Below are 62,214 nucleotides of genomic sequence, written 5' to 3' on the forward strand. Positions count from 1 at the left end.
TTATAGTATAGACGCACATACCTTTTTAACGATTTCTCCTGAGATCGGACAGCTTTTCTGACAGGTACCGCCGTATCTTCTGGTGCCGGGCTGCCCTTTCAGCCCGGCGGTACCTCTTCTCCCTCAGGTGTAGCCAAAAGCAGCCTGGAATATTGAAAATCCAGGGTAATAATTTTTTGCAGTGCTCAGACTTCAAACAATATAGAACATCATACATACAGGCTGGAGGGTCATAGTTTAAGAAGACCAATTGTAAATTAGTCTCAATGGAAGTAGTTAAATGGCAGTTGGCACCTAACAAACCTTCAAAGTTTCTTAGTATTTACAATGTTCAGAGATTACCATAAAAAGAAAAGTACTGCAGTATCCTGATTCATGTTCCACTCCCAATAGACAGCCCACCCTGGCTTTTGTTAGATTCTTTTAAGCACAAAACAGGTAGCCCGTGTCTATAAATCTCACTGCTAGGCCAGTGACTTTGTAAGAAATAGGAGCTCCAGCTGTAGATAAGTAGACAATTAACATTGGAAACCGCCTACATTTGGTTGTCATCCCTCACTGTGGTAACAGCTTAGACAGGCCACAGAATTTAAAAATAGCATCATGAACAGCACAACGAACAATGCAGTTCTATATAAAAACAATCTCACATTCCTTGAAAGGTCTTCCATTCATGGCCTGGCTACAATATTTATAACCCTTTTTGGTAGCACTCTACGAGGTAGACTACCTTACATTTTCACCAAATTTCTCAATTTTAGGTGAGGCTACCCTCGGGATATTAGAGCAATGCTCGTTTTTAGTGAACCTTCTAAAAGTCTCCAAGCCATTATTTCTTTACTTATTGCATAAAGCGATGTTTGCTTCTAGAACACTCACGACAGTAGTCATAAGTATGCCCATATCTGATATAACAATCTGAGATCTCCATAACAAAGTAATCCTTAGGTTGGGAGTCACCTGAAGAAAGAAGAGAAATTGGTGGTTAAAATGAATTCAGAACATTTACCTCCCTACAGTAGGCATACATCGTGAAAGGTGCATTTCAAACCTGCAATATACATGTCAGCAAGCAGATTATGACCATAAGAAAATTAAATGCAAATGCTAAGAGGAGCAGTTTACATTGCCTTTCTTCCCTGAAACTAAAAGCCAATAGAATTGAATGCCTTTCACAGCGTGGGCTGTTAAAAACAATGAGGTGTTTGTTCCTGCATTGTTGCACATTTCTCTTTTACTTCAATGTGTTGCTTTGATGTTTAATCCGATGCATTTTTCTCCCCACTAAGAAAAAATAAGTAGATAAACAAAGCAAAACAAAAAAGTTTTCCTAATGCCGAAATTAATTTCCTCCAGGCATTAATTGGTGCTTTTCGAAGAAGTGTGCTTCCACAAGAAGTTACACAAATGCCAGAAAGTAGCTTACAGCAGATCTTAAAGGGGCACGAAAACGGAATTCCTGTGCTCATTTGCTAGCTTGGATGTGGGCTATGTTGCAGCATCACCTCAAAAACAACAAACTTTCGTTGAAAGGCACAAGAAAACTAAATTTAAAGCTAATTATACAGTCTTTCAATGTGCACCTGGTGGATGCCTCCGAAGCTTCGTTGGGGATCTTGAAACGTAGTCGTGACATAGAAAAAACCGCTATGTAGCTGCACTAAAACATCGGAGCAGCGCCGCTTCCTAGAGGTATACTCAACTGTTGGAGTAATCTTGCCCTGAACGCGATGACCGTGACATGACTTATCTCACACATGGACGCTTAGTCTGCTTAGTCCGCGCTGGTCCACGTAAAGCCCACAGGTGTTTCAAATGGCTAGGCGGTAACACGTCTACGCCACCACTATGCACCTGAACGGCACAGCTCGTAGCCACGCCAGCTTTGCCAGATACCCCACAACGCATCGAGCTCTCCGTTGACTTCGCTTCGAGCACTTGCTCGAGTTCGCTGCTTAGAACGAAAAATAAGATCATCTGTTCAAAATACAAATGTGCGATTATTATTTACGGTTATTATTTGTTATGCTTGACTTTCATTCTTGGCAGGGTACCCTTGTCACACGTCCAGGGGTTAGCAGACAACCTACTAGAGTAAAATCTCGGTGATACTAATTGGTATGAATTTCGGAATAAAAAAATTCGCAAATTCCCCAGCCGAAGCGCATTGTATACAATGTGAAAATTTTTTAATGTTCCGAATACCTCGACGCACGGCGATGGCTGATACGAATGCGTGCTCCACAACCTACGGTGGCGAGGAGGCCATGATCTGCGACTGTAAGCTCCCAAGGCTCCAAGTGGCTGATTGCCTGCTGCTGCCAGGGATCAGCCATACTTTGTTTACCCAAAGACTTGAGCTCAAAATTACCTGTGTTAGAATCGGACCCAGAAACCGAAACGAAACAAAATGCTAAAAAAACTCTGCTAAGTGGCCAGCCCCATCACCACCAACACGTGTTTCAAGTCCAATGCAACCTGAATCCAAACTCACTGTTTCGTTTTTGCGATTTTGTGGAATGGTGTTTGAACCTTGGAAAAGCAAAACCGATTTTACTATAAGGTTACCTCTGAAAAAAAGGGATTGCGTAGGCAAAAACAGAAAACAAAGTGATGCTGGTGGTGTGGTCGGTGTGGTCCTCAGTGACATGCGAGCTTGGTTGGAAAGACAAAAGAACCGAATTTTCGCTCGCAAGTTTTCGATGTAGGGCTTCACCAGCACTTAGTGTGTGCACTTCCCGAGTATGTGCATTTGATAAAATGCGTTTCACGAAATGTATGTTGTTCAGCCGTCATTATTTTATCTGCGCGATAGAATCGGCATTAGTTAATTTTTTTAACATTCGTGGGTTGAATATAACTGCGTGTTACTATCGGGGACATGTTAGAATCATGCAAATTGCATACAAGATATTTCTGCCATAAATAAATGCACATTCATGCATTCCTTGGGCTTCAAAATATAAATTTTGTTTCGCTTTCATTGATGCGAATTTAACATGAAATATTTTACGCGACTACGCGAGATTCGTATCAAGCTTTTAAACAAAATGTTTGCTTAATGAGAGAGCCTGCACCTTGTGAGGAGTGAGTGAGGCAAACACCTTCTCTTGCCCCGCTGCCTTTGCCTTGTTGGAGAGGGTGCCGGTCACCGACCTCTCCAAAAGCACTTCCACTGCCCGTTCGGGAGCAGCAGCAATCTTGCAAAACATGGAGTCGCACTCTGCCTTCTGCATGTTGCCCGGATTCCTGGTTGACGTGCACACATTGTCTGACATGGATAAACAAAAGTGAGAAACAGCTTCACACATACCAATCGTTGATGCAGAGTGGTACTGTTTACTCCAAGATGCATTTAAAATGCACTAAAATAATTACATGCATGGAATTTAGGCCTTTAAATTTAAAACAGCACTACCTATGAATTCCTGTCTTCGTGGGCATCTGCAAAGCTGATGGGTCTACAAAGCTTCATGGCATTTGCATGAAACAGGTACGTAATCCCTTAGTTGCATCAGGTGAGCGTGACTATTGAATGTTTTCCAGGCCCTGGCTATAACTACAATTCAGAGCGCGGCAACAATAATGTTTTAATGACTTCTGGTTGCAATCGATTAAATTTAATGTGCTTACACTATCCCAGGAGTGGCCAAACTGAGGCTCGCGAACCGCACGTGGCTCTTTGCAAGTCCAAGTGCGGCTCCCTGGAAAACGTGTCCCTATGACGCGTGTCCCCTAGACGAAAAGAGTTCTAGAATTTAAAAAGAGCTCACAGCCTTGGCAGCCTTGCAACACACTAAATATATACAGCTTGAATGGTTTTTGCCACAGATACGTCCAGTGACCCTGTTTTCTATATTGTTCTAAAAAGACTCAACCGTATACGCATAATGGTTGTCAGGGGCAGTGACTGGCTAGTGAATCGTGTATTAATTTTTGCTTAGCGGTGGAAAAGACCTCCTGATACCTAGTGTTATTTGTTGTAGTCGCCAATTATACTTCTCCTCTTTGGAAAGAACTGTTTGCTCCATATCGTTTCTTGTTAAAAATCCCCCCCCCCCCCTTTCTTTTTTTCCTGCGGCTCTAACTCAATGTCACTCTGGCCACCCCTGCACTATCCTAAAAACTTTTAATGTATATCATACACTGCATGAAAGTGAAAAAAAATTTATTTTACTATTCCATCCTTATTCTGGAGGCCGATGGTAGGATCCACAATCTCATTCTTCGCAAGGGTGTCCTCGTCAGCAACTGAAAAACAATTTCACAATAAAGGAGTACAGAAACCAAATTTCAGCGCTCAGGTTTTAGCTTTAATGTGTTGCATGTTGCAACATAACCTCCAAAATACCAGTCTTTCGTTGAAAGGCAAAAGCAAACTAATTTTAAAGCTAATTATACAATCTTTCAATGTGCACCTGGTGGATGCATGTGGAGCCTATCTGGGAGGTCATCTAGCAACATTGGGGAACTTGCTACGTAGTCATGGCGTTGGAAGGACATTCCTCGGCCATCCTGCTCAGCAACAGAGCGCAGCCACAACAGTAGAGTAGACAGCTCTTTGCCGTTTATGCCTTCTTTCTCGGAATTATTTTTTTCCACCCTTTATGAATAAATATCCTCTATGCAAGATATAAATGATGATGTGTTGCATATTGCTGCACGCATAGCTGGCCAAGTGTGCAGCACGGCCGTGGCCTGACGGTTATCGTGCTTGCCTCACACGCGAAGAGCCAGGGTTCGATTCTTGGACGCGACACATCTTTTATATTCTTGCAATTTACTGTTCTGGTAAATTCGAGAACTCTGTTGCATGTTCGAAGTTAGAATGTTCTATGCGCGAACCTTCTACGCCGATTGTTCGAGAAGCCCACGCATGTACAAAAGGGGCTCTGCGTGGCAAGCCGCAGATAGTTTCGCCCCAACGTTCGACTCTGCTGTCACGCCGACTTCGACGCCCGCGACGCTCTGCTGTTATCTTCCGTTCCCTTTTAGTTTTGGGGACAAGTTCGCCCCATGAAACATTTCGCTTTTTCAGTTATTATCGCCTCATCACTTGTCATTCGTGACAATATGACATGTTTGGCTCTATCACCGCACAGTGAACTTCTTTCATTTATTGCGGGCACATTAAAAAAGTTCCCTTTTCAATGCTAAAGCATGGGTTTTGTTAGTATGGTAAACATACGAGTACTCAAAGGTAAGGCCATAAATGACTTACGTGTTAGGCAGTAGGGCCCTATAGTGCCTCCCGCATCAACTGGAAGCTGGGCTGCAGTATAGTCCTGCAATTGATAGAGCAGGGTGGGTCAGAGAAAGGTGTTTCTAGCAGCTATGCATGTGTGCCCCCTAGCAGCAGTACTCACGCACATTGGGGTGTAGGCAGAAAGCACAACATTCCTCATCAACAAATCATGACAACACATTGTTGCGGGTGTCAAATTGGGTCCTTGTGCTATTTCTTGTGATTCAGTTGAATCTTTGGTCTCCCTTGTAACTCCCGACTGCTTTAGTGGCCTTTAGGAAATAGAGAAGGCTTGGTAAACTTCAAAGCTTTGCGTGAGTGGTGAAACAGAGCAATCCCAAGGAAGTATAAATGTTAAGGACTCGGCATGACATTACGCTGAGTGTTGGGATTCCCAAGCTGCTTTCAACACTCACATTTTGTGCATGATCGGCTCTCGTTCTGCATCAGTTGGACCGGTCAGTTGTGTGCCCGTTTTGGTCGCTGCTAGCCCTATGTGACTGGCGCTGCTTTTGAGAGCCCCGCAATATCGTCACTTTCAGCTTCTGTCCTGACATAGACCGCAACTAAAAATTTATTTAGCGCTAAGATGTAGCTTTCGGTCACTCCCAGCAAAATAGGCTGCACCACATTTACATAGACAGGTGACATTACATATTCTGGTGACAAAATTTCCGCAAAAAAAACACTTTGCATTAGAGGGCACAAGGGCTGACCTTTTTGGGAGCTGCAGCTTTGTGTGAACTTGCAGATGCCTCAGCTGCATGTTCCCGCCTGGCCAGCTCAGTTGCCATTTCCTCTTGGGTTCCTAGTAGGTACATTTGTGATCATGAATAAATAAATTGGTTAGGAAGCAATGGCAGCTGATGCAACATCAATGCAAGCCATGTATTAAATGACTTGCATGGATTGACGTTGAATCAGCCACGATTGTGCACGTTAAGTTCGCGCTGCGGAGCGCAAGAGTTTGGCGCTCTATTCATTAAATGGAAAGAAGCGCCACCAGAGACTGACACTCGAGCGCGCTCTTCCTGGACCGAGTATCTCTCGAAATGCAAGTGACTTCTTCGCGCTGACAGAAACGTTGTCAAGACGAGGAGTGCAGTGGACCGCTGCCTCTTTTCAGTTGAAGAAAGCTTAATCCAGCAAATAATTATGATTTGATTTGAAAGCCAAGACAGCAATTGGCATTACGGAAAAGGTTTGTTCCTGAATCTCGCCTGAAAACAAATTAATCAATCGAACTGTAGCGTTATGATAGTACAGCGACAGAAAAGTTGTCGGGGTGAGAAGACCGTCGTATCGCTGCAATTTGTAGAAGGCACAGCCCTGCAAATAAGATACTTCGATTGGAAAGCGAAAACGTTGCGGAAAAGGTTTGTTCATGCATCTCGCCTGAAAACTAATAATGTGCTATTCATTAAACGGTGGTGCGCCAGTATGGGAGTAGCCCATCGACAGGTTCCATCTCGCGCTGCAAGACGGAAACCCAAGATATCTGACAAGTTTGAGAGTTTCTTGATTTGACAAGCGAGTTCAAGAACGTTGTCTTTCATTTAAATCTGAGCAACATGCATGGTCAATAAATAGATCGGTCAAAGCAACATTCAGCATAAGTGGTCGAAGCGAGTCTTCAGAGATTTCAGAAATATGGAAACATTCGTGAAAATTTCCTAACGTCGCCGCGCATTTTTTTTCTTTTACTCTGCTGTTTTACAGAGCCCTTAATCAATTTATCTTCAAAATAATTTCGGCATCCGCGAGATGCTGGATTCGTCATAAACATGCGGTCTGAAGTGGCTCATACAGCTCGTCGACAGTTTCGGCGGCGTGTTGCGACACCGTACGCTATGCTCCGTTTAGTTGCAGCGCTCATATGATATATCTGTGCAAGGCAGTTAGACTGCCTTGTCTGTGCAACGCAGTTAAGGCAGCCGTGCCCATATGATGTCACGTGCAAGGCAGTTAAGTCCACACGTTTTCAACTGAAGTTTTAGACAGCCCATGCATTCATCTGCCTAGCTTGGTGCCCCAAATGAGCACAGTCCACAATACTCCATTTTAACCACAGTCGCAATAAAAATGAAAGAAAACGGCGATTGCTTGTGGCTACGTCGCACTTTGGGATGGTAAAAATACACACTCACCCGTCAGTTTGAGGATCTCGGCGTCGTAATAGCCTCCAAAACACCGTACACCGTCCTACGCTCGAAGTCGGCCACATTCGAAGGATTGCAGTTCCTAAATAAGGCCTTATGGACGCCGCTTATTTTTCCGTTCTCGGAAAATCGAGTGAAACCTACTGTAGTGAAACCTACCTAAATATCAAAAACCTCGAAAACACTCCACGAGGATGGGCGAGGCTGCCAAGGTAACAAGACGCATGAAACACCTGGATTTGGATTTGGATTCAAAGCTTTTGAAGACGCAGTTGCTTTTTCAAAATGTAAAGTAGAGTTAAAATGAACGGATTGTCGAGTGTCAAACACTGCGTATAAACTTGATTGGGAACATTTTTGACAGAAATTAATCAAGTGTCAACACTGCATATAAAGAAGCTGGCGGTGACTAAGAGGAAATTGGAAGATTGGTAAAAAAAATCTAGGGAAGGATAAAAAAATACGTATAAAATAGGCAATAAATTTAATTTAAAAGGGAGGGGGGTCTGTTATAACTAAATGCATACAAATTAAAAAAAAAATAGAATGGATGATGAAATGTTAGGCTAGGTGGCGCAAGCTGAGCCCGTACAAAGGGTATAGACGCTTTGCAGCAGCTGTGCATGGACGCCGCCATAACTGACCTTCAGTTTTTGTTTCCTCTGATTTCGTTTATTTAACTTCATCATTACAATAGCAGGCCAGGTTATTGCCATATTGGACTCAACTGTGCCCTTTTCTAAAGCATCGGCCTTTGTAGAGGATCGTCAACTACCGTTTCAGTTGCTCGGCATCTCAGTAAGACTAGAGAAGGTCAGCAATGGCGGCTGTAATTTGGCGCGTGTGTAAAGCGTCTATACATACACAAACTCATCTCTGTTACGTCACGCCGCAGTGGTGGCGCGTCGGACGCACTTCCGGTCCGGGGCTGTGGGCGGAAGTGCTCATGTGAGACGTGTATTCCTGCGTTGTTTTGAAAGGAACCAGACAGAAACATGCCTTCTCGTCAAAATGCTGCGACTGGGGCTGTACCAAAAGTGTCGAGAAAGATTTGAAGGTCATTTTTCATGTGCTCGGTTCGTCCGAGAACGCGGATATGTGCCGTGAAAAGGGAAAACCAGACGCCGTCGGACCACGATTGCTTGGGCGGGAGGCATTTTGGGTTGAATTCACGGATACTTCTGGTCATCAAATTCATTTGTTTTGTTTCAAAATGAGCGCCGGAAAATCGTCAAGTTGTACGGACCACCTGCGGACTACGTTCAGTGCGTCTTCAAGTTCAAACGGTAGCCTAATCGTTCAAACTGTCGTCTGCTCTTTCAAACGTTTCTGCTTGTCGTCTGCTCCCTTAGACGACGCCGGCCCGTAGACGAAACGTGGGCCTGTTACTTGCGATAAGAAGTAAGTGCAGGCCCCAAAAGACTTAAGTTTGAAGGTTGGGAAGCAGGCTGGACGTAAACAGTAGATACAAGGAGATGTTGATCATTGTTACCAGTGGCCATTGTTATGCCTGATTCACTTGGTTAGATTCTGCTTGCGATTTTCAGTTTTGACGTCGACATTCCAGCTACGGTTCACGCTTTTGCAGTCCGAGCGACGTCGCTACTGAAAATTGCGAGCGAAATATCATCATGTGAATCAGGCTTTAGCGTACATTCTGCGGCGTCCACGTGGAATGAATCACCACATGTCAGATGATTCACGCGAAGTTTTGCGGTGTAACGAGCCTCGGTAATTTCGCTGACGCCGCTCCAGTAGTCAGACATCGTTAGGAGGACGTAGAATCAACAATTTCAACGTCAAAAAGAGCGTGGGGACTCACACCGACGCCGAAAACATTGCATTTCAATGGTTTGTTTATGGGCAACGGCGAGCTTCTTGCCCACACCCCCATCGCGCATGCGCGGCGCCGGTGGCGTCTGTTAGGGGCGCTCCGGTTTGTTTGTAAACATGAGTTGGTGTATAGCCATATACGGCTCTGGGTATAGCCATTACCATCCATCCATCCATGCATCCAAGCGGCTCCGACAGCGCCGTCAGCAGCCGATACATTAAAGATTAGTTCATGATTTACAAGTGCGTTGGCACAACTACGCCAGAGCTGTATATGTAGAGAGTTTGGTCAATGGGAGGCGCGGGCAGAACCAGGGCGTGCGGCAGACTCAGAAAGAGGGCTTGGCATGCTCTCTTGACCAACCAGAAGCCGAAAAGAGTTCCCTAGCGGTGGTAGCGAGAAACAGTTCTAATCAAAGGTCTATGTTCGTATATGGTTTTAATAAGCGCGTAAGAGTGAAGTGTAGTAACTCTTTGTGGTTGAAAATAGGGTGCACGTGTTGTTTTGATCATGATAATGCAGAAAGATGTAAGAAACAAATGCGCCGCTCAACTCTGTTTTGCGCGGACAGAGGTGACCGCTCGGACGACAGATTCCCGGCCCTCGGCGCTTGGCGTACGGATTGCTTCGATCGTTCCGCTAGTCGCACTCTTCCACCATCATTTTGGATGCGCGTAATTGAAATATCACGTGTACCATATTTTCAGCCATCGAGAGTTACTCCAATGCTGTTATCAGGTTTGTTTCCCGCGACCACCGCCAGGGTATTATTTCCGGCTTCTGGTTAGTCACATTCGAATTTCTGAAGACGCCCTGGAACACGCCCAGCCCGCTCTCGGCCAATGGCGCCTCCTCATTTGTCTCCTATACCTCCCAACAAATGGCCAAACTCTCTACATATACGGCTCTGAACTACGCGAGTGGCGGAGTGGTACCGCGTCGGGCTGGGGAACGAAAGGCCTACCAGAAGACAAAAAATAAATATATATTTTTTTTGTATCTTTATTATATCTATGGTGGTGGTGGTGGTAAAGACTAGGGGTGTCGCGAACTTTTGTCGAACCAGATTTTTTGGTCAAACTTTCGGGGTTCGACTGGGTTGAACCGGTTCCACTGGGTTGAACCGGTTCGACGGGGTTGAACCGGTTCGACGAACCTTCAAACTTTTCACCAGATTCGACCGGTTCGAGCAAGGAGGGTAGGAGAGGGCATGACGTCGTCCGTGTAGGCTCCACAAGCCATGCCCCCTTGACGCCTCGCCTCTTTCTCATTTTTCTCCTCACTCTCCTCGCTTTTCAGGCGAACGTAACCACGTCACGTGACCGTAGCTAGCCTTCGTCTAGCTATGGTGTACTAGAATACACCACAGCCTAGCCTTCGATCTGATAAAACTTACCGGACGGAGCGCGCGCAAGCCTGCAAGGGATCCTCCTAGAATCAACCATCCATCTCGCACGTGACATGTCACGCGCACCAATCGCCAGAGAGATCTGCGGTAATGCTGGGCACAAAATCGTTTAAACTTTTTATGACTAGGCTTCACCAGTACAGCAACGTGCCCTCTCCTAATACTTCTAACCTCCTTGGGTTCGACGTTCGACTTTGTGGACAGTGTGGCCAGTGTGGCCAGACCTTAATGCAAGCATGTCTATTGTTTGGAAAGTTTTTTTTTTTATGCAGAGGGTTATTTTATATTGTGAACACCTGCAAATAAAAGAAACTAATTCGAATCAATGAAGAAGTTAATAACTTTATTGTTAGTACTAGCTATTAACTGAAATAGCCAATCAGTGCTGCACTTAATTCATCTCCTAGCCATTACCATCCAATCCGAAGCCAACTGGTCAGCCTGTCGCGCATGCGCACACGAGTCGAACCTGAATAGAAGGTTTGTCGAACTTTCCACTAAAAGTTCGAAAAAGTTGAACCTGGTCGAACTCGAACCCCGGCCGGTTCGCGACACCCCTAGTAAGGACTTTAATGGACCTCTTGGCAAATATGTGCTGCCACCTAGACACACGACTGGGTTCGAGGCTAAGTGTCGAGAAAACAACGCGCGCGCAAGGCCTCTCCCACCCGTTCCACACCCAAAACGTCGGCTACACTTTGTTCACCTATTGGGGCGCTGTGACCTAGGTACGGCTCCCCCAAACTCGCCTTTGTCCCCAACGTGCATAATCTTCCGCCCCGAAGTCGACACAACGAAACCATCTTCCCTCTCTGCTCGGCCAGAAGGAAGAGAGAGAGGGTACTGGAACCATTTACTCTCGAACCGATGTTTCTACAAAAGGTCCATTGAGTCTACAACGCCTGCGACGCTCCTTCGCTAACAAATGGCCTGGTCAAAAAGGGTTCTGGTGCAGCTGAATACTGAGTAATGTGGGTCTTCTGCCTTTCGTGTTGCCTGTTTTGTTACCTTTCCTGACTATGTGTTTTCGCTCAATAATTTTGAAGGTCTACTGAATGATGAGACATATGCTTTCCCCTTAATAAAAAAAGATCACATCAACCCATTGACCACACGGCTGCCGCCCATCATATATATCATACGCGGGATTCAACGACAGCTTTTTTTTCGCAACATAGCCTCAAGTCGCCAATTTTGTAGCATGCAAAGTCGCGGAGCCTCCTCGACTTTGGGCTGCTTATTCAGCTAGGCGGTGGCCCATTCCCCTGACTATTTAACCTTTGAGCGAAGTAAAGCAAAGTAAAGCATAGCCGCGCGGTCTGTTTGGAAGCTGAACTGAATTGCCGCCGCGACCGTCCGATGCGCACTACAACGGTCGCGGGGCTCGGGGGTGCGGCGTCGATAAAACATAAAGTGTCGAATTTTCGTTGGTAATGAAAGGCGCGTGATGAAGCATATGCGAAACGATGGACCCTACCGTAAATATGGGCTTCCATGGTGTGCATGATTCATTCAGACGAACATATAGGCGTTGACTGCAGGGGGGGGGGGGGGGGGGGCTTCGGGGCTCGCGCCCCCTCTTGTGCGATCCGGAGGGGGGGGGGGGGGCAGAGCCTTCCCCGGGCCATGATCTTTACCGAGAGGCTGTTTACGTGCCATGTAACGAGCTTCTAGTAGTGGCATGTAAACAAAATAACGCACATAGCCCCGGACACATGGCGATATACATACGCTGAAAAATGCATGTATGCTAAAATAAACTACTGATAATTGCCGGTGTAAAACAAATTGCGCAGAAAATTATCCCCCCCCAGAAAATGGAAAGTCTACACCGCTGCAGACGAACGCACAGTTGCCAGTGAATCGGGGGCTCAATGTGTAAAGAGAAATCGCGTGACATATATTAGTTGTGTCAGCACCTAGCGAGCACGCTACTCATCACATGCTGGCAAATATGTCGCGACCCATATATCAAATGTTATGAAACGCCTCTGACAGCGCCGTCAGAATACCGTGAGCAACAATTAATCAAGCACTTTTGATAAACATTGTGTGCAAAGAAAGTCCCGACGGCCGGGCATTAAGACGCTTTTGATGAACCCGAAGTAAAACATGAAACTTCTGATGGCCCACCAAGAATGTCCAACAGACCATTAGGTGCCGTCAGGAACTTCTGACGGACCATCTAGACGCATCTGATGGTTCATCAGACTTTTCGATGGTCCATCAGACTTTCTTGATGGTCTATCAGGAAGCCTGATGGGCCATCAAAGAAGTTTGATGGTCCATCAGGAAAGTCTGATGGTCCGTCAGGAATGGACTAATGGTCCATCAGACTTTCTTGGTAATCCATCAGGAAAGTCTGTTGGTCTTTTCAATCGGGATGCATGTATTACAGCTATGTGTTCAAATATTTTCAAAGTGCCCGAAGTAATGAAAAAACGGTTAGGGCGCAGGCGAGCTGGTGTAAGTGTACCATTTTTTAGACCACCTGAGACTGGGTGGAAGAAACACAATGACGTCTCAAACACAGCTAACCACTTTATTCAGTGCTCCCTCCTTTTATACATCCTGAACCCAAAATCGTCACCATAAAAAACACTCCCAACAATGGCACCAAGGGGACACGCCTTGACTTCGCAACCACGCTAATCTTTAAAAAAAAGAAAACAATGAATCACTTTGAACTAACAAAAGGTACACACACATCAAAACATCGGCCAAAGAAACATTCTTTGACCTCACAACCCCTCTTATCTTAAAGCAGTTGCAAAGAAGTAGTTGAAGTAGTTGCAAAGAAGAAAATGTGCCTCAGTTCAGTATATTGAAAAGTAGTTTTTAGCGTATGAGCAAACTAGGGGCAAAAAACCTAACTGCATAAAGAATACGCTGTAGACTGGGACGTTTTTAATTGAAATAGTCTAAAATATTGTGATAACGGATCCGTTTCTAACCGGATTTCAATTTGGGTTTTGCTATATTTCATTAAGGTTGAATTTGTAGCCTCATCCAGTATTGGCAGGACACTTAATCACATTCTTGGCATAAGCCTGAAATAAAGTCAAAAAAGAGCCGTAGACGCCACAAGGAACATTATGGCCACTCACCTGGATTTGCCATACAGCTGCATACAACTTGTTAGCAGGCTGTGGTTGCATTGAAAAGATAGCTTTCCCTAATAGTGTATAGTGTGATGTGACGAATGAGATAAGGAAAGAAACATTGAAATGTTCACCTGACTCCTGAAGCTTATGGCTTTGGAAAAGCTATTTATTATTTGCATGCAAATTACTTACTCTATGGTTTCACCGCAATCACAAAAGGAAAAGCCATCTTCTCAGGAGAAAAAAGTAGTTTGTCCTTGCAAAGCTCAATACCTAGTATGCTCTTTTCTATGTAGTGAGATAAACTGGTGCCTTATTATATGCACATGCTGCATGTGCCTCTCACGAATACATTCAAACGTGCTTTGACATAATTCTGCATAAAATCTCTCAAGGACTCGTTTTGTCCTTGTGTGTTCTATTTCTAGTCACCCTCATTTTGCGTGAACCCAAAGGACATGGGGTCCTGTGTTTCTTGTGGCAGTCTATTTAAAAAAAAAAACAATTACTCCTTTAGCTGCCGTCTTTTCAAGTTCTTATCCTCAAGTTTACTTCTGACGTAAATGTCCTCCTTGAAAAGTTTTCAGACATGAAACCATTCCTATTTGTGGCACTTGACAAACAAGTTGAACAAATATGCCTGGCAAAATTTATGTCATGTCTATGACATATTCTGAGTCCCATCTATAGATAAACAGAAATTAAAAGGGTGAGTCAGTAAGGAAACATGTTTTGAACACAGGTTTATTGAAGAACAGTGTTGCATTTATGTTGCGACAACCACAAATTGATCAAAGCAATCTGTCTGAGGATCTAGATAGTACTCCTTTTTATGTAGAATATTTTTAACCCAACAAAAAGGAAGAACCTAAGAATTGTAAACACAAAACAAAATATCATAGCCATAAATTTTCTTGCTTGCAATTGTAATTACACTCTGTCTCTGTAATGTTTGCTCTTGCTTTCTAGGCCCTTTGACTCAATGAATGAGTAAAAAAATTTAAGCTTGTTTCTCAACACAGGGTAATAAGATAAACCACATATTGCACAGCATTCAGGGAAACATACATATGCATATAAACAAGACAAAAAATAATTGCCCTTACACATGCACATGCCAGAAGGATAGTTCGACTCGTGAAACTCTTAGCCACCATGAAGGGCACAACAAGCACTTCTATCATAATGAAAGGCAATCAGTTCCATGTATATTTCTGGCAGCCACAAGTTGGTTTGAACTGCTATGGACATTCTATATATTTGTTGTGGGAAATCAAGAAAAATGCAGCACTGCTACTAATGCAGGCACCTGCATCCTGCAGCATTTACCACATTTAAACTGACGATGCTTGTAGGGCCATCAAAGTATATAAACTTGAACTTCGTTGAGGTGTGGTAACATTTATCTAATCGTTATGCCCAATCTCTTTTTTACCTGTGATTTACGACTCCATCACACCCTCTGAACGTAACACATGTCAACCAATCCTGGAATATTTTACAGACACCATTTCTCAAGGCGTTCCGTGTTTGGTCCAAAACAATTTTTCAAATATCATGGCATAGACATGCCAGGCTTTTTCTATTCTGGAGAAGCGCTGCATTTCCTAGTAACATGCCTGTGCTGCCCATGCTAATCCAAGGTTCTTATATTCTAAGTTTGAATGAACTCATACCTGGCCAATGGTTAACAGCACCAAAACTAAATCATCTTTAAAAAACTTTTCTTGCAGTAACAAAAACAAATGTGTTGGAATATGCTATACTACCTTACAGCCCTTTAGTGTTGAAGGATTACCGGAGAAGAACCTGGAAGTTTCACTGTCATATACTAAGAGGCATGGCAGTTTGCCAGGTTAGAGTTCAGTGTACTGGGAAGTCAGTTTGAAAATTATGTACAATGTCAATGGTAAAAAATAATGAAATAAATCATGTTCAAAAAGACTCGTTTTCCAAATAATAAAATTGAATATGTCAAAAGACATTACACAGTACTCCTGCAGTGTCATAGAAGAAGCACAACAAAAATCAAATTTGCAAGTTTCACTGCCATATAAAGAACTATGGCGTTTGTCAGGTCATCCCAGGTCACTGGAAAGTCAGTTTGGAAAATATATAGTACATTGTCAGTAGTAGCTTCTAAATAAATCATCATGAAATCAAGTATTGCCTTATAGTATTAAAAATACAGTGTAAAATGTGTTATACGGTTAGGTACTCCTCCAGTGTTGGAGGAGCGACAGAAAAGAACTTCGAAGTTTGGCTCTTGTACAAACAGGTGTGGCAGTTTGTCAAGATTACGCCTACCTTGTACATGATGGGCAACTGCTGAAGAAACTACTTTCGATTTTTTTTGTAATCAAGAAAAGCGAATTCAGTGGCCACTTTCCCAAAGCCCCACTCAACTGATTGGCGGACTCGGCTCATCTTGTAATTAAATGTAGCCTGCCCCACAGTGAGGCTCGCACCCCCAAAGGGGCGTTGCAGCAGCTCTCGGTGAGGGTAGGCGGGGTCCCCGTAGAGAACGAAGGGCTTCGGGTTCATCAGCACCTCCAAGTCTGCGTACAACCCACTCTCCCTCAAGATGCCTGCAGAATAACGAAAATTATAGTTAAATTATATCATAAGGATAATGTAAGTTTTTGTACCATGGTACTATGGCATCTCTTATTATGTTTTTAGGTTTAGAATCTCCAAGTTGAGGTAATTTCACGCTTAAGATAAGCTTAATTCTTCTGTCACAAGATTCCTTGGGCGGCGTGCAGCACGAACCTATTCATGACCTCTCCGAGGAGTGTAATGTCTATATGTTAGGCTGATATAATATGTTACATGCTCACGCTGCATCACTTTTGTCGTATTAAATGTCATTAATTACTTGAGAAGTTTTGGAGGACCGCATACACTATCAAGAAGCACATGCTCATATGCACACTGTAGTCCTCCAAGATTTGTTATTTAAAATATTTCCCAAAATAAATGATGATTCCACCACAGTACACGTATGTTCGGTTATTTCAGTGTTGATGTTTTTGCTCTGTACTTTCTAGGGAGTTCATTGTGTTGTATCCCATTCATAATATCCATGTATTAGTTAAAAAAATAATTTCACTTAAATTGTGCTACATTCTTTGTACTGGCACACAAACATATTGAATGACTTTTGAGCTGTCTTAGAAAATGTCAGTTCCACAGAAAACTACAATGAGTGGAACTAAAACAGTGGCAGAAAATCCTCACCCGCGTCGTGCCTGCATACCTCATACGGCCCATCCAGCCTGGCAATGATGCCATTGGGGCACATGACTGCTTGGTACTCGGTGCAGTGGTACCTCTTGTGCCCCGAGAAAAACTTCCGCTGGTGCCACGTCGGCCGACACATGGCCCTGGCAGTACCGTCGACAAAGCCCCAGCAGTTCGTTAATGGAGCTCCCTGGTTGTGGACGGCCTGAAAAAAAAATAAAGTGATTGGTTAAAAATATTTTTGCTGATGTTTCGTTGTGCTTACGAAGGAATCTAGACAGATCACAGAAACAAAATGTGACAAAGACGTCCTATCACATAATTTACTTTACCTGATGACGAGTGTAAAAATACATCCCTGAAATTTTAGCAGCACAATTTTTCTATTGGTTACATACATTTTCTTATTCAACTTATAATGATTACATTTGCAGTATACCCATAACATTATGCTATAAGCGATACCCGAGTGCGAAAAATTAGCCTCTCATTTTCATTCAGTTTGCTGCACTTAAAGTGAACACTGAAAGATAGCCGACTACTAAATGGGATACTGGTGATAGTCAAGCGATTTATGCATTTAAAAGACCGGCCAAAAGAGCTTTTGACTAGAAGTCGTCTTGTGACTATGATTGTGCCAGTATTCAACTTTTCGAATAGTAGTTCTAAATATTACGCTATTTGATATTTACTTCGATATGAACTGCGATATTCCTCATTTTCAAGCGTTCATTGCGGCGGGTTCGCCCAGTTGAGCGCGCTTCTTACCGAGCATTGGTGCACTGCGGAGAAGCACAACTGCTAAGCTAGCTTTTACGGATATTGCTTTTTCGCAGTACACGGATGCTCGAAAAGAAGCACACTTAACGGGACTAAACCGCCGCGATCAACATTGGAGTTAAATAAAAATAACTTCGTTTAGGCATAAAAAAGCGGAAGCTTGGGTTCGATTCCTTCACAAGTTCAGCTGGGTTTTTGTTTTACACTGTGCAGTAGTGAAAGGCTCCAAGAAACTATTCGATATTCATTTAAAAACTCTTCGCCCAAAACCACTATCCGCTTCTAATTAAAAACCCTTCATTCTCACGTGAATAATTTTGATTAAACGTTCTGAGCAGTTCTCTTTGTGATATGTCATCCTGCCTGTTCCCTTTTCACCAATTCTGGTTTTAGAGGGATCTTTTGGGATAGCTATTTTAAGTTAAAATTGTGGAATCGATATTCCAAAACATTTGTAATCTTGTGTTTCCGGAGGATGTTTTCTCGCGGAGAACTTTTTTCCGGAGGATGTCGTGCCAATTGTTACAATTTTTATAGTGCCTAAACATTTTAAGGACGTGTGTTTTTGTTTTCGCAAGTTTTCAAACGTTTTGCAGCAATCATGCATGCACGCGCGGGATCTATAGGTGTTTTGCAGTCAGAGCTGCCTTCTTATATAGAAGAAATAGTGTGGCTCACCTCCGCAAAAACGTCAAGCTGGTCAGGGTCGAGCCAGCTGTGTGCGGTAAGAACTCTCAGCAGGTGACCGAACGTGTGCGCGATGTGACGATGCACCTGGTTGGAGACGATGGACAGCGTCGACGAGTGGCGGCCGAACATCAGCTCAAGGTCGCAGAGGCGGCTGGGGTAGGCCAGCCTCCTCAGCCCGATCGCGAGGGCCTCGTCCCCTGACACCCGGACCCAGCCGTTGGTTGTCAACGTCTCCGGGATGCGCAGCGCCGATCGGAGATGGGGCAGATCCTCCTTCGTAAACCTGAACTGCCGTACGACGTCCTCCTCGTCCATCGAGGCCAAGTTAAACGTTCCATGCCTTGCCGCCAGCAAGCGCCTTCTCTTAGTGCGCAGACAGTCGTATAAAAGAACTTTTTCTAAATTATTTTCGCCGAATAGAGCCAATTCCAAGTCATCGTCAAAAAGATCGAGCGCCATTCTTGTCGGAAAGCTCGTCTGCTCCTTTAGCAGACGAACATTTTAGAACTTCGCAGTGCCAGTGGCGACACGCCATGGGGCGCCAGGTTTTGCATTACGGAAGCGCATTCATTCCAGTAAAAAAACGAGACGAACTATAAGTAGGTATACAATATTTTAGGTTCTTTATATATTTAGGGTGCGATCTTTATTTACTTGAGTCTCTGCGATTTGTACAACCACACGCCAATTTGTCTTTTCTCGATGAGGCGGATGCAAGTTTCTGTTGCCAGGGGGCGCGACCTGTACCGATCGTCTGCTATCGTCTGCAAATACAGTTCCCCCAAAGCCGTTTCGTATCGATCGTTTTTGTTTATCGATCGTATTTTGTTCCGGTTCCCTAAAACTCTCTATTGTCTCGTGTAACTGAGATAAGAGGTCTCGGTGTTGTCTTCGATTCAAGCCTGCGTTTTGATGCTCATGTGCGAAGAACAGCTAGTGAATTGTCACGATCTTTGGGAGTTGTGAGTCGCTTGATAAGGGGATTCGCCACTTCTTGTACTTTTATTACGCTTTACTGTTCACTGAGCCGTTCTAAGCTAGAATGCGCATCGGTGGTGCGGGATGGTGTCGGTAAAAGTAATTTGCTGAGAATTAAAAATGTACAAAAAAACAATTCATTTCAATCTTTAAGCACCACTTCTTGACAAGTGATGAGCAGTCTTTCAATTACGAGGCTCTGCCGAGGAAAGCCGGATTTTTGTTTTTGTTTAGACCCTTCATAGATTCGTTTATTCTTCGTGTCTTTTATCCGAACTACGTGTTAGGGTTCCTAGAGTGGCTAAAACGCTCAAATCGCGCTTTTCTGTATCTAGATAATAAGCCCAATAGCTATAGGTTCTTGGAAAGCTACAACGAGTACGCAGAGAAGCTTGACATTTTTTAATCGAACTCTCCGACTTTTCGTAACTCCCTAGAAAACTTGTTCGAGTTAAGCCCGACCTGAGAAGTTATTCTATTCGCAAGCGTAAAATGCCTTGCGCTTCTCATAGCGTTTTCTTTATGTCGCCTTTCTCTCTGTGGCTTCCACAGCCAACGTGCGATTGTCACAGTTCAAGTACCGTAAAATGCCAACGCGCATAATTTTTTCTGCTTAGTTTTTGTGTAACAAAATGCACTGTTTACTCCAATCTAGTTGGGATGTTTTTATGTTTTGCCGGTTTTAACCCGTGTACAATACTTGTATGCTCCTGTTTTTCGATTGTTTGGAGGTTTCGGTGTGCCAGAATCAAGACCATATGTTTGTTCCTGGGCAACCCATAAAGATTTATTTATTATTATTATTGCACGTTGATTTACTTGTGAAGCTCAGGCAGCCGACATCTTAGTATTACTTTTAAACTACCCTAATATGATGACAAATGGCATGAGGGCTACATGGTCACTAATATTTGCAAGAGACTTTGTCGGTTAACACTTTCGTTTTTCTTCTGTCTGCGTGGTTTACACTCCAGACAATGGACATTACACTTCACGGCGCACCAACGTATCAACTTCAGGTAAATATTTACCTTCTAATTTTATGTGTCGCTGATTCGGATGTTTTTGTGTTTTTGCCCAGTTATAATTTTCATGTTCTATCTTTAATGTGACTGTGGTCCTTGTTTTTAAATGGTTGAATGTCTGGTGTGCCAGCACCAAGACCGAATGGCTGTTCCTTGACACCTAATCAAAATGATTTATTATTGTTATTATTATTGCTATTATTATTATTAATATTTTTGAATTCACTAATATAATTCAGGTTTCCGCTGAAGAAAAATTGTAGGTCTAAATTTCCTTATTGGCTTTCTTCCGAGTTAAGAACATTTTTAAGAATAAACCTTTTTCTGCATCGAAAGTTGAAGAAACGTGGCCTCCCAAAGCCGGCAATTGAATTCAAATGCTACTGGAAAAAATACGAGCCTATTTTAAATCGCGATCGTCAGGCACATCAGGAAACAGCCGCAACCCTGATAAATTTTGGCAGTACGTGAATTAGCGTTCCGCGAAAGCCCACAGCCGATTCCTTTACTCTAGTACAAATAAATGTTTTGGAGAAAATTACGCCTAAAAGTTTTACTCATCATTTCAAATTTGGCATACAGCAAGAGCAAAAATGCCTCGTGCAAAGCTACACCTCGCACGTGTCTTGGCAACGAACTCTTTTCATACCGACGGTTTTGCGAGTGAGTTACCCGAGGCATCTGAGTCCCAGGGCCATGTCGCACTCTCTGTCGGCGCTGCAGGCCGAACCGAAGGCGAGCCGGGGTCCGTGACTGACACCCGGAATTCCTCCGGGAACATCGTCCACCTCCCTGCCGTCTGCCCAGCTTAACGTCGTCGTGGAAGCATACGTCGAGGTTGACGGCAACGGCCGGGAAATGGCTGCTTAGAGACAGACGTTACAGAGTTTACGTCTTTTACTTTCACGACAGTCCTGCTCTAATGAGTTACTTCCCGCCTCTATCCTCATGTTCTCCAGAAGAATCACTCGTCAGGTACGCTCTGAGTGTCGTCACACGTTTCTTTCTTATTCACGTTTGCAAGTCCGGTTTCTGGGCGCCGCCATCTTGCTCGGTTGGGGTGCGTTTGGACGCGTCATAATCCGACTATGACGCCTTGCTAAGGCGTCGTTATTGGATTATGGCTGCGCCCAAGCGCATTCCAACTGAGCAAGATGGCTGCGCCCTGAAGCCGGACTTGGAAACGTATGTAGATCCCTTATCACCAGGGCGCGGCGCTGCTGTCGGCGTAGCGCACGCTCACATCCGCTTTGTGTTGGTCTATAGGAAGTATTCCTGGCGGCCATAGCTGTGTACGCGACTGCTGAGCGCGTGCAGACGACGAGCTTTCACAGTTCATTCGCAACGTGCATTCCACGCCATCGATATCGAGGGTCTTAGCAGCCTAATAATGTGAGCTCAATCTGAGCATGCGCTCTGAACAGCGCACTAAAATATGGCATCCAGTGAATACCGCCTATACATGTCTTGCACTGACGTCACATCGGCGGCCATTCTTGTAACCTTGCTGCTAAGCGCATGTCCAGTAAAGCATGCATTTTACGCCATCGATGTGTTTTTTAGCAAGAACAAGTAGAAGCGTTTAGCACAATGTGATGACGTCAAGTACAAGCCATGTATACATTGTGCATATACACAAAGCATCCGAAAGGAACGTTTCATGGCCCCATTAGCTCCTGTGTTGCATCAAAAGAATAAACCAGTGATTAAGTCAGTCAGCCGTTGATTAAAATCGTGCGCTATTTTTTATTTGCTTTTTTTTTTCGAGTGAATCTACAGCGACCAGAGAAAAAAATTCTAGACAAGATCGAACCTTTGGGAGAGCTTCTTCTGTCCGAGATATCGGGGACATTTGGAATGTCATATTCCGATATAGTGACGTCATCGAGCCGAGCTCTTTTACCCTTCATGTAGTCACCCATCGGGAATGATCTGCAACAAAGAACATACGTCTTCTCATATTAGTTCTCACTTTTGCGGCGTTTCAGTATGTACGCTACATTTGTAACATTGTGTGTATGCGTGTGTGTGCATCATGTGTGCAGGTTTGCATGTGTGTGCGTGAGCGTGTGCGTGTGTGTGTGTGTGTGTGTCTGTGTGTGTGTGTGTGTGTGTGTGCCCCGACCACGCTTCAACAGTTGCTATTCTAAGACGACCGAGGTCCGATACTTGGAGATGGAGAGCAAGTCGTCTGCTTCTTGGGGAAGAGCTGCGGTGACGTCAGAACGACGCCGAGCTCTGATTGGCTTTGATGGAAAGGACAGTTGGTAGACCCCCTATGCTAGATTCGTTGATATCTATCCACTACTTTTATTTCTCAGTCAGCCAATAAGAGCTCGGCGTTCGGACATTGTCGTAACCCCTCTGCAAGAAGCACACGAACTTGCGCTCCGTATAGGGACCCTCTTCAGAAGTGCGTGCCATATATTCGCTCTTTCTCGCGTGAGTTGAGACGTGGGGGCGCCACCTGCTCCGGCAACCGGAAAGCGCCCTTTCGGACTTCCGGTACGGGCGGGCGTAGGCACTTCGGAAGGCTTGTTTGGCTGCCCTGTCGATCCCGTTCGCAGAGTTTTATCTTCGATTGCGTTGGTTTAAACGAATGTATGGGTGATCCAGAGCAACTACCGCGTCTGGGCCCCTGCTGTGTAGTTCCTGGATGCAGCAAGCGTTCAGGGGCGAACTTGCTGTCCGCAATTCGGTCTTTTCGGTTTCCGAAGGATCCTTCACGAAGAGCAGCTTGGGTACAGGCCGTTCGACGGGACAAGTGGCTGCCGAACGACGAAAGTGTAATATCCCTATTGGAAAAACGTACAAGAAACAAACCTGCCGCTTTTACAATTCTGGTATGACACCAACATAATTTCTTGGTATTATGTATGCAGCTAGTTTGGTTTGGCGTTCTCCATAACTGCAGATACCGGCACCGCTATGGCTCCGGGTCTGTCTATACTGGCAGCCAGTTTGCTTGCCGATATGATTCCGTGTGGCTGGTATGATTTTGCGTCCGATGACGTAGGCGACCGCCTTCTTTCCAACAAAAACGCTTACACCACAGGACCACCGGTATAACTAAATCATACATGCAGAAAGACGACCGCCATCTTCCACCAAAAACGTCCATCGTTCACCACCGGTATCGTACATACACCATGTATGTCGAAAAAGAACATAAGCCGCGTTTACATGAATGCGACTTAGTCGCATTGAATCCAGTTGCCGCATTCAATATATGATCATGTAAACGGCATAATGCGCAAAGCGCATCGCATTTTGGAACGGGAAGGATAATCGCAAGGCGCTCGCTGCAGGAGCGAGTGAACAGCTGAGAACATGGCGGCGGCCAACCTCGTCAGCGGCGCGGAGAGCGGTCCCGCAATTTTTTTTCCCGAGAACAAACGCAAGCTTTTGTTGCGATCATAAGTAAGCGGAATATAGCGGAGCTGCTCGGTGAGGGCGGCCCCGTCCAAACCTTTGCGAAGTACGACTTGCGCGTCCGAAGGGGTCACAAAGGCTTCGGTGCAAGCACGAACGACACCGAGAGCTCCGAGCACTGTAGAGCACTGCATGGCAGCGCAGAACGAGCAGCTCCTACCTCGGTGCCGTTCCTGGCTGCGCAAGAGCCTCTCGGACTCGGGGTCCGGTTGGTCCGGTCGCGATCGGCGACGTCTGGCGCGGCGAAACGCGGAGGCTTCCTCAAAGCGTGCGCACACACGTCGCCTCTCGTTCAGAGTGAACCGGCGGCCCAGCCTGGAGTCCTAAACGCCTTGGTCTTGATGCTTATTCCGTCTCGCAACTTCTTCCACAGCACCGAAGACAGCGGGCACGATCTTTACTTTCGCCGGATGCGTCGAAAGGCCTCCACGTGCGATGCACCGGAAAACGCGGTGCGGCTGGTGCCGGAACGGAACTGCACAACTTCGAGGTTTGAGTTAACGTGCACGGCAATAAACCGATCGTAACACCAAGCCGCGGATACCGCATCGCCGGTCGACAGCGGCAAACGGCCCGTTGCTCTTACTCGGCAAACTCGGCGTCTTTTCGTGGCCCCTCGCGTCCTCGCAACCAGCCACAAACTCACCAGCCCGCAACCGTAGCGACCGTAGCCGGCGTTGGAGAAAACCGAAACCGAAACCGAAACTTAAGGCTTCCGCCCAGTGGCTTCGGTGCTTCCGCTGCCGCGGCTTTTCTAAGTTCGCGGCTTCCACTTCCGGTCGTCGCGGAGATGGCGAACAATGGCGAAGATAGCGTGATGTGGTTCGTTGGCTCGTTTACGGTTACGGGACAGATGTCTTGCGGTCCGTTTCTACTGCGTCTCTGGTTCTAAACTCGACGGCGCCTCTCATAGTTCAACCAGGTGTGGTCGGCCTGGGTCAGCGCGGTCGGCTCGCCTCGTCCGATCTCCGGACCGCCGGCGACTTCCGAGTTCTTTAGGCCTGGGATCCGAAGGCGTCTGTCTCCGTGAAACGGTAAGCGAATCTCGTCCCGTTTTCGTTCTACTTTTAAATTACGTTTGGTGCGCTACTGTGTAAGCATGCGTGCCAAGTGTTCGTGACAATTTTGAACTAGAATAATTGTGCTTCATTGCGGTTTGTCATTTACCGCAAATGTAAATCGAGCAATGAACGAGGAGCCATGCTTGAAAACGATGTATGTACGATGTTAACTTCTACCTGTGCGGCTTTAAAGAAAGTCAAGACTGGTTACGGTTGGATGCGAGGCTGGTCCCAATGCAATGTTAAGCACTTAGAGCGCCTTTCTGAACGGCGTGTAAGCAATATAGCGATCAACGAGACGAGCGACGGCGAGAAGCTACGAGTGCCGGCGCCGAGCGACGAAGATTTCTCACTCCCGCTGCTTGCGGCGCTCGGTTCTTGGGCTTCTAGAAAACGTCGCTCATCGCCTTGGTCGCTCGCACCAATCGCTTTCATAATGTGTGTGTCGTCGCGCGGCCCTGTTTATTCGAATATAAGTCGACGTTTTTTTTTTCTTTTTTTTTTTCGGAAATTGTGACTAAAGAATTTCGACACCTGTATTCGCGACCAAATTTTGCGACCCTACCGGAGGCATGAAGCTATCGAGTCACCGAGCCGGCGTTGCCGTAGAGCCGCGCCGCTTCTTGTTTCAAAAAGCTTTTGGTAACCGAAATGGCTCGCCGCCCGCGGTGGCCCGTGCCGCTCCTCGGGCGTCGGATGTCGACATCGCGCCTCTAGCGTTCCCCTTGCTGGGCAACGGGGAAGGAGAGGAACGCGATGCGCCACGCACTTTACCCTCCATCCTTGCAAACGCGCACCAAAAAAAAAAAAAAAAAAAAAAGTTACTTTTGTTAGTTAGGCGGCTCGGCTCGCGTGTTGCTCATGGCGACACGGCGGCTTTGCTTGCGTCTTTGTAGTTTGTCTTCCGTCGCTTCGCACCTTCTTTCGTTTCCTGTCGTCATTTTACAACGGTGTCAGTGAAGTATTGCTGCGAATACGCGAGGATGTCTACCCAGCTGAAGAAGCTTCGGACGACGATGACATGTCCAGAAGTTCTGACGGTGATGAAGTTTTTGGCATCGCCCCGTGATTTAGCTGAGAGTGATGTAAATAAAGGTTTGTTTCTTTCTTTTGCCCAAAATTCCCCCTGTTCTTAAAAATAAAAAAAAGTCGACCTATATTTGAATTACTTTTTTTTTATTCTCTATGGACCCAGTAAATAGGGTTCGACCTATTTTCGAGTAAATACGGTAACTTTAATTTTTATTTTGGTTTACGTCGGACGCAACTCGAATGCTTGACAGTTACGTTGGGCGTAACTTTAATTTTTATTTCGGGTTCCGTCGGACGTAACGTTAGACACTCCGTTACACTTAAGGAAAATAGGGGCTGCTGGTTCATATATAAACCAACCATTTGTGTTTAATTAAAATGCATCACTGACCTAAAAAAAAAAAAAAGATACTGCTATCCTAGAGTTTATGCTATAGGAATGTAGCGCTTCAGATAAATTTGTTAATTTTTACTTTTAGTCCCTGCCCCCTCCAGATACCACATCTGGCCTAAAGCAGTGTTCCGGATCTCCTTCCAAGACCTCAGGCGGGTCGTCATTCAATCCATGAGTCGGCGGCGTCTCATGGGCGTGTTGCTGTTGCTTACTGGATGGTGCTACCGAGGGAAAAGTGGTCATGCTTGGGAAAGGCAAGTATGGCCGCCGTAAGTATACATATTGTCTTTACCTTTGCTGGAATCCACTTTTAAGAAATGCACAGTTTGCATGTGTGCATCTCTCAATGTTTCCACAGTCGGCTGTGTGTTTTTTTTTTTTTTTGAGTGCTCCAACTCTGCTAGTGCTAGTTTCTCTAGATCATGCAAATGGGATGCAACACTAAACCACATATGCTCTCGCAACAAGCAGTGCTGTGCAGAAGCACAGTGGAATTTACTCTAGCTTTATAATGCAGCACAAAATAGTTGACTCCAAGTATAGCTACTTTTGTGACTCCGTTTAACCAAAAGCTCTGCCGAAACAAACTTGCCGCCTTATAGGTAGTGCAAAAGAACCTCGCGTGCCTAACCTGGAGAAGGGCATTTTTTTTATAGGTCAATTTTTTCTTAAACCAATACCTTCAGCCTCCTTGAAATGTTAACATCATGTGACAAACGGAAGAACAGTAAACTCTTTAATGTTGGCGAACCTTTAATTTTCGCGGCCTTTAATTTTGCAGAGATCAGTGGCTGCGATTATGTGCTCTGTGACCGATTCGAGAAGAAATAGGGGCCACGAAGATAAGGGGGTTTTACTGTACATCGGAGGAAAGAGGAAGTCACTTTTGTTTGTATGCAAGAGTAAAACCAACAACAACAATCATGGTGTCGACACTTTGTGAGCCTATCTGTGTCTATTGAATGATATCAATTTTGTTTTAGTTCGTTAAACATTGTTGCCTGTACACTGTGGGATGTCGTCTTCAACACGAGCAGTGGTTTTCCCTGAAGTAGGCAGCATGGACGCGTGCCGCAGCGCAACATAGTTCATTTGCAGGTGGTACCGCAGGTTGAAGGATGGTTGGCACAATATGGGGGAATCACAATTCAATGTTCTACCTCGGGCGTAGACAAGATTTGCTCATTCTAAATCATTTTGTCTAAAAATCGGGGATTTGCGATGAATGTACCAGCATGGTTGGAAGGGCCAGACAAGCCTTGTGAGCGCTTCGTTTTCTAGCGTCTCAGTCCTGAACCCACTCACGCACCACATGTGTAGATGTTCCAATACATGGGACCACTTATTTGGAAAATGGTGTATGGCAACTGTTATCTTTATCAGACTTCTGTATTATGGTCAAAGTTGGACTGCATATTTGCAATACTTTTTCTCACTTAAAAATATGTCATACTAAAATATGTAGAATAGCCGATGACAAAAAGAGAATGGCTGGGCGTCCTCCAGCACGTGCTTGTGCTTTTTACCCCACTTTGGACAGATGTGCTTGCTCCAGGCTCATGAGGCGCTGAAACGTCATCGAAGGTAGCAGACGGGCTGGTGGTGGAACAACGGAGACTTCTCCCTGCCTTCCTCATGCTGTCAGTGAGCGTGTACCTCTATACTCTAACCTAGCTTAACCTGCACAGAGCTGAGGAGAATAGGCTTGGCGAGTGCCCTTACTGCATATGCATTTGTACAGCTGAGGCACTTTCTGAATCAAGAACATTGTGTATCTTACCTTCAAAAACACATCATTTTGGGGGTGCAAGAGGAATTGTAAGGCATATCTTTGTTTGTATTGTCCTATTACGTATCGCAGGCACGTAGCCAGGGGGAGGCTTATGAGGCCCGCCCCCCCCCCCCCCCCCCGATATCTTCCATTTTGCATGGGTCCTCCTCTCCCCCCTCCCCCTCATACAGCATTTTGTTATGAGTGGGCCCCCCTGAAACAAAATCCTGGCTACGTGCCTGACGCATCGACTCCAACTTAATGCGGAGTCGACCCACCTTGTTGATAAATTTAATGCCTGCCAGGTAATTTGTTTTGCATTCAGTTAATATATCAGTATTCAGTTAGGTATCCCAAGTCATTAGTCGTTGAGATGCAGTCTCTCTGTAAGTCAGTCATGTTTAACATTCATAAAACTGCTTGTCAAATAATGGCACTGTCGAGGACATGTACTCGGCTCGAGCAATCGCTGTCCACAAGCTGGTTGTGTGGATACAGGCAGCAAACATCCCGGTTGAAACGTCCTTCCTCGCAATGTAGCTCAAGACTAGGTCAGGGCCCCACTCACAAACGTCTATACTTTGCATCTCTTTAAGCTGGACCACTTTTGACACTACAAGCCATTGCAGCAAAAACAGTGTGACACATGATTATAAGCTCGACGTACCATGGCGTCCAACTTGAAGGTCACATGGCTTGCAGCTTCTGCCGTGGTTAACTTTAAACTGAGATAGTTTGGAATAATGCTCTCGGTTTTTAGTGTTGCCCGGCACGGTTAACAATTTGGTGATATAGTGCTGCATTGAAAAATCTGCATTCGTGACTGTATCACCTTATGAATGCATACTAGCTATTAAACTCTCCATTCTGCAGAGAAATGAAATGTACTTTGCTTCCAATTGCAGCTACTTCTGGAACCTCATGGTATGAAGCACCTTATGGCTGCAAGCTCTGACTGATCTTGTTCTCTGGTCTGCGCAGGCCCATTGCAGGGAGTCACTCCGAGAGCCTCACCAGAGGTTCCTGCCCGTGGTCGTTCTAAATTTTTTTCTTGTAGGTATGCATCCTTTCTGTCTTTCCCTAATGTACTCGGGCGTTTTCTTTTCATTGTCGCAGATTTGCCTCAAAATTAGTTCAGCACAGAAATGGATGCTGTACAACCGTATCCCCCATATTTTGTTCAAGATAACTTTTCTTTGCGAAAGCTAGATTTTTTTTATAAAGGTTAGTTTTTTTTTGTTTTTATTTACAAATTTATTTGAGTTTCCATGGGCAACACTAAGACGTTATGCCAAGGGCAAGGACAAGTTCACTGCTCTAACTTGTTCTCAACTGATTGCAAGAAATTTTGTTAATGTCGTGAAACCTCTTTCCAGCACTTGCTTTGCAGCATGGAAACAAAATATACATGGGACATACTCTTTTTTAGACTGCTTGCTCATTCTGCAGGTCTGCCTTCTATAGATGTCGTGCTACTGGAGAGCAGGCGAATTCGATTGTTGGTTTTGCCATTGCTTTTTTTTAGCTGTTGTCTTAATAGTTCTTGTAAATTTAAAAATTTTCCTAAAAAGCAAGTCGGCAAGAATATCTAGTTTGACTAGTTAGCTGGAAATAATGATCTAGTACCCTTTAGTCAGTAAAATAGATAGTGTATGCCGCTGTTAGTGTAAAGTAGAGATGCACGCTTTTTAGGCATTTTGCGCAGAGTGGTACCCATTTTTATTGGTTAGCCTCTTGGTGCGCCAACTAAACTCTTTATATCCAGACACCTGCCCTTTGCTTTTATTTGGCAGGCTCTGGCAATAAAATAATATAGTGTTATTCCTCGGTGGCTTAAAAACCTAAAGAAAGAAGTTTCTCCATGTTTAAACGCAAAGTTTTATAAAGGCAAAAATGAATTAAGCCAGTAGCAGACGACACATAGCCTCAACAGTGCTCCGCGCCAACAGCGTTGCGTCAAAATAGCGGTCGTCTCCTTTTTGCTGCCTTCTCTCTTCCTCCTTCGGCGCTCTCCTCCCTTTCCTCCTTTCCGCCACCTTTGTCACCACACCCACTGGCTAAACTCTCCCACTATACGGCTCTGCATTTCAATAGTAGTTTTTTTTTTATAGTCTTTAGAGTTAAATGTGAATATTTGACAGAAATCTCCCAGGTTGGGGTGAAAGAGGGTTAAATGAATGCATTTGATCATTCGCCTTAATTCAGTACCCATCATTTCAAGGCCTGTGTGGCCTTGTCCTGGGGTGTGTCTATGACTGTGGCTGTGAAGGAGCAGTTTTTTAATAGGTACAAGTACAAAGTATAAAAGCAAAAGGATCTATGTGCTGATCAGGAAAGAATATGCTAGCCATTCTAATGTAGCTCTGCCAAGTACTTGATTGTGATTTGTTTTTTTTCCAGCTACTTGGTTGCCTCAAGATCTGGGGATCCTAGTGGCCACAAGCTTGGACTCAATCTTCTTCTGTGGTCCGGCCAGGACCATGGGGGAGGTAATCCCAGCAACAAGAGCATCACAGTATCTCCCTGCCTGTGACTTTCGATTAGCATCATGACAAGGGCGTGCTCATGCCACCAAGTGTTAGGTATGCTAGTCGAAATAAGCATTCTTACCTATTCTTGAAGTGAAACAGCAAAAGCCCTGCTAAGCCTAAAATGCAAAAAGCATTCAAATCTCGGGTTGGATGGAGTTCCAATTACAAAAAGGCGTCTGCAGACATGATTCACATGTGAACTTAAAGCCCACGGATGTAGGTTCGACGGAGTCACAGAAATAACTTCCCGCAGATGGCTTCGCTAGTGCTATACCTAGGGTGACCAGACGTCCCGTTTTGGCCGGGACAGTCCCGTTTTTGAGGTCCACTTCTGCCGTCCCGTCTTTTTGTCTTAATAAAGAATCATGTCCCGTTTTCGCAGGAGTACATAGTTTCGAAATTGGCACTAAGCGAGTTGAAGCAAACCGAAACAATGCCTATTCGTTACAAGTATATTTTACAAAAATGACCGTATAGTAAAATTTAGAACTGTTCTTGCCTACAAACACAATTTCTCTCGCGAAGACACGTGTGTAGAAATCTCTCTCTCTCTCTCTCTCTCTCTGTATATATATATATATATATATATATATATATATATATATATATTAGGGGTGTGCGAATAGTGGTTCGAATCGAATAGCGCAGCGTAATTCCCAGCATCGACAGTGTAAAGAGAACCGGTAGGTCTCGGTTTCCCCTACCGCTGCGAAAGCTATACTAAATGACGCAGCGCTATTCAATTCAAACCAATATTCCCACACCCCTAATATATATATATATATGTATATATATATATATAGTTACTGGATATAGCACGGATATAGAATCATATAAAATTTCATTATAATTCCCCCCCCCTTCCGATTTTCTGCTGGGATGTCCCGTTTTCTCCCTTGAAAAATATGGTCACCCTAGCTATACCCAAACAAATTCTTAAAATAATCATTGTGTTACGTTGGTGTCATCAGTCTTATGTACCTACCCCACCCAGCAGTCGGGAGATTTGAAATATAAAAAAATGGGAACTTGCACATTGTCAGCTCTGCAAAGATAATATATTGAACCGAGCATAGCACGTTCAACTTAAGAAAGCAATTCAGTGCAGGCCTAGTTTTAAGGTTCACATATTTGTTAGTGCCCTTCGTAATGAAGTAAAAACTGCTGAAGTTGTGGCCCACTACAGGCTTTCTATTAGTGTCAAAAAGTGTTATGGCAGTTTAAACAGCTCGCTCTATATATTTTCTTGAAATGCATAGGTTTATGGAAATTATTATGTGAATGTTTGCAGACAGTCATGGTGAGACCAATCTTTAGTGCCAAGTGTTCCACTTATTCAGAGTTGGTTGAGTCTGTAAATATTGTAGGTCGCAAATTAAATTTTTATGGTATGCAATGGGCACAATCATACGTAATGACTAGCTCTACCTAGGGGAACTTTATACGTTTACTACGGCAAGATGGTTTCGCAAAACTAAGTATTTAGTTTATTCAACTCCTGCACTAACCTTATCTCTAGAAACTTTTTATATTCTTTACGATGCTGAGTTAGGATTCTGGAAGTAGTTTTTCTAGAACTACGCTAGACATTTCCAGTTGATAATTTTTCTCGCAAAGCATTCGAGAGAGCCAAACCCTGTAATATACGGATGGAATTCCAGAATGATGCGACTGGCAGTTTGAAACATTCGGCACTGTAACAGTAATAATGCCATGTCACTTGCCTATGTAATGCTCATTTTCGCAGATCAAACTGCTTTTTCCGTCTGCACTCATTTTCAGTGGACTCATTCAGCGAACTCGCACCCGAGACTGCAGCGCTGGGTTCTGCGAAGTAATTTGAATGAATATAGCTGCAACAGGTTTCTTTGAGTGTGCGTCTAACACGTATTCTTCACATTGAATCTGCTACTGTATTTATGACCGTGTCCTTAAATGTATCCACATTCCAGCTTATTTTTATTTTGACGTTTGAGTTTTCTTCAGTACTTTTCTCAACATCTGTGCTTGTTGAGCCGTACTCAAGACCATACATCTTGTCTTTCCCTATTACATTAATATATAAAACTGTTGATGCCGAGTGAGAATTCAAGGTACCGAATCTGTCGTGCGAGTTAAATAAGAACCAATAGAAAGCTCTACAAAGGAAATTTTGTTAAAGGAGGCTGTGTAAGCATTAGAATAGCACATGCCATGCTAAAAAAAAAATACAAATTCTTGTTAGGTATGCAAGGATGACACTGCTGTGCTGTTTCTGATGTGTCACAAAAAAAATCAGTGCCATACAGTGTTCCTTATGGAAGTACAAACTGTCGAATTCAAAGCCCAGAAGTTTTATTCAAGAATGTTCCTCAATACAAATGTATTTAGAGATCTTAGCCACTGACTCATACATGACTATGTGGCGAACATTCATTTTCATGTGCATTATAGTTTACAAGGTCTAGTCTGCATTGATTTATTGCATTCATGCTGAAACTGGGAGGGGTTCTCTGGGTATGAATAAAGATATAAACATTTCTTAAAATCAAAACATATGAGAACAGACTATACGGCTCTGCATTGCAGTAGTAGTTTTATTTGTAGTCTTTACAGTTGAATGTGAATATTTGACAGAAGTCTCTCAGGTTGGGGCGAAAGAGGGTTAAATGAATGCATTTGATCATTCGCCTTAATTCGGTGCCCATCATTTTAACGCCTACGTGGCCTTGTCCTGGGGGGTGACTGTGACTAAAATAAGAGGATCTATGTGCTGATCACGAAAGAATATGCTAGCCATTCTAATGTAGCTCTGCCAAGTACTTGATTGTGATTTGTTTTTATTTTCAGCTACTTGGGTGCCTCAAGATCTGGAGATCCTAGTGGCCACAAGCTTGGACTCAATCTTTTTCTGTGGTCTGGCCAGGACCATGGGGGAGATAATCCCAGCAACAAGAGCATCGCAGTATCTCCCTGCCTATGACTTTCGATCAGCGTCACGACAGGGGAGTCCTCGTGCCACCAGGTGTTAGGTATGCCACTTGAAATAAGCATTTTTCTTACCTATTACTAGAACAGCAAAAGCACTACTAAGCCTAAAATGCAAAAAAACATGTTCAAATATTGGGTTGGATGGAGTTCCAATTACAAAAAGGAGTCTGCAGACATGATTAACATGTGAACTTAAAGCCCGCGGATGTAGGTTCGACGGTGTCACAGAAATAACTTCCCGCAGATCGCCTTGTTCGTGCTTTACCCAAACAAATTCTTAAAATAATCATTGTGTTTCGTTGGTGTCATCAATCTTATGTCCCTACCACACCCAGCAGTCGGGACATGTGAAATATAAAAAAACAGGAACTTGCACGTTCAGCTTTAGAAAAAAATTCAGTGCAGGCCTATATTCATGGTTCACATATGTGTAATTGCTCTTCATAATGAAGTGAAAACTGCTTAAGTTGTGGCCCACTACAGGCTTTCTATTAGTGTTAAAAAGTGTGATAGAAAACATGATTGCGCTTGGAAGACGGGGACATAGGAAGGACAGACACAACAGAGCGCTAACATTCAACTGCTTTAATTCAAGAACCTCAGCATAGAAACAAACTTTGTCACCGCACCACATCTCAACCAATCCGTTCTGCCACGGACCGCAAGTATGCCAACTCCTTATCCGCCAAGTCAATTGACGCCATACTGACACAACTTGTGCCGGAACTATTTATAGTGTCAGCCTCCATAATCTCGCTAACAGTCCTATCTTTGTGCCTCTCAAGAACAGTAGACGAAGCAAATAATTGTTTGCACCCTCAGTCATGGCAGTGACACGACAGATCATCACTGCGAGTGCAAACCATTATTTGCTTTGTCTACTGTTCTTGCTAGGCACAAAGATATGACTGTTAGAGAGATTATGGAGGCTGATGCTATAAATAGTTCCGGCACGTGTTGTGTCAGTGTGGCGTCAATTGACTTGGCGGATAAGGAGTTGGCGTACTTGCGGTCCGTGGCAGGGCCACGGATTGGTTGAGATGTGGTGCGGTGACGCAGTGTGTTTTTACGCTGAGGTTCTTGAATTAAATCAGTTGAAAGTTAGCACTCGGTGGTGTCTGTCCTTCCTATGTCCCCGTCTTCAAAGCGCAAATATGTTTTCTAACGTACCGTACCAACTTGCCCAACAATCAGCACTTGTTAAAAAGTGCTATTGTGTTTTAAGCAGCTTGCACCAAATATTTTCTTGAAATACATAGGTTCATGAAAATTATTATGTAGATGTTGGCAGACAGTCATGGTGAGGCCAATCTTTAATGCCAAGTGGTCCACTTATTCAGAGTTAATTGAGTTTGTAAATATTGTAGGTCGCAAATTAAATTTTTATGGTATGCAATGGGCACAATCATCCGTAATGACTAGCTCTACCTAGGGGAACTTCATACGTTTACTACGGCAAGATGGTTTCGAAAAACAAAGTATTTAGAGTATTCAACTCCTGCACTAACCTTGTCTTTAGAAACTTTTTATATTCTTTGCGATGCTGAAATAAGATTCTGGAAATAGTTTTTCTAGAACTACTCTAGATATTTCCAGTTCATCATTTTTCTCGCAAAGCATTCGAAAGAGCCAAACCCTGTAATGTACGGAGGGAATTCACAGAATGATGCGACTGACAGTTTGGAACATTCGGCACTGTAACAGTAATAATGACATGTCACTTATGTAATGCTCATTATCGCAGATCAAACTGCTTTTTCCGTCTACACTCATTTTCAGTAGACTCATCCAGCGAACTTCCACCTGAGACTGCAGCGCTGGGTTCTGCAAAGTAATTTGAATGAATAATGATGCAACAGGTTTCTTTGAGCGTGCGTCTAACACATATTCTTTATATTGAATCTGCTAACTGTATTCATGACCATGTCCATAATTGTATCCACATTCCAGCGTATTTTTATTTTGACATTTGAGTTTTCCTCAGTACTTTTCTCAACATCTGTGCTTGTTGAACCATACTCAAGTCCATACATCTTGTCTTTCGCTATTACATTAATATATAAAACTGTTGATGCCGAGTGAGAATTCAAGGTACCGAATCTGTCGTGCGAGCTAAATAAGAACCAATAAAAAGCTATACAAAGGAAATTTTGTTAAAGGAGGCTGTATGGGCATTAGAATAGCACCGGGGTGGCCAGGCTGACCCGGCCTAAGAGCCGCATACAGAGGCGCAAAACTTCCAAAAGCCGCGGGGGGGGGGGGGGGTGCAAACTTTTGTCCAGAGCAATAGACGAAACTCGAACTACTTTCAATCTATCCAAGTCAAAAGCAGTCCATCTGTACGTAGCCCAAGACTTGCCAAACCGCAATCTGTCTTTCGATTTAAAACACGTTCCATCTCTCTTTTTGGGGAAGTGCTCGTGTGACCGGAAGGGAGGTGGGGGAGGGGGCGGGGTGAGGGAGCCGCGAGCCGCACTTTAACACGCGAAGTGCCGCATGCGGCTCGCGAGCCGCAGGTTGGCCACCCCTGGAATAGCACATGCCATGCTAAAAAAAAAAAAATACCAATTCTTGTTAGGTATGCAAGGATGACAGTGTTGTGCTGTTTCTGATGTGTCACAAAAAACAAAAAAAATCAGTGCCATACAGTGTTCCTTATGGAAGTACAAACTGTTGAATTCGAAGCCCAGAAGTTTTATTCAAGAATGTTCCTCAATACAAATGTATTTTGAGATCTGAGCCACTTACTGATACATGACTATGTGGCAAACATTCATTTTTATGTGCATTATAGTTTACTAGGTCTAGTCTGCATTGATTTATTGCATTCATGCTGAAACTGGGAGGGGTTCTCTGGGTATGAATAAAGAGATAAACATTTCTTGATATCAAAACATTTGAGAACGGACAAAAGGAAGGATCTGAGAACGGCATCTTAGATTCTCTTCTTTTTCTTACAGTATATCTAATGTTCACTTTATTTCACCTGATGCATTTAGTTTTTAGCGCAGCTGTTAGCACCCGTTTCCGCGTTTCGCGGCGTCGCTGTCGGCGTAACCGTTTAACTAAACTTGGCAGGAAATTGAATTAATGTTGTGGTCATGTGACGTTAATATTTCTGTTAAGTCTAGCTGAGAAACTGAATGTTTTTATGGATGACGTGACACGGTCATGCGACGTCATTTTCCCCGCTACTTTTAGCGGAAAAACTGCATTTGTGTTGAGGTTATGTGACATCAATTTCCGCGCTAAATTTATTGGGAAACTTAACCCGCTAAATTTAGTGGGGAAATTTCCCCCTAAATCGGAGGGAGCAGAAGAGGTGGAGGAGAGGGGAAGGAGGGGCATACCCTCCCATCTTCCTCTTCGAGAGCTGTACTGTATTTTCTCATTACAGAGAATTGTAAACGTCTCATATTTCATCTCATGTTTTTTCAACTTTTATATTGCAGGTGCGCTTGCAGCACAAATCTGGGTTGTGCTGATCCTCTACGCACAAGTTAGGAACTCCTGAGTGACAAGAGTGGGAGTTTGGTCTGACAGCTCAAGGGACACCATTGTTCAGCATTGAATTTTTAATTATCTTCTTTTGAGCAAAGTTAAGCTTTGCTGCATGCAGTTCTTCTAAAAATAAATACCTGCAACCAAATTTACCAGGTCACGACATTTTGCCTCTGCTCTTAGTGCTCCTGGTGAGCCTCAGATAAGAGCTTACTGGTGTGCAAACATCATAATTGTTTGAAACCACTCACTGATGTAGAGACTCATTGACATCCGGCATTCCAATGAAACGCTGGATATCCACAAGTCTTTCTTGAACAATGCAAGCGAGAAAGGAAGCATACAATCATATTGTATTGGGGGACATTCTACAGAGTGTTCTTTTTGTATATTTTACAGATTTTTTAAAAAAAAGCTGTAAAAGCTACATTTACGCAGTCTGTACACGTGAGTTATATGGCCAGGGCGGCATAGTATAAAAGGCTAATTTGTAATGATCAGTCGGCTTATTACAGAGATGCGCCAGACTTCTTTCAGAAAACTAGATGGAGGTTCATTCTCGCGTGGTTTTATCCCGCGAATCTGAATATCCCGTTCGTTTTCCACAAAGATATAACTAAACTTGAGAAAACACAAAAAAAACATCCTACCAATAGTGACATCGTAAGAAGACCTTTCAGCCGCCAAGTGTGTGTCGCTTAAAGGGGCCCTGCAATCATATTTAAGCATCTACCTTTTTTGCGGTTTCCACGTCTCTTGGGGTTCGGGCAAGCCAGCGGGCACGGAGAGAGTAACTAAATATCAGTGCGTCATATTTTAACCGGACGGCGCGGAAACCTCCTCCACCGACGAGGGCGACCCGCGGTACCGAAAGCGCGCAAAATGTGACGTCTTTGGTCCTGGGCTTGCCACTGGTCAAAGCCGCTAAGAGCTTTTTTTTAGTCGAGATACAAAATGAAAGTGTCGCGAACCGTTTCAATTATGTATGAAAGTAGTTTTTGTTCGCTATTTTAGATCAGAAAAGAAACAAATGCAGTTTAGAAAGTACGGAAACGAGAAATGACCCGTCGACATACCCGCCACCAAGCGGCGGAAAAAAACGGCGCATACTAGAAAAGGCTAGTGGGATGAGGCTACGACGAACGAGGAGCGTAGAAAGGTCCCGGATGTACGCGGCGGCGCTGTGGTCGTATACCGGCTCAAGAATCCGACCGGTTCCCAGCGTTCCGAAGGCCTTCGGCGCGGGCCCTGCTGGCGATTTGGCCATTTGGCGGTGCGTCAGCGCGAAGTGGCTCCCATTTCTGAACTGATCTTTACCCCGTGTTTGCTGTCGTTTGTGGCCGATGAAGTGTTATGCCGAATTAGTGATTAGTCGCGCAGCAAATGCAATGCGAGCTGCCCTGGCCGCCCGCTTCATACAGCCTATCCAACACGTGCTTCAGTGGCGCCCTCTCGAGCCGTCGATACGGAGTGCGGCAGCCGTGTGCGCTCGATGAGCTCACTACTCCTCTTCTAGTTCAAGGCCACTTAAGCCAGGACCTACGACGTCATGAAGGAGGTTATTTTTTGCTTGTTTTTGTAATTCTAATGTGCCTATAACTTTTAAAATAAAGCGAAATTTGAGAAAAGAAAAGTTGGATTAAGTTACTGCGTTCAGTACGCTCAGGTTCAGTGCAAATTAAAAACCAGTCAAAAAGTCATTGCAGGGCCCCTTTAAGGGCCGCGCGTCCAGTCGCAAGTTTTCTAGGTATATTCTCCCGCATTGGCACCAGTCGTGACACATTTTTCTGCCCCTTTAAAAAATAGCATGTGCGTGCATAGCTTTCATAGGCGCTGAAGATGCGTGAACAAAGATTTTGAAAGCTGCTCAATTGTGACGTTGCTCTCTAGGGAAGTGCTTTCAAAGCGCTTTAAAAATGACTCTATGCAGCCTCGATTAATTAAATTGGCAAATAATTTTGATATTTGAGATTCTGGAGGTCAAATGAAGAAGATTTAAAAGTGTTTTCTCAAATACAAAACCGCTTCAGCCTCTCTCTAAGTATAGTATGTTCCTGAAATTTTTAATCAGTGAAAATAGGCCCATGGTTCCAATTAGAAATTTCGAAGCATCATCAAAACACACTAAATTAATTTTCTTTGTGAAGATATAAGACAAGAGCAGCATTTTATGGTGTTCTAAAAAAATGGTCAATTTGGACGCGTTTCCAGACTTCGGTTTCTTACCAGAGCGCATCTTTGCACCTACGGTCCTGCTGCCCGGTGGCCGCAGTGCGAAGCCGCCCCCTCGCCTCCCTCGTAGGATGGAGGGAAGCAAGGCGCACGTGTGTTGCGCGTCTAAGCCCCTGGGGAACAGGACCGTGGGCGCAAAGATGAGCTCTGATAAGAAACTGAAACCTAGAAACTCGTCCAAATAAAGCATTTTTACAGAACGCGTAAAATGCTACCCCTGCATTATATCCTTCTAAAAAGAGTTGATTTTGTGGTTTTCAGTGACTCAGCAAGTTTCCAATAGAAACCATAGTTTCATTTTCATTAATTAAAAAGTTAACTAACAAATTGTATTTAATTATCTGACTGATCGTTACGACTAGGTCCCTATACTACGTACGCCTGGCCATATAACTCGCCTGCACAAATCGCATTAATTTAGCTTTCACGACCTTTCTAAACATATATGTAAAGCTTAAAACTAAATTGCCGTGTACAACAGTGAAAAGGCGAAACCACCATGTTGGAGCCATATGGCTCCAACATGCCGGTATCGCCTTTTCGCTGGTATAGGATGTCCCATATTACGTTATCCATGTATGGTTCCGTCTGCCTACATGGTTCCGCCATAGTCCACTACGCCGGTATAGGACGTCCCATAATACGACACGCTTGTATGGTTCCGCCCACCTGTATCGTTCCGCCGTAATCCACTATACTGGAGCTGCCTTTTCGCTTGTATAGGATGTCCCATATTACGGTTACGCTTGTATGAGCCTTTTCCATCATCTTTCCATCATCGATATTTTCCAACAGGGATGTTCGACACATTTTATTAAAGGTAAGGCACACGGATTTGTTGTACCTATGTTTAGGATATTAAAAACAAAATGCTGTCCCGATAACTCTCGAGGGTTTGCAGACAGGCTGCCCTGAAAACTTTTGTGGGTTACGCGAGATATTAGGTCCGGTCGAAGCGGTGTTGGGCATTTTAGAACTGTTTGACGCGCCGATTGGTGTTTCCTTGAGGGTTTAGGATTCATGGATAGCGAGACGCGACAGCGAACGATGAAACGAAGCCCGTGGTCACGCAAATCGAACGTTGTGCGCGCGAGCTACAGATTGCCGGGCGATTGGCAAACCAGTCCCGCGTTCTACGATAGCACCTTGCTCTACTTTTTTTTTAGGCAGTGTAATAAGAAAATTAAAAAAGTAGAACTCCCTCATTGCTACATATATATCCGCCCAAAGCAAGTTCGCGGATATAACTCAATAAACAACTTGCAGCTGTCTGACCGTTAGAAAACTAGTAAGATCAGATTTCCTATTTCTAAAACAAGCGAGCCGGATAATATTGAATGTGTCATTTTTATTTACCTACTGCATAGTGAAGTGTTGGCAGCTGCGAATTGACTCATGAAAGCATGTATTCATTTTTCATCATCTGACACTCAAAAACCACTGTTACACAGGTTTCGTTTTCTTCTATTGCAGGCTGTCCGTCTCAAGACCCAACACATCCCGACTATGTGCCCTCGATTTTCGCCTTCAAGGCTCAGACAGATGTGTCGAGGAAGATAGCTCGTCACGGTCGACTCCAGGAACGAGTGAAACGACAAAATGAGCAAGCCCAGTCAAGAGACGACGCTGCTACTGCCAAGGGATCCAAACTTAGCCATGAGGAACTTCCCTGCACCGAAGATGCAGCAACAGCTGATGCAGGTGCCAACACCGAAATGACAGGAGGCCAAGTTGAGGTTCTGCTGCAAGAAAATGAGAGCCTCAAAAAGCAAGTGTGCGACCTTAAAAATGAGCTCGTGAAGACAACTGAAACTTTGAGGGGCTTCAAAGCATCCAATGAGAACCTCAAACGAAGCCTTGAGAGCAACACCCCCACGAAAGATGCTCTTAAAGATGACCTTCGTGTAAAGTTCTACACTGGTCTCATGTCGCGGAATATGTTCCATGCTCTTCTAAGCTTTATCTTATCGTTTTGGAAACCCGACACACAGACCTTCCTCGAGCCAGGGGAGCAACTTGTGATGGTTTTAATGAGGTTAAGACTTGGGCTGCTGACCGAGGACCTGGCATGCCGTTTCCGGATTTCGGCATCTAGTGTGAGTGTAATTTTTCACAGGTGGTTGGACGTGCTCGCGTGCAATTTGGGGAACCTCTTGATTTGGCCATCACGAAGAGCTATCCGCTGCAACCTTCCAGAGGTCTTCAGTGACCCCATTTTTAAGGACGTTAGGTGCACAGTGGAGTGTTCAGAAAGCTTTATTCACAAGCCATCCTTCATGTCTGCCAGGAGCCAGACATTCTCCCAGTACAAACACCATAACACTGTTAAGTTCTTAGTAGCTGTCTCTCCAGCAGGTTCCATAACGTTCATCTCAAAGGCTTGGGGTGGGCGTGTATCCGACAAGGAACTCACTTCAAAATGCGGACTTCTGGACAAGATTGAGGAGGGCGACGTCATCTTGGCTGACAGAGGCTTCAAGTGTGGGGAACTCTTCGCAGCCAAGGGTGCCTCAGTGCTGATGCCGTCTTTCACCAAGGGGAAGAAGCAGCTGTCGGGCGAGGAAGTGGCCCTGTCAAGGAAGCTTTCCCGGGCCCGCATTCATGTCGAACGTACCATTCAGAGACTGAAGACATTTCGCATCTTTCAAATGGTCCTCCCCATCTCGTACGTAAAGAAGGTTGGGGACGTAGGGCTGAGCACCATTGATAAGACCCTGATTGTGTGCTCCGCACTGGTGAACTTGCAAAGCCCCCTCATCGCAGGAGTGGGCCAGAATGACCGATAAATCTGGCATAACGTAGTTTGCAGTGGTGTGTATCGCATTTTCCGGGCTATAGTCCATGGAATATACGTGTTCAAAAGTTAAGGCTGTGCGGACTGTCGACGCCTCCAAACTACACAGGAATTTTGTTTTTCAAGATTGTTTATTATGATGAGACGCAACGGATTTTGTGAATGAGATTATGTTGATGATATATGTATAATACAAGCTTGTTTGTGAGCTAAGAAAGGTTCGGGGTACACCTAAGCACTTCTTACGAGTTTTGAATGCGAAAGCAAGAGTGCCGTTCCTCCGCTCTTTTATTTCATGTACAGCATACTTGCGTCGACGGTTGAATGTGCACGCTTCGCTTGCCACGCTGACTTTGGGCGTGGAGTGGTGGAGGTGCTAATTGAAAGTGACGCGCGGCGGCTTTGTATCACTGCCATTTTGCGTGGCTTTCTGCGTGGTTTCAAAACTGGGATGCCTCAGATCGCGGCTTCGAGAATTTATCTGAAGTTTGGCGCGGCTGATGACGTCGGATCGCTCCATGGGACAGTTATTGCTTTCGCATTAAAAGCAGACATCTGTCAGTGTGCGCCGTGTATGAGATGTTTGTGTCGACTAAGCACCACGTGCGTATTATGCACGGCGTGCGGACTATCTAAGCAAAAACTTTTATTTTTGAACCCAAATTTGCCCCTTGTGTTATGTACTGTGGTCTGGAGCCTGAAGATAAAAGTCATGCAGCATATCTAGTAATTCCCGGTGTGTCTTGCATTGTTGAAATTTGGTATTTGCACACTGAAAGAGTATGGACGTGAATAATCATTCATAAAAAAAACTAATTCATGTGATCAGGAAAACTACCTGTCATATGTTCCTACATTCCTGGCAAGCAAACAAATCTTGATGCGCACACGGCTTTAGCAGCATGTGCCGAATGGCTGAGAAATTTGTGCGCCAGCTGCTTTCGAGCGAGGAAAAAAAAAGCTTCGCTGTATTGTCTTGCGTAACATGCTGTAGTAAAAGATTTCTTAAAAGCATGGCATTTATCAGGTTTGCCATGCTTTTCTGTTACGGAAATGGTCCTGACTCATCGGTCCAGAGGACACTAGGAAGAAGAAATATTTGTAGCAGTGCACGAACAGCTGGAATAAGTGTGATGAGTCCCAAGGGACATAATTCGAAGGAGATTAGAGTTAAGATGCGAAATACAAGCTAATGGGTTTTTATTGCCCTCTGGTATGATATTCGACTATTATGACTTAGAACTAGCAATGAGTGCCAATGCATTCAGTCAGGTTTCTGCAAGCATTTGTTTGTATTTTTTACTTCCTTGGTGATTGGTCTGCTTGTGCCTTGTAATCGGGTCGATCTACAGAACTGCTGGCGAAAAAGAAATCTCGTTTGGTCGGGTCAAGAGCACTCCCAATGTCACTATTCGCTTGTGCCGTATTCTTCAATATTTACAAAGATCAGATTTCAGATTGTAGTGAATGCTGGAAAGGCTAGTATTAGACAAAAGCAAACAAGATGGGCATAATGTCATATGTGAAATGCATAAATGAAAGGTTTACATATCATTGGGGTGAATAAAGCTCACAAACAAATGTTGCAAGGGGAAGGTCTCGGATCCTCCTTTATTACATTGAACAAATAAAGCATCACTGCAGTTTAGAGGTGTGGATTTAAATGACACACAGTTGGAATTGACCCTTTCACGCTTGAATTTCGCTTTAGTTAAAGATATCTATTGTAGCTTCGAAAAACAAATTTAATGCAAAAATCCACAATTCAGTATATTATCTTTTACAACAAGCAAAAACAGCACAAGAACATTAAAACTGGCAAAGCAGCATTTTCAAGCATTCTGAAGTGTCCATGGTCATGTTAGAATGCTCCGGTACTACTACTTGCCGGGCCCTAGCCAACTTCATCCATGGGTTGTCTCGAATACTCGAAATTCTTAAAACCTGCAGTTCACAATGTTTCTGTAATTTTTCATTTGAGGCGCGAGATGGTAGGTACCCCATGCTTGCAACAAGCACAGTCGTGGAGGCACTGAATAGCTCCACGCAAGTAGGCATTCATTTCTGAGGAGTGCCGTCTCCTGGCTTACTTTCGATTTACTGGTGATGCCAAAACTCGTCGCAAGGCAGACGGGGAACCCACCAATGCAAACAAACTGCTGTTATTACCTGTGTCTTTGCCGCTGTTGTCTGAGCAAAGGGAAGAGGAGCATTTAGGAAAGAGTCAAGCTTGGAGGTCATTCGTGATAGGAGAGGATGGTAGAAATTATGATAGTTATGAGCCATTCTTACCATGCTTTGAAATATTGTTGTATTGCTACATTCCTTTTTATACTTACTCTTTGTGACAAGGTCGCACATGATAACGGCAGTTTGTTTGCGTTGATGGGCTCACTCCGTCTGCTTCACGTGGACGAGACCCGATGTCAGCACCAATTCAGATGTAAGCCACCAGTGAAGCACTCCTCAGAAAAGAAAGGCCGGCTGGCATGGAGCTGTCTAGTATCTGCATGACTGTGCATGTGTCTTTCAGAGGATCAAACATTTGCATTCTCATCCAACAGACAAGATAAGAAATCTTTAAATAAATTGTGACAAAGTGTGCACTAAATATAAACATTTTCGGGTAGGCTGCCAGCAGTCTAGGACAAAAAAAAAACAAAAAAACATTCAGCGCATTACATCTCTTGGGCATAACAGTGAAAAGAGTTCACTTAAAATGAGGCGAGACTCAACAAGTGTTGCTTCATCGGTAGTGAAAATGTTAGCCTAAATACTTCATTCAAAATGAGATCACTGCAGTGTATAAAGATAAATCCCTAAACTTCCTCAATGCAGTCTTGACAATCTGAGCAGATCCAGATCTTGGGCCTCCGTTTCAGCCCCAGGCACTTTAAATGAGCTACTGCTCCACATGCACTGCACTGCACTACAGCGCCAGTTTTTGCTCCTTTGCAGATGCAGGACTTCTTGGCCCTTTCAAGTTTCTTTTGCAAGTCCCTGGAGCGAAACTCTAAAAACACATGGCTAAAAAAAAATAGCTCTGCCTTTCCAACTGCTGTATCCGAGAAAATATTGTTGAAATGTATCATCTCAACGCTAATGTCGACTCCGGTATACACCACAAAAAAAGCTCTCTCTACACCACTCAGCGCCATCTGCGCCTGCACCTGCGCATAATGGTCGTGAGTGGCTTCAAGCTGCAGATCCTTTGTCAAATAAGACGGCAGCTTAGTGTCAGGGTCTCGCAGCTTCTTGCCCTTGCACGTAGAGGGGCACTTGATCTCTAAGACTGCTTTAGTGCAGCACGAGCAGGTGACTAGACCGTCAGGCGAAGCTCCCAGGAACGGCTTCTCGGGACAGACAAAGAGGCCTGTGTTCTCAACTTTAAAGTCCCTGTGATTTCGTTCCTCGGATAAGACGAACGCCCTCCGAGCATCACCCTCACTCGCCTTTCCATGTCTTAGACTTGGTACATCGGGAGCCTTGACATACCCCATGATCTCGGACACAATACCTTCCTGTCCATTGCGGCACGAAAGTACCCTCCCAAGGATTGATGCAGTTATCCTTCCCTGCCTTTGCTCAAACCAGATTCCAGAATGGGCCTGAGCACGCGTGCCCACCTCGATTTGCCCACATTGCAGGGTAGTCAGTTTCAAACCCTGAGCTGCCACTTGATCATGAGGGGTGTACATCTGTACAACGGAGTCCGGAAACATGACACTGGGAGCTGCAAGGTCTTGTACCTCCGAGTCGCTGCAAGTATCTGTATCCTCGCTGTCTGTCAGTGAAGAAAGCAGCAGGGTGCTAGGAGCTATTTCCTAAAAAAAGAAAAAAACATCCTTAATGCACACTGCTGGCCACTAGAAACATGATGAACACGAGTGGCGTAAAACAACAGCACCGGCCAGGGACCCCGGGACCGGGGGAAGGGGGGGGGGGGGCAGTGGGGGCCATGCCCCCCCCCCCCCCCCCACTCCAAACTGTCCCGACCGCCCCCCCCCCCTTTCTTGTCCCCTCCCACCACCCGTGAGGCTGTTGCATGTTGAAGCTGCACTCCATGGGCGACGAGGCCCCACAGACTAATCCAACATGAAAGACAAAACATGTGCCAACACCAGGCTAAACCGCGTTGGAGCATCTGCTGTGCTGCGACTACCGAAGCACTCCCTGTCGGCGCTCGTTAGTGTCATGATGCAGTACTTCGCCTCACGGCTCCTATATATATATACATATATATATATAAAGAAAGAGAGAGACAGAGATGCAGGGTAACGGTGGAAAACAAACCAGGATTTATTCAATGTTTCGACCTGGAAACGTCTTCGTCAGGAAAATGATGAAAATCTGCCTCAGGTCGAAACGTCGAATGAACCTTCCTGGTTTGTTTTCCACCGTTACCCTGCATCTCTGTCTTCTACGCCTTTGGCCTCCAAGTCAACATGCCCCTATATATATATATGTATATACACAAAGAGAGAGAGAGGTGAACCACATGATGCGACATGAACCCCCACATGTCGCCTGCACACATCAGATATATTTCCAGAGCCCCTGGTACTGGCGTAAAATCACACCAGGAAGGTCACATAAGTGCTTGTTATGGCTGCGAGTGTCAATTATAAGCCTCAAGGATTCAATAACGTGCTTAGGCGGGCCAGTTGACACATTGCAAAGGGTATAAAGCGCAGAAAAAACATGGACCGAGACACGAAGACAACGACACAAGGCGCTATCTCATTAGAAGTTTATTTGAGCACGCAGCTTCCACTAGGACGACACCGTCAGGGCGTCTCGCCGTTCATTTCAGCAGATTCCTTTGTACCTTCATCATTCAACAGCACAAAAGTTTTGGCAAAATACAAAAACAAGGCGTCACACGGGCTACATGAGGCTTTTGAGATTAGGGCTAGGGGAAACAAGTGCGTCAGCGAAAGGTCACTGGCCCTATCTACGGACGAGTATGAGTACTTAAAGGAATAATGAAGCCAATTTCGGATATTTTTTTGGCGATTGAACTGGGTTCCAGGCACGTCTCAGGCCACGTTGCCCAAATTTCAGCCGAAACCGGCGCTTGTGTGCCGCGCAAATCAATTAAACAGTCGAGGTAATAATCGTACCAGGATCGACTGGGGCGACGCCCCGAGAGTTGCGGGAGAAGCGAAGCTCACGTGACCGTTGCAGGGCAAAGAAGCACGACGTCACAAGAGACACGTCAGCGATTGGGCGAAAGAAAAGACCTGCCTTCGGTCACGTTTTGGTTCGTGATTTTTAGGGATACTGTTCTCATTTTTGCTTAAATAACCATGAAAAGTATAAATCGGCCGGAAATAATTACTAAACCGTAAATAAAACAGCATAATTGTTTTTCTCTTTGCTACGCTGGACGCGAAACGGGCAACGAGCAACTATGGGCAAAAACGAAAAAAAGGAAACACGCGGGAGACGTTTGGTTTTGGTTTCAGATGTCGGTGTCGTGTTTACTTTGGGAACACGGTACACGAAGGATTCTGCAAAATGGTAGTCATGCCAAATTTGAGGGCTGTAGATGGGTGTTCTAACGGTCGACTAAAGACCAGTATTCTTTCAGGCGACGCTAGTTTTCATGAGTGGGTTGCCGATCGTGTTCTTTGACGACGAAAAGAGAGGACGTCCGATTTTGGTGAAAACCAAAAATGGTGCTGTTTATTTTCTCCTTCTTGGGGAGCGTCCCCCGCAGGGTAACCGGTTTCCGGAACGGCTGAGACGCTGCCGCTTTCCCCTCGGCATCTCCCCCGTGTCCCTACCCTTCGGCAACGCGCTGCTCTCATCTCGCCCGCACGAATGTTGCTCACTGCTTTCCTGCTCCGGAGCCTGTGGGCCGCTCGTTGCCGGCTGGGCGGTCTCCGTCGGGTGATGGTGGAGGCCGCCACACACATACTCCCAATCCGTTGGTGTTAGGTTAGTGAAGGGAAGCCTGAACTCGCTCGCGAGAGCGGCAATGTCGTCCATGTTGACAGATTCGACGAAACGACTGCGCCACCGCGCTGCTATAACACAACCGCAGTAACCAGAGTCTCGATCTCCTAAATACTACCGATACCGACTATTCACACTTGACGTCACTCCCTACGTCACCTCCGTTTTCGGAGGCCCAGAAATGAGAACGGAGATAGTTCAGTTTCGGTTTCTTCAGTTCTTTCGTAGGCACAGAAATGCACGTCACAAATGTCTACAAAAAATTAGGCAGCGTGCTAGGTTCCCAAGAAGCCTAAAAACATCATTTAAAAAATTAAAAAAAATTGTTTTCATTGTCTCTTTAAAACATGAGCTGGGCAGGGATGGATTGATGACTGCGTTCCCGTTGGGAATAATAGTGTGCACTTTTTCGAATAAACTTCAGTTGAGAGTGCGCTTTGTGTCGTCGTCTTCGTGTCTCGGACCGTGTTTGTTCGACGCTTTATACCCTCCCCAAGGATTCATTCTATTGTAATCAGGATTTGGTTACAAGGGGCCCGCCCATGAGAAAATGCAATGGACGGGGCAGCAGTGGGGGAGGTCTCAGCAAAATTGAATATTTCAGGCATCGCTATATGCTTGCCCGGAATACTCTCGCTAACATTCTGCATTAGCTCTATTGTTGCTTTCGGTGCAATGCTGACCTCGACAGGCTAAAAAATTGATGCCCTCTGACCAGCATGACTCGTGATCACTGAAAATCGTCATCAAATAAAAGCTTATTGCTACGAATGCTGTAAGGTTCCGGAACCCCTTTTGTTGTCTTACTTTTTGCACAACTAGAGGCCCTGCGCTAACAGTTTTGGGGGAGACATGTGGGTGTTCGCTCGGGCATGGAGTCGCAGATGACCCCCCGGCGAGGGGGCCATTGTATGTCGCGGATGGCAGTCTGCGCAACCACCCGAGAGCCGCTTTTCTTTGCTGGCCATGGCTGGAGCGTTGTGTTCGACGGCGGTAGCCCCCTTGTTTTCTGTCGGTGAAAGTGTGTTGTTTTCTTTGTGCTGAAGACGGACCTCCCCCATTGACGGGTTTGTTTTGCCCTCTCGTGAGTGTCGGGGTGACCGATGTTTTAACTGTATCCGCGCTTCCAATCAGTGTCAGGATGCCCTCTGTGAGTTAACGCAGCTGGGTGTGGCGTGCCAGGCCTGTGCGGGAAGGCAGAGAGAGGGTGACGCGCTGAAGCTGTAAGAGTACAGCCGAGACAAGGAGAGGGGTCTTCTGGTTTGGTGCCGCTGGAGAGAAAGGAACCGATCTCTAATGGCGGCCAAGTGCAGGGCTCGGGTTGCCAATGTTCATATCTGTATAACTCGTGAGCTAAATTGTCCTTTATTAAACTGTTGCAAAGAAATACCTGCGTAAACAGTTGTCTGGCCCGACCCGCTACACCACCGCCACCGTCCAACGCAAAGCATGCTCCTCCACACCATAGAGGAGGAACCACAGTTTACAACCTAGCAAGAACCTTATTAATTCCGTCATCCACAGCCCCTTCGTTTGTGGATTAGCAAAAGGGGCTGCAAACGGTGCCGTAACATGCAGAAGAAGTTTTTAATTGACAGCATAGGTCTCTTCGGTCTACATTGCTAAATGATGAAAGCTGCAATCGCTGATAGCCGACTAAATCACTGGAATGAGGCAAACATGATAATCCACCGTAGGAACGCCTGCCTCCTGTGGAGTGCGCCCACGAGTTTTGTTCAGTGGAATCCGAGCTTAAAGCGGCCGTACAGTTTGTTTGTTGCGAAGTTATGCCAAAACGAGTGGCGTATTCAGAGGGGGAAGATTAGAACGCTGAAGCCCCCCCCCCCCCCCCCCCCCCCCCCCCATTTCCGCATCCCTAGTCATGGATATCCCAGCCCCCGCCCCCGCCCCCCCCTTCTGCGACAAAAATTCCTGGCTACACCATTAACCTGATTCTGCTCCCAGTCAACCGAAGCTTTGTGAATATGCCCTTTGCCTGAGAAAGTTTTGATATTGAAATGCATAATATGCAGACGTAGAAATATTGATCACATGGCTAATTGAGCCAACTTTAAAACAATGGCGCTTCATTTCATACGACAAGTTATTCACATATGTCTGAAACACCCAATTTTTCTTTCTCTCTGCTTGTAAATCTTTGAGGAATGTTGATTTGTTTGATTACTAGCAGTGATAATAACATACAAATATACGGCCCTTTTGCTGCCTTTACTTTATCAAGTGTCGGTTTCAGCACACCAGTAAGCCAAAATAAACATGTGTCAAGACAGCATACCTTCACTCTCTTCAGGAATGTTTGCACCTGGTCATCTGTTGCAGTGGCCAGCTGACGCTGCTTTGGGGCTTCCGAGGCTGAATCCCCAGTACGCTTCTTTTTTCTCGCTGTCTCTGGCTTGACGAACCGAATGTCAACGACTTCAGCAGCCTGCATGAGAAATCCATAATTAAGTTATGCTTCCTTCTGGAATAACACCTTTCTAATACTTTTTTTAAGATAACGAGACAAGCAACTGGCCGTATCACTTCTGCGCGCGTTGCAACGTTTCTCTTTTTTTCTTTTAACAGTAACATGGTAATGACCACGTCATACCTGTGCCGACGTGGACGGGGAAATCCACCGGCACTCCATTGAGGTGGACGATGGGTCGTTGAGTCCGTGTTTGACCTCCGCTTCCACGCGAAAGAGCAGCGCCGACACATGACTGCACGCCTCGCCTAGGCTGTAGCAAAACACACAGATTAGATCACGCACACAGCGCGTTAACTCAACTCCTGGATGCCAGTTGAGAAAAAACGCTTACCCGGCCATGCAAGTGCAATGGGCGCTGATTATGGTGCCATCTTTTCCCATAAGAGTCCAGGGCTGGTGCACTTTCTTTACGGTCTGGCTGGCCTCAACGTCGGCAGCGACGAGCACTACCGCGCTATCTCCGACGGCTGCACTGAAGCAGCGCAGTTGCCGAACCTTGCCGCTGATAAAACTATTGTATCCATCTGACAGTTTGAAGCTTTTAAACTGCTCTCTCGAGTAGAAACACGTACCTTCTACGAGGTACGCGTAAATGTCGCCGACGTGCACCAAAGGTAACCGCCTCGAGCCGGTTGAGCCTGTCACGAATGCGTGCTGGCGTAGCGACGGATCAAGTGGGTCCGGCAGCTCTTCCCCGCGGAAAGTCAATTTTTGTCGATACCGCTCTCTGGGTGCGACGTCCAACGCTCGGTAGTAGTCACTGCTCATGATTTAACTATCGTGCGGATAAATTTACGGCACAGCGACCTCGTAGAAACTTAACACGTCCACAGCAAACTCGGTCACTGCCAGCGGGAAAACCAGGAAAACCACAGAGGCGGGCGGACCGGAAGTACCAAACCGGAAGATTGGTTGGGCTAACCAATCACAGCGCAGGACAAGTTTGTTGCCAAACAAAAAAGGGCGAATACAGCAGCTGCTGCGCCAATTATTTGAGACCGCCTTTTTTTGATCAGGTGCCCTGGATGTGTATTGGACACGAAGGCAGCGTCCGCGTTCGGCGCGAACTCGGATCCAATCAGACGCTTTGTGCTCAAGGAATGGCGACCGCTAATGTTGCTTGATGGGGTTTTGAATAGGATATATTGTCCTGACACACAGAGGCATTTCATAAAAGCAATAACGCAGGTAAACTCGTCAAGTTTGGCGGTGTTACTCTAAGCCTGGAGGAAATTATATAACGTGATGAACAAAAGAAAAGTCCCGAAGCACAGAGGCGAGTAAGTACAGCGTATACGCCTGTCAGACGGTGAACTCAAATGCCGTTTAGGCCAAAGGTCTTCGAGATTCCTAAAGGTCATTGACGCTTATGGGTGTCAGACGTGTCGGAGAACACCTCGCATGCCATTTAGGAGATATTTATTGCAATTGTAGCTTTCGATTTGTTGGAGACAACGGTCACCCATTGAGCAAAATAAATGGTTCGATAAAACAAAATTGCTGATGTATTGCCATTTATTTCTGTAGACAACATTATGAGTTGTGTTTATATGGATTTGTTTAGCGATTACACGTGTTGATTTTGCTATCGAAGCAACTCTGCATAGTACTGGCTGATACGAGCCACTCTAAAGGCAACGATTATGTTCCTGCGCGAATGCTCTCCATTGTTCCTAGGCTTGTGAGTTTGTTCTCGGTCCGGTTCCTCGTCTGCTCGATCCGCTCTGCTTACCACACCGATTCTGGTAGCGTCGACAATGGAGCCTTGGGAACTGCCAGAGACTCAGGTTGCTGTTCTTTTGTGTATGCACGCGCAGCAGCAAAGCTCCTTGGCTGCCATCCGAGCTGCCGTGTCATCGGCAAATGGTGAAGCCGATCGCTTGGAGGGCCATATGTTGGCCCTCCAAGCGAAACACAAAGAACACCGAAATATAAATTTAAGTTATAAAACGAAAGCACGAACGAAAGATAACGGAGAACACAAAAACAAGAACAAGAGCGAAGGGATAAGGATGGAGAGCACAGTGATGAGCAGTGACGAGTATGAACAAAAAGGAACAAAGCAGGACGTGATTGCTGTGCCCGCAAGTATATATATATCTATATATAACAGAATGCTAAAGTCGCTCTAAAGTAAGCTAAGAGCTTCATAAATTGTTTTAAAATTCATTCTAACTGATAAAGTCCCAAATAAGAGTATCTATTATTATTTTCGTAGTCATTCGTGATGGCTGTGGACGAGAGTAGGCACTTGAGGACTTAACGGAGTGGTTGTAACTCCGTTGGTCGTAAATGTCAATAAACGATCAAAACAATAAACGAAAATCGAGCTACTTTCAATATATCGGAGTCAAAAGCACTGTACGTAATGTAGCAGTAGCACAAGACCACCGAATCTCAACCTGTCCTTTGATTTAAAACGCGTTCCAATCCTTTTTTGGGGAAGTGATCGTATGACTGGGAGGGAGGCGGGGGAATGGGGGGAGGGGCGGGGGTGGAGGGAGACGCCAGTCACACTTTGACACGTGAAGAGCCGCATGCCGCTCGCGAGCTTGACCACCCCTGATTTAGAGTCTTGAAAAACTCCCAATGTCCACAAAACAAAAAGGAACAACGCCACATCGGCCAGATAGCTGCGAAACTGCCGAACCTTCGAAACGACAAAAATTTCGACCAAAAAGTTTGGGAATCTTCCAAAACACTGCGCAACCGAACCTCAGGAGTCCGTAACTGAACCTCCGCCATTCCTCTGCAAGAAGGAGACGAACTTTCACTACGCAATCTTTCTTTAGCGTAGCAGCCTTTTCTACATCCTGTTTACACCCTTAAAGTTAAGGGTGTTTTATGCAACAGCTCCCTACCTTATAGTTAAATGAATGTGTTACTTGAAATTAAGATGCTGAAAAGGTGTAGCCATAGGTCTAAGACTCTGAAATACACTTTTTTACACACTTCGAGTCTAAACTTGCTTAGTCTGTATCCAACCTCAATTTCGGGAGCTGTTGGGTGTAATTTCTATCACAAGAAACATCTTCTTTTGATTGACATAACGACAGGTCCTCAAACATTGGCATTTAGCTTATCCCGACCGTTAAAGCTACATAGCTGATAATTCGGAGATTTCTAGTTTACTTTTGCGGCGGAATCCCGGGGAAAAGCTCACCGGAGAAGGGCTCGCCGAAGAAAAGCTCACTCACTTTTGCGCGGGACCGGAGAAAAACTCACCAGTTTTTTTTTTTGCAGACTCAGAGAAAGCTGTCCTTGTGTTAAATTTTTATTTAAGATGGCCGTTATAAACTGGATGTCTATATATGTTGAAGTGAGCAACTTGTTCCCATATTTTAAGACTGGGTTAAACATTTTATAGCAGTAGTGGAAAAAACGCTACAGGCACGTCAATCAGGCGATCAACATTTCAGCGAACGACGCTGTAGCTCGGCCGCCGGTAAGAGGGAGTGTTTGGCCGCAGAGCCCGCTCGGGCAAACTCCGGAGAGGTTGCACGGCCGAGCTCAGCGCGGCGCGGCCACTTCACGAGAGCGCGCGCTCGTCCGTCGGTCGCAACCTCGACAGTAGCGAAACGTGGCCGTCCACGCCTGTAAGCAGCAGACAAACTAAGGGAGCGGAAGAACGACATTCATGCTTTCGCATTCACAACTGATAAGAAGTGCTAAGGAGTCCTCGCAATTTTCTTTTCTTTCGGCGAGGGATTTTTTTGGACGGAGAATGAGCCGTTCGAGCGTGGACATTGGCTTGTAGGCCACGTTGATCCCTTCTTTGGCTATCACCGGTGCCATCGCCTCGCTTGTATCTTTGATGTAGGGTGCGCAGATGCGCGAGGTTGAGCGGGCCTACGTACCTGCTTGTGGTATAGATACACAATCCAACATGCTGAATGAGCGTATTTTAGTTGAGTGAACGCTCGTATCACATATTCGTAGGTAAGATTTTCTCCACTTTCGAAGATTTTGCGGTAAGCCTCCAGTGAACTTATTTCCTGTGATCTTATCGCCGCGGTGAGCTTTTCTCATGTGAGTATCTCTCCGCCGCCATTTGTGACGCAAGGAACGCTGTTCTCTTTTCTTACAGACATGCGCGTTAACTTATAATTAGGGCTGAGGGTCGATTCAATGTTTTAACCCGATTAATCGCCACCCTCTAATCGATTACTAATCGGTTAATCGGTTTTGTTTATTCCCGTGCATAATGCAATTAAAAAAGATATTTTTTTTCGTATGACAAATATGATAAACGGTGCAATACACAACTTTGGAGCTTAAATCACCCATGATGTGCTGTTCAGAACGGTCAAAAGACACTACAATCCTAGGTTATTACTTCAGCCGCAGAGGTTCGGTGTTGGATCGATTGGGTTTAAAAGGTTCGTTGATATTCTCCGGTATTAGCGAACGCCCTCTATTGTTCACGATAATCTCTGCTGCGTTGAACGGACACTCACACGGCGTTGAAGTAGCTGGGAAACATAACCATCTTTAGTAGAGTTACAAATCTGTCCCCTATAGTTTACTTTAGGTCAAAATTTACCCTAACATTTGTCTTCATACGTGTGTACCCAAGTAGCACGGGGAGCCCGGCCGAAGGATGGCCATATCCCCATGGCCGAGCCATTTTTCATCGGCCATTGCCCGGCCAAAGAGGTTGGTGCCGACCTCGTTATGGTCCCTCTGCATAAAAAAGGCCCACCTGCCCGGGCTTTGGGAGGGCCGGGCCCCATGGCCGAGCACCCCCGGCTGAGGCATCGGCTGAGCACCAATGGCCGGGCACCGGCAGAAGACTAAGGGCCAAAGGCGGTATTGGGTCGGCCACCGAGCTGGCATGGTGGCATTGGCAGAACACGAGTGGCCGAGGGCGGATTTGGGTCGGCCACCAACCTGAGATCGTGGCACCGGCAGAACACCAGCGGTCGAGGATGGATTTGGGTTGGCCACCAAGATGATATCGTGGCACCGGCAAAACACCAGCTGCCAAGGGCGGATTTGGGTCGGCCACCGAGATGATATCGTGGCACCGGCAGAACACCAGTGGCCGAGGGCGGATTTGGGTCGGCCACCGAGATTATATTGATGGCACTGGCAAAACACCAGTGGCCGAGGGCGGATTTGGGTCGGCCACCGAGATGATATTGATGGCACTGGCAAAACACCAGTGGCCGAGGGCGGATCTGGGTCGGCCACCGAGATGATATCGTGGCACTGGCAAAACACCAGTGGCCGAGGGCGGATTTGGGTCGGCCACAGAGATGATATCGTGGCACCAGGAGGACACCAGTGGCCGAGGGCGACTTTGGGTCGGCCACCGAGATGATATCGTGGCACCAGCAGGACGCCAGTGGCCGAGGGCAGCTTTTGGGTCGGCCACCGACCTGAGATCCTGGCACTTGCAGAACCCTAGTGGCCGAGGGCGGTTTTGGGTTGGCCACCGACCTGAGGTTGTGGTACCAGCAGAACGCCATTGGCCGAGGGCGGCTTTCGGTTGGCCGCCGAGTTGACCGTGGCATCGGCAGGATGCCAGTGGCCGGCAATGGCATTGGGTTGACAGCCAAGCTGGTATGGTGTAAATAGAAAAAACTTGGCAAAGATGGTTAGGCCAATGACTCTCACTAGAAGCCAAGCTCAAGGTCTGTACATACTTGCAAGACGCAGTGGTTGCGTGACTGCATTTTGGTCACCGAGAGACGGTGATAATCGCAAAAGCGACTGGTTTGGAGTTGAAACCGCTCGCTTTTGCGACAAAAAAGCAGTCGCGCGACCACCAGAACTTGGAAGTGTGAATGCGCCTTTAGGGACTCCACTCCCCGAGTGTCTTGTGGCATCGCCAGAAGATTGAGTGAGACCACTCTGCCATGAACCGCTTCAACGTTTCTGGACGACGGAAAGCTGTCCTTGAAATTCAAAGTAAAGCTCCAAATAATTTAAATACAATAATTTTAATCCACAAGATGGCCTAAGTGTTGTTACTCTGGAGCATAGCTTATTTAGTGTCTCTCATGTTCCTCTAACCAGTGGATTGCAGGTTGCCCGTTGGCCTATTCAATTTCTTGTCATGCAGCTGGCCTCCTCTGTTGGGGGGGGGGGGGCTACAGAAACACACCCTAATTCATGGCAGGAGCCAACAAAAATATGTAAATTTATTTCAAGTGAAAAATAAGTGAACAGGGAATCCTATTTGGCAAGTACACCATTAACAGTAAGCAAAGGACGGATATGCAATACTCTTTCAAGTAGCAATGACAGTCAAACTTCAGGGAATAACATTACCTAGCGTTCCTTCATGTGTGCTTTGTTGAAAGTGAGGAGATCTGACCATTTTGCTTCACACACTTGCTTCTGTTCTGTTGGGAATATGTGGAAGAGCGTCCTCCAGTACAAGCCCGTGCCATTGACTGCACTACGGTGCTATTTGGTAACCGGATATGTCTATATGCATTTTTCTCAAGAGCACATGCCGTTGGCATTAGGTCCTACAAGAATGACATCACCCTCAGCAGCTCCTGCCATCTAAACACAGTAAATGTTTAAAGTTGGAAAGATTGCTTGCCCCGATTTCCAGCAACCAGGACCCTGGTTAGGAGCAAGAGTAGGGCTAGACACATCATTCGTTAGTCTTGCCTGGCAATAGGTTGTTCGACAACACCAGGAAATGTGCTGTCGAAGGCCGAAGTTGCTTTGTCCTGACCCTAGTTGACCTAATCCCGTTGTCACATCAAGAGAAATGTTTGCACATTATTCAGGAACTATGTTTTGTAGGTATTTGTGTACAGTCAAACCCGGCTATATTGAACCCGTTTACTTGGAATTATTTCTTATATTGAAAAACTTTTGTGCACAGTAATGTTACAGCGATAATATATATCAACAATTACGGTTACATTGAACAAAAATAGCAGCCACTACCGATATATCGAACTGCCAAGAGTGCCGTTTTGCTCTGCAAGCTTGCTTTCCCCCAATGTTTGGAGCCGCATTGGCGGAAAGCCAGCTTGAAGAGCACGCTGGCTTCTCTTTTCTGGGAGGACGCATCGACTTAACACCTCTATGAAAGAAGGCCGTAGCGCTCCGAGTGGTTACATCACAATGTCGGAGAAGGAAGGCCATGGTGCAACTACATGAAAAAAAAATATCACATCGTCGTGAAAAACATTTTTCTTGTCAAGCGGCACGGTTGGGTTCGTGCGCGTTTATTCGACATTAATATGTCTTAAAAGTGCTGTCTTGTACAATTTATTATATATATATATATTATATATATATATAATATAAATGTAATATACAATGTGCTACCAAGTTGAAAGTACCAATTTTATATTTATGATTACCCCCATAACCGCGGGATTATGTGCAGTCCCGCAGCTCCCCACACCTTTCGAATGAACCAGTTCGGTGAGACATTTTCATCTTCCCTCCAACGGGCTCCGATTCTGGTAAATGTATGTTGTGTGCGAGCTGCGGACTGTCTGAAAAGGAACGCTGGCACTTTCAGAAGGGAAGAGAACGGAAAAAAATCTAGTCATCGCCGCAGGGAGCGGACAAGAGCAAGAGATGGGCCGACAACGTTAAGCCTCTCACACTGCTCCGCTGCTCTCGTGTGGGGTTCTATTGATCCTTGTTCCCGACGTTCTTCTGTCGTCACCGCAGTCTTGGGTAGTTTTTGTGTTCGCTTGATACTACGGCATTTACGTGGATTCGCGGAACAAGTCCTGCTACTGTTTGAGTGACGTGTGTGGAAACTAGCCAACAATGACACTGGTCGATTATCGATAGACCTCTCTCTCAACAAAGAGGGACTTCTTGGAGCTTGTCTTCAAATGTTTTCGTGCCAGATATTGTGGGACGTATGGATACGATCGACAGGTGTGAAACAACTTATTTACGGGCTTTCTTGGTCATGTGGGACGCAAGTAAGTGCTGCAGTCTTTCTTTTCAAATTTTGTGATAGAGCGGAATTTTGTTCTTTGTCGCTATCCGTGTGCAGTGGCGTCGACATTTGTAAACATGCGTTGTAACATTCTAGTTTTCACTGGAAGGTGAATAACAAGTTTGTGTGATCATACAAAGTGCATTTTTTTGTGGTTTCGTGTTTCTTGATACTAATGTCATTTTATTGCCTTTACCGCATTTATACCAGGACCTTAACTGTATTACGGCAATAGTATTATTCTATACAAAAGAAGTTATATTTTGTTTACATGATTGTAAGTGACCCTTCTCTAGCCGTGTCCGCGTTGACTACGTCTACCTGATCTTTAACTGATCTGTTTTGCTGTGTCCACTCACTGCGTGTCTCGCAATTTTGTTGAAGCATTTCTGTATAAATTATGCATTCCTACAACAATTGCGTAACTCAATGTTTTCAACTGAAAACAATCACTTTGTATACGCGTCTTATATGCATACTTTGTGCCATTTTGTACCGATTATTTAGCGATGTAATGCTTTGTCCGTGAACTACAATGTTTTCTAGACCCATTGTTATGGGCAGCTTTCATTTTAGCTAATAAATCACGCTTATGTGACTAAAACCGCGTTAAGACAATCGACCCACGCGCGTTGCCTTCGCTTTGACGTGCGCCCCCGATGGCCTTCATTTGCGACGTCACGAGAGGAGCGCTACGGCCTTCTCTTCTGGGAGGTGTTGGTCAACCGCCCGGAAGAAAAAAAAATCTCTTTTGCGCAGGGAGCAGGGCGAGGGCGCTCCATGGTTCCTCTTCCCACTCCGTCCACAAAAGAAAATACTATCTTTTCTTCTGGGAAGGTCGAGGCGGCCGCCCGGAAGAAAAAAAGCCAGCTTGCTCTGCTAGCTGGCTTTCCCCCAACGCAGCTGCCTGCCTTAGGGGAAAGCCAACTTGCAAAGCAAAACGGAAGCTCTGCAGGTGCTACTGCTCGGACGTGCTCCGTGCTCTCGGCATAGTTCTGCCCTAATGTATGAATATAGAAGGCAGCGGCCTCAATTTAGGAGTCCGTCGATAGCGTAGAAAAATATTGTTATCGCGGATGCAATGAAGAAAAAGCAGCAGAAGATGCAAGACTATTTCATTGTGTAATATGTCAGCAGAAAGTGGATTTTTGAGAGTCAAATTCATTAATACTTCTAATTGAATAACCCGCTATATCGAACTGGCAGACGTTTTCTTCCGAGTTTGATATAAACGGGTTTGACGTATAGTGGATTTTGAGTTCAAAACGAATTTAAAGCGAATATTGTTTTTTCTGTTGAATATTTTTTAATTTAATATTGTTATAGTTTTTACAAGCCTTCCACTACTGTACCATACTTAAATAGAAACTCTGCAGGTTGCTGCCGAGATTTCACTTGTACTCTCCTAAGTCCTTATTTTAATCCGTAACTCATATTTATAAACTGCGGCATCTGAACAAGAAATTTGTTGCAGATATTCTAATCAAGGGGATTTTTAAATCTGCTTGTTATATGCAAATAAATTGTATTCAATATAAAGTATGAAAAAAAAGGAGCATGAATAATGAAAGTATGTTCTCAAGGCCTCTTTTGCCTAACCCAGACATTGTTTCTCAAAATTAATGAGCTTCTAATTGCAAGTTTTAGAATGTGTCCAAATTTGTGCGTGTCAAAGAAATGGCATCGTCGTCATGCGCCAATCTAGACAAGGTCTAGGCTTGGCACATGCGCACTGGTGACGACGCTATTTTTGCTTACGCAAGGCTTTTGGGTACTCTAGTCTAAAATTGCCTAATACTATTACTTAAAGTATTCACTATCAAACTTGATCAGATCGGTCATGCTCGTGAATGCAAGTGACAACCTAGCTTTTCATAATCTACACCTTTTTGTGTCTAGATATTTAGTTTTTTATGCAAAAATGTTTTTTGTATTCCTTCATACACAAACTCATCTCTGTTACGTCACAGTGCGGTGGTGCCGCTTCGGGCGCACTTCCGGTCTGGGGCTGTGGGCGGAAGCCCCCGTGCGAGACGTGTATTCCTGCGTTGTTTTGAAAGGAACCTGACAAAAACCTGCTTTCTTGTCAAAACGTCACGACTGGGGCTGTACCAAAAGAGTCTAGAAAGGTTTGAAGGTTAGTTTTCATGTGCTCGGTTCAGCCGAGAACGTGGATATGTGCCGTGAAAAGGAAAAACCAGACGCCGTCGGACCACAATTGCTTGGGCGGGAAGCACTTTGGGTTGAATTCACGAATACTGGTGGTCATCAAATTTATTTGTTTTGTTCCAACATGAATACCAAAAAACCTCAAGTTGTACCGACCATTGTACAATGACTATGTTCAGTGCGTCTTCAAGTTCAAACGGCCGCCTGATCATTTGAACTATCGTCTGCTGTCTCAAACAATTCTGCTTGTCTGCTCTTTTAGACAACACCGGCCCGAACATCAAATGCTGGTGCGGTACTTGTGATATTAAGTAAGTGCAGCCCTCAAAAGACTTAAATTTGAAGGTTGGTAAGCAGGCTCGATGTAAACAGTAGATACAAAAATATATTGACCATTGTCACCAGTGGCCATCACCAATTTGTTATGCCTAATCCACTTGGTCTGATTCTGCTTGCGATTTTCAGTATCGGCGTCGACCATCTCAGCTACGGTTCACGCTGTTGCTGCCCGAGTAACTTCGCGACTGAAAATTGCGAGCGAAATCTCATAATGCGAATCAGGCTTTATTTAGCATACATTCTGCAACGTCCACACGGAATGAATCACCGCATGTCACATTATTCACGCGAAGTTTTGCGGTGTAACGAGCCTCGCTAATTTTGCTGAGAAGACGTAGAATCAACAATTCAAACTCGAAAAAGGGCAGGGGGACTCACACCGACGCCGGCAACATTGCATTCCAATGGTTTATGGGTGACGGCGAGCTTCTTGCCCACACTCCATCGCGCATGCATGGCGCCAGTGGTGCTCCAGTTTGTTTGTAAATATGAGTTGGTGTATACTATAAATTAGGGAATGACATATAAAATATCAAGCAAATAAAAAATGTCAACCATTTACCTACTATTCAGTCTCATCTGAAATGACCCAATACCATGGCGTTAAGAGAGTTCAGCCTTCATTTGTGTGGTGTAAACATCAGCCAGTGTGCAATGGCATTACAAATACCAGAGTCACCACTTGTGCGAAGGCATGATGCTGCTCCAATGACACTGCCTAGCTTTCTGCTTCTTCGTCCATTTATCATTTTCTTTTTAGACACAGCCTGCTATCGTTTCGCTCTCGCCATGCCCGCCATCGATTGGGGCATAAAATTCATGTTTCCTGTTCATATGTTCGTTATACCTTACAATACAACACAGACCATGCTACGGGCTGCACAAGTCAACTCAATGTCGTGACCTCGGAGAGGGGCCGCTGTGATGCGTTGTCACTTGATGCGCTAAGTTGCCTGAGACAGCTTGCAACGGCCGCTACAATCCATTGCACTTACAAACGGAGTATATAGTGACATCTAGATAAATTAATTGAATCATTTTGTCAACACGCTACACACACTAAAATACTACCTCGAGAAATTAGCACAGTTGAGAGCAATCAACCAAGCACAGCACCCGGAGGACTGATGCACCACA

General features: G+C 45.1%; 1 protein-coding gene and 1 long non-coding RNA gene across 3 annotated transcripts; one reads left to right on the forward strand and one right to left on the reverse strand.

The window, feature by feature from the left end:
- Nucleotides 1–4,178: 4,178 nt before the first annotated feature.
- On the reverse strand, nt 4,179–5,766 carry LOC115312250. Of its 2 annotated transcripts, XR_003917165.3 has the most exons (4): nt 5,662–5,766; nt 5,371–5,517; nt 5,222–5,285; nt 4,179–4,251 (listed from the first exon to the last, which is right to left on the reverse strand). It is a non-coding gene; the product is annotated as an uncharacterized LOC115312250 (long non-coding RNA). The 2 variants fall into 2 exon arrangements; XR_006077612.1 differs by having other exon boundaries at nt 5,222–5,517.
- A 34,671-nt stretch (nt 5,767–40,437) lies between these two features.
- LOC120843457 lies at nt 40,438–42,176 on the forward strand. The gene is made up of 3 exons (XM_040214845.1): nt 40,438–40,561; nt 40,864–41,425; nt 41,507–42,176. The coding sequence occupies exons 1-3, from the start codon at nt 40,438–40,440 to the stop codon at nt 42,174–42,176; spliced, it is 1,356 nt and encodes a 451-aa protein (XP_040070779.1).
- The last annotated feature ends 20,038 nt before the right edge of the window (nt 42,177–62,214 follow it).

Source organism: Ixodes scapularis, unplaced genomic scaffold, assembly GCF_016920785.2.
Source record: "Ixodes scapularis isolate PalLabHiFi unplaced genomic scaffold, ASM1692078v2 PGA_scaffold13__105_contigs__length_92229423, whole genome shotgun sequence".
Lineage (NCBI taxonomy): Eukaryota > Metazoa > Arthropoda > Arachnida > Ixodida > Ixodidae > Ixodes > Ixodes scapularis.

Excerpts from the sequence above, each read along its gene's own strand:
- LOC120843457 (XM_040214845.1), top strand. The coding sequence starts at position 40,438 with ATGAAACGAAGCCCGTGGTCACGCAAATCGAACGTTGTGCGCGCGAGC. Across the intron at positions 40,562-40,863 it reads CTACTTTTTTTTTAGGCAGT|GCTGTCCGTCTCAAGACCCA; the intron begins GTAATAAGAAAA and ends CTTCTATTGCAG. Across the intron at positions 41,426-41,506 it reads CTTGTGATGGTTTTAATGAG|GTGGTTGGACGTGCTCGCGT; the intron begins GTTAAGACTTGG and ends AATTTTTCACAG.